The sequence below is a fragment of the Clarias gariepinus genome, chromosome 16 (assembly GCF_024256425.1).
Source record: "Clarias gariepinus isolate MV-2021 ecotype Netherlands chromosome 16, CGAR_prim_01v2, whole genome shotgun sequence".
In the NCBI taxonomy this organism is placed as follows: domain Eukaryota; kingdom Metazoa; phylum Chordata; class Actinopteri; order Siluriformes; family Clariidae; genus Clarias; species Clarias gariepinus.
In genome coordinates, this window is record NC_071115.1 from 11,136,980 (window position 1) to 11,197,927 (window position 60,948).

At 38.9% G+C, this 60,948-nt stretch overlaps 4 protein-coding genes across 5 annotated transcripts; 2 read left to right on the top strand and 2 right to left on the bottom strand.

Moving 5' to 3' along the window:
• The first annotated feature begins 4,773 nt into the window (after window positions 1-4,773).
• On the top strand, window positions 4,774-38,547 carry vat1 (vesicle amine transport 1). Its single transcript, XM_053514675.1, has 6 exons — window positions 4,774-5,479; window positions 17,385-17,592; window positions 27,937-28,107; window positions 29,210-29,299; window positions 33,191-33,426; window positions 35,822-38,547. Exons 1-6 carry the CDS (start codon window positions 5,006-5,008, stop codon window positions 36,128-36,130), a joined length of 1,488 nt encoding a protein of 495 aa, XP_053370650.1. The 5' UTR covers window positions 4,774-5,005; the 3' UTR covers window positions 36,131-38,547.
• Window positions 38,548-40,968: 2,421 nt separating this feature from the next.
• Window positions 40,969-43,083, bottom strand: si:busm1-163l24.4 (uncharacterized protein LOC368754 homolog). The gene has a single exon (XM_053514775.1). The coding sequence runs from the start codon at window positions 42,758-42,760 to the stop codon at window positions 41,669-41,671; it is 1,092 nt and encodes a 363-aa protein (XP_053370750.1). The 5' UTR covers window positions 42,761-43,083; the 3' UTR covers window positions 40,969-41,668.
• Window positions 43,084-43,209: 126 nt separating this feature from the next.
• On the bottom strand, window positions 43,210-50,985 carry si:busm1-163l24.3 (uncharacterized). Of its 2 annotated transcripts, none has more exons than XM_053514773.1 (6): window positions 50,800-50,985; window positions 50,381-50,564; window positions 48,032-48,138; window positions 45,153-47,918; window positions 44,858-45,057; window positions 43,210-43,637 (listed from the first exon to the last, which is right to left on the bottom strand). In XM_053514773.1, exons 1-6 carry the CDS (start codon window positions 50,821-50,823, stop codon window positions 43,562-43,564), a joined length of 3,357 nt encoding a protein of 1,118 aa, XP_053370748.1. In that variant the 5' UTR covers window positions 50,824-50,985; the 3' UTR covers window positions 43,210-43,561. The 2 variants fall into 2 exon arrangements, with proteins under 2 accessions (XP_053370748.1, XP_053370749.1); XM_053514774.1 differs by having other exon boundaries at window positions 43,213-43,637; window positions 50,381-50,561.
• A 1,466-nt stretch (window positions 50,986-52,451) lies between these two features.
• asb16 (ankyrin repeat and SOCS box containing 16) lies at window positions 52,452-59,719 on the top strand. Its single transcript, XM_053515145.1, has 7 exons — window positions 52,452-52,630; window positions 52,949-53,342; window positions 53,874-54,141; window positions 56,883-57,291; window positions 58,757-58,840; window positions 58,976-59,089; window positions 59,170-59,719. The coding sequence occupies exons 2-7, from the start codon at window positions 52,973-52,975 to the stop codon at window positions 59,353-59,355; spliced, it is 1,431 nt and encodes a 476-aa protein (XP_053371120.1). The 5' UTR covers window positions 52,452-52,630; window positions 52,949-52,972; the 3' UTR covers window positions 59,356-59,719.
• Window positions 59,720-60,948: the final 1,229 nt, after the last annotated feature.

Consider the following 60,948-nt stretch of genomic DNA (forward strand, 5'->3'; position numbering starts at 1 on the left):
GTTTTCCTACTTTTGAGACCTTGGATGCTAAGTAATCATGATCTAGTGCCACCGACGCCCACTCACTACTTCCTGTTTCTCTTCGCTTCCTGTGCTCCTCGCGGGCTGCTGCTCTGCACACTTTCCCTGCTGGCCTTTACTGTTGATCTGAGAGCGTGTGGGTGCGCGCGCGCGCGCGCGTGCGTGCATGACTAAGCTCGTGCATTTATCATTCAGCAGCTGTTGACGTTTCCGTTTTGTTCTTAAATAAGAGAAAATGTGTGGCGTTTACCAGCCTGCATTTTCTTTTCACAATTTGGCACAGGAAATGTCAGTGGTCTCGAACGTGCACAGCTCAGTATCGTATTTGATTACACTCATATACATACATTTTATATGTATTTTTATATATATATATAATATATATATATATATATATATATATATATATATATATATATATATATACTGATCAGTATTGAGTAAGTACCACCCTTTTGCCACCATAACAGTGGTGCACTGTGTATTCTGACATCTTTCTTTCACACCCAGCAGTAACCTTTTCTAATATTTTCATCAATTTTATGTACTGGATTGGACTACACAGGCCAGCCTTCACTCCCAATTCGCATCAGTGAGCCAAGGCCGCCCATGAACCGGTCGCAAGTTCACTGGGTTTTCCTTCCTTGGAATACTTTTGGTATGTCCTGGTGACAGCAGACCAGGAACATCCCACAAGAGCTGCACTTTTGGAGTTTCTATGACCCAATTCTCTGGTCATTGCATTTTAGCCCTTCCCAAAGTAGCTACATTTTTAATATTCAATACAATGGCAGCTGGAAGTGGGTGGAATATATTAGGCAGCAAGTGAACCTTTGTTCTTGAAGTTGATGTGTTGGAAGCTGAAAAAATGGGCAAGCACAAGGATTTGAAAGACATAAGCCAAATTGTGATGGTCAGACAACTCCAAAACTGCATCTCTTTTGGGATGTTCCTGGTCTGCAGTAATCCAAGGAAGGAAACCTGGTGAACTGGCAATAGGGTCATGGTTTACACAAGGGTAATGAAGTTTGGCCCATGTATTCTGATGAAATAAAAGCGCTAGTATAGTTCAAAAGGATGAAAAGGTTAATGCTGGTAATATAAATATATAAACATGCATATATGCAATATATTTATTCTCAAAAAAAGGGAGTTGGAAGAAACCTTGTTGTCCGAGAGATACCGTTATGTTTTCCATTAAATACTAATATTTTATCTGGTATAATGAATGTACTGTACATTGTAAAAGGATTTAAGTTATGTATTTGGACAATTATATTTCTTAAAAATACACTATATGCATATTTCTAGGTAAAACATATAAGCTAAAGGTACAAAACCAGTAACAAAGAGTGGTAAAGGTTACCTTTTCCCTTTTTTGTGGCTGCATAGTGTGTATAGTGTGTAGATCATTAAACAAAAAGAGGAAGACCAGTATTTCATCATAGTTGTGTGATTTTTACTCTGCAATGCTTTGGGAATAGCAGACCATGCGGTGTTGACAGCAAGAACAATGGTTCATAGGCTTGTTGAGATTTCCCAATCTGACCTAGAGAATTGGGGGAATAAACAGACATTTCCTTCTGACCCCAACCCCCCCCCCCCCTCTCTAGTGTTCTCTCTCTCTCTCTCTCTCTCTCACACACACACACACGCGCACACACACACATACATCATTCTTAATTCTGGCACCAAAATCCTATTTCCACCATTTATGTATGATTTCCTTGACAAGCTGACATTCTTCCCCACATAACATGCAAAGGCATGCGCCTTACCCTAATTATATTAAATTTAATTGATGGCTGGAGGAAAATTTAATTTACAATTTTTTTTTACCTCATATGGAGTCAACCAGCCAAAACATGTTTGCGTACAAATTGTCTTGCACTGGAAGTTAACCTGCCCTCAATTAACATCATGCAAACTGCATGACCAAATTATCACATGCCTCTAACCATGTCAAGCTGTTATGTTTTGTTTCGTAAAATAAAGAAAGGTGTGTTGAAACCACTTAATTTTATGATCTTTTATCTGCAATTATTTAGTCAAATAATGTTGTGTGTTATAAATTTTGCTTTAATGTTTTCCCCAGCAAGTTTCTTTCAGACACCAAAAGCCTGCCTTAGCTATCTGCTCTTAAGTTGTATTTTTTGTGCAGTTGACTAAAACATATTGAGGTATATTTACATAATATTATATTATGTCTAGCTTGATAACATAGAAAAGCCAGCAAAAATCACCAAAAAATTCAATCCCAGCCAGAAAGAGCAATAAGGCACCAAATCATCTAGTGCACTACAGCCTGCCACCTGCAGGATCCAGTAAGCAAAGAGCTCAAGCCTTCACTGTTCCCAGATCCCAATAAATTCCAATCTATGGAGGCCCCAACCTGCAACCCTCTGCACCAATAGGATCCGCTGCCAACGTCCTGGTCCCAGACACCACAACACCTCTGTCGGCCCTGTAGAGCCACGCCCCATGGGACCAAAGTACTGGAGGCAGAAGGGGAACACAAAGCATAGGTAGTTTTAGTGTTAATGGTATTAATCCTATGGCTAATCCGTGTAAATACAGTGCATTTAAAAAAAAAATTATTATTGTTAAAAAATTTTATTTTACTTCGTAATTTTAATTGAAAAGTGAAACTCTCATACAGTATATTCTAGATTTATAATACATGAAATTGACTGTTACAAGCCTTTTTTAAAATTTCATTTCGATTATGGCTTATAGCTCATGAGAAAAAAATCCAATATCTCAGAATATTAGCGATCAATCAAAAAAGGATTTGCAATACAGAAATCAAATTTGACCACATAATCAAATCTGTTTAAAATATCGAACAGCTCAGCATGAATTAAGTCAAGTATGTGATGGTGTAGGGTTGCACTTTAAACAGTGTTAAACTGGAGGCTTCAATTTTACAGTATTGTGAGGTATGGTACCTGAAAAATGATAGCTTCAACTTTAAAAAGAAAAAAAATCAGATCTAAGACTTGGCTGACTGACAACATTCATGGTTAATAAAATATTCTGCGACTTAGATCTTTTTTGGAGATTTAGTTTAGTTTTGAATATTATGGGTTACAGTTCATGATATGTAAATATTCAATATCTCAAGATGTTAACAATCATAAATGCAATACAGAAATGTCCAACTTCTAAAAAGTATGATTATTTATGCATTCACTTGGGGCTCCTTTAGCAAGAATACCTGCCTCAACGTGGCTTTGAAAGAAGCCGATCAGCCCGTAGCACAGCTGTGGTGCCACTAAAGACCAGGTTCCTTTGATAGAAGCCTTCATCTTATCTGATTAGATAGCATCCTTTAGCGTGTTTGTATTGTTGGGTCTTCCTCTTGAGAGAAAGAGAATCTAAGGGGTTCAGGTCAGGTGAGTTTGCGGGCCAATCAAGCACAGTAATATTGTGGTCAGCAATCCAGTTAATGGTAGTTTTGGCACTGTGGACAGGTGCTAATTTCTACTTAAAAAAGAAATTAGAATATCCATAAATCTTTTCAGCAGACGGAACATAAAGCGCTATAAAATCTCCTGGTAGACTGCTGTGTTGACTTTGGACTTGAGAAAACACAAAAATATGAAAAGAGGTCTTTGGACCACTGAGCAGTGGGCCAGTTTTTTTTCTTCTTATCCCAGGTAAGATGTTAATGACATGTCTCTGGTTCAACTATTTGTGAATTTGCTTTGATGCAGCACTCTGCAAACAGCCAACGATGACCTTGTGTGGCTTATCCTCCTTGTGACATTTGGTTGCATGGTCTGAACTAGACTGTGAGAAGAGTAATTTACTCAAACTTAAAGTAAAACATCATTATATTTTGAGATACTGGCTATATAGATAATGTAAGTTGTAGTCATTGAAATTAATACAAAAAAGCTTGAAATATTATACATTTATATGAGAAATAATCAACTGTAGGTGGAAAGTTTATTGAAATTAACTATTGGTATAAATTTCCTTTTTATTTAATCGCTAAAATTATTAAGTTATTGAATAATCAATTCAAACTAAATGAGATTTTGAATTAAGGCTAAATACTTTAAGATGAAATGAGTTTTACCATATCATCTAATATCATATTTAATGCCAAAATAAATCATTATTACAGAAACAACTTCCTTCGTGTAAATAAATGAAATACAGGGTTTACCAAAAGACTTCTAGTGAGCATAGGGGAAATTAACATAATTAAGCAATTACTTACATAACACCAGGTGTGTTAGCAAAAGTTTGTTATTGTATGTTGAAAAGACAAGTCTTTGTGTGTGTTTACAAGAAACAACAATCATATAGATTTTTTGTTTCTTTGTTTTGGACATTTAATAAAGTTGGATGTGGTCACAATTCATGTTCTGCAACACATAACTGTGCAAAATAAACTGAAAAGTACAAATAAAAAAACACCCTCTTTGGAATTTCTTCGGAGTAATCTCTTTATCCTGTAAATCATGTTCAGCTACATATCTGACAGCTTTTTTATTTGTGTGGAATTCGGGCAAACGTTAATCCTTTCATTTAGGGTTAAATTAGTAATTAGGTGATGTCACCTATAATTAATTAGGTGATGCAACCTTGTTTCCATCCCCTGTTAGAAAAGAAAAAAAAAATCCCATCTCATCCTATTGCCTGATTCCGTGATTCTGCTCCTCCGGTTTTTCCGCCTTTCCCCGCCTCTCCCGCATCTCACACGCCCTTTTGTAAAAAAGCCTGGCAGGCGCGGGTCATTGTAGTCGTCGCGCGCATCTCCCAGCACTCCCTTCGTTTTCTCTCTTCCTCTCTGATTTTTTTTTCTCTCCACGCCCTCAGGCGTTTAGCTCACAGCCGCGCTGAACGCGTAGAGAGAGGACTGCAGGTCCCGTTCGCGTGCTCACCGACGACTCTCTTTTGTTCCAAGCAAGCGTGAAAAACAGAGGCGTTTTTCCCCCTCACTCCTCCACTTCCATCGCACGCGCCCACCGACATGTCAGGCGAAGACGCGCCCGCTCAGCAGCAGAACGCCGAGGAGCAGAAGCCCCAGCAGCAACAGGATGGCGAGTCCAAAAGCGAGTCGCCCAAAACCGAGACCAAACCGGAGGCGACGCCCGCTGAACCTGTCGCTGACGCCGCCGCAGCTGCTGCCGCTTCAGGCGAGGCAGCGGAGGCTGCCGCTGCTCCCGCGGACAAACCCGCCGCCGAGGAGGACACCTTCAGCTTCCGCGCGCTCGTGCTCACGGGCTACGGCGGCTATGACAAAGTCAAGCTGCAGGTGAAGAAAGGAAAGCCGGCGCTCAAGAGCGGAGAGGTGATGGTCCGCGTCAAGGCGTGCGGCCTCAACTTTGCCGACCTCATGGCACGCCAGGGGCTCTACGACCGTCTCCCGTCTCCGCCCGTCACACCGGGAATGGAGTGCTCGGGAATCGTCGAGGCCGTTGGTGAAGAGGTGACGGACAGAAAAGTAAGAGTTCTCCTGTCATCTTAACACTGTTTCGAATTAATACGTTAAACATCCCTAATTGAACACTACACTTTCCAAATTGTAGCCTATACTTAAGGAGTAGTCCACCTCTCGTAGCCATGGTAACGCATGTCGGCGTGGGCTGACACCATTTACAAGGCCAGTTGGTTTTAAGACGCAGCCGGTGTGTCGTAGGTATTTATGAGACAATAGCGTGTCCTGAGCTTTCGATCTAGAAAGATTAGACACCGCCTAACCAAGTGTAAGACAAAGGTTGCGGTTGCAGATGTAACTGTAGAATGACACAACGCCATTACTGTTACTTTCAACTAACAGACCCAACCCTGCTCTGGTTATATATGAATGATAAATTAATGTTATAATAAAACGTCTTATTGCATTTTAAATGCCATATGCTTATTTCTAGGATGGCCACCCTATGTGACCACACCCCAGTGTCCTCTCGTCTGCATCACCTGGCACACAATATTCTTCCTTAGAGCCACATTCGCTGTAATTCTGTCGCATTGAAGTCGCTACCAGGTTTCGGTTAAGGCTGACGGTTAATGACAGTTTGAGACGGTTAGTGACTCGGAGAGCGTCGAGACTGAGCCGCCGCCCCTGCCTCGCGCCCACACCCGTCACAGCCGTCGCGCGCGTGATTGACAAGTGCCTGTGCAGGCGCGCAGCATCCTGGGAGGATGTCTGCTCCAAAGACGGCTTTGTCTGACAGTAACAAGTGATTTAAATATTCGTTTCCTGCGGAAAACAAACAAACAAACAAACAAACAAACGATGCAGGGAAATCGACAAGCCGGTCCCCTGCCACAGTGGCGCGTGGGGAATTGTCACCGGTTCCGGGGTTATGGGGTGGGTTAAGTGCTGGTACATTCTGGTTCGATCCGAATATCTTTCATTAAGACTTTCAGTGCACTCTATAGTGTAAAATAACTTTTGCTTCATATTGGCGCACATTGTGTACTTGCTCTTTGTCACCCCCTCCACCCTAAAGTGGCAGAAAAGGGCGAGGCGCGCGTGTAGAGGAGGAGAAAGCGGGGATAATGTGCACACATCCGCACGCGCGTTCCCCTTTGTCATCTGCCTCGCGCGCCAGGAGCCAAGTGTCGCTCTCGGACGTCATCAGTCCTTTTTTTCCCCTCTTTATTTCTTTTAGAAATTTATTTTCCTTCTTTGCATGAACGACACTTTTTTTTTTTTTCTTAAAAAAAAAAACTGCCCATCTTTTTTTTTTTTTCTTCTTTCAAGCAACTACGCCCAGCTACACCAAACACGGGGTTTGCAAAATGTAGAATTACAACATGTCCCTTCATAAATACGATAATGTATTTTAAATGCATCTTTAGACACTGTTTAATTAAAAAGTAATATTTTAAAGACCCCATGGTTGTCATTTAATTCCGAGATGTTCAGTCAGTGCACTCCATAAGAACAAATCGATGAGTCATGCGTGATGCGCGTTGCGCCGGGTTGCCAGATTGGATCAGCTGTTTAAAGCAAGCTGAGGGTTAAAAAAAAATATCACTGTATTTATTAAATTTAAAATTTGGGTAATTCAGTTCTTTACTGACCCATATCCTTATTGGGGCTGTTTTTCAGCACAAATAATTTTTTGAAGTAAATTTGCACTGATGCCTTCAATTGTTTGAATGACGTTATAGGTCTGTATGTATATAATCGTACGATTGGGTGTGTCATGGCACTAAAACACAGCTGATATCTAAGTGTATTTAATATGCTAACAGTGACATGCAACTTGGCACATAATTAATGATTAGTTTCCTAATTATCATCTTTTAACATTTAAATTGAAAAACCTAGCAATCTACAAAACAAAATTGCTAATTAACCACAGTCACAATTTGACATTTAGATTATGCATACATCAGAGTACACAGTTCTAAGCTGATACTAATTATATAGAGCAGGGCTCTTCGATCATTTCCACAAAGGGCAGGTGTGGCCCCAGGCTTTCGTTCTATTCAAATGGGGGACGAGTCACACTTGATTCCACTTGTTGTCTCAGTGCATCTTGGTCTCCAATCAGCTATCAAGTATGCCTCATATTTGGGTAAAACCATGGCCTGCAGCCACACCAACCCCTTTGCAGATAAGATCGAAGATCACCGATGGTGTGTCATGCAAACTGTAGATGACACAAGCAGAAATCCATCCAATCTGGCAACTGGGTTGGTAACCATGGTGACAACTCATTGCCTGACGGCTCTTGAAACGTCTGTTAGATCAGGAAACATGAACACAGTGAATAGAAAGGTGGGGACACCTGTGACATCGTGTGAAACGTTATGTAGACTATTAATAAGTTGATTTCGAAAGGCGAAGAGTTTTGTGTGTGTGTATGGGTGTGTGAGCGAGAGGGGTGGGGGAGAAGATGCAGTCTCACCCACTCAAGCAGATGGATATCACTGTCTGGTTTTCTTTGACCATCACTGTCGATCTTCAGTCTTTTTCATTGCTGAAATCGGATTAAAAGCCCATCTTAATCCATTCCTGCCAATCACACACCCAGCCAGGTTTATTGCTCAGGGACAAACAAGTCACGCATATCCTCCCCCTGCTCATAAATACACTACACGGATGCTTGTGCACACACACATCTCACACTCTGCTGGTGTTGAATCAGTGCTGAACACGTGCACTTTGAAATTTGCTGATGCTAATCATATCCTAAAATTGCAGTTTTATGAGAGGAAGAGAAACGCATGCATATTCTTGAGATTAATCTTATCTCATCACATGACTTAAAGAATGACTAAGTCCTGAACCTTTCTTCAACTGGTTTGTATAAATAACGTATGAAGCACACACATTTATCTGAACCCTGCTGCAAGGATCAGTCACATCTGTTCTCAATTATATTTTCCTAGCTTGCACTGTCAGGATGGAATTTCCTCCTGTTTTCAGTCTCTTTCTGTCTGTCTTTCTCTCCCTTGTTCTACTTCTGTCACTCTACCTCCTGCTGTTTTCTATAGACACTTCTTTGCTCATTAAAACTATAAAGGTGTGGACAGCCACAGCACTACAGTATTTGTCAAAAATAATCTGGTTGGATAAAGATTAATGTAAATGTTTTATTTTATATTTAAAGTGCATTGCATTTTAAATTGATTGCAGTAAATCTATTGATGCAGTCTACCTATTAATTCGTGATGGGATCTATCTTCTTAAATAGATCATTAACCTATTAAAAGACTATTCCTCACATAATTTTAATATTAACATTGGCACATTTCATGAGAATTTGCAAATGCCCACTTGTAGGATCTAAGTGTGTTAGCTTTGGTAGCAAATGCATTTTTATCGATATGGTTGTAATATTGGTACTGAATTTAGGCTCTGTATGAGAGCTGCAGTTAAATCTTTAATGTGGTATTGGAATTTGCGATTCTATTGCAGAAGGTTGCAATATGCAAATATGCCCTCAAATAAATCAATAAATGTGTCCCTGGAGTGTGTTCCTGACCAGCCTGGCTTGCTCTGCATGAATGTTTCAGCAGGTTATGTTCTTATAATCCAATAATCAAATCACAGTTGGTTTCTTTTAAAGAAGAGATTCCATGCAGGACACCTGAGGAACCACTGCATGAGCGAGGTATAAAAGCTAGTAACCATATATTTGTTTTACTTCCTGTCGGACTGTTCTGTGTGATCTTACAGGATTAACTGCAGCTAAGTAACTTGAAGTACTTGTGACTTCTAAAGAAAAGCTGCACGGTTGTGCAACTGCAATGTCACAACAGTTCAGTTTTCACACTAGTGTAAGCCTCTTGGTAACATGTTAACACCAAAATCCAACAACTATACAGCTGAAATATCACAGTAGTGGAGATGGGCAACAATACATTCTTAAACCTAACACACTAACAAATTACAGTGCCTCCTGTACTGCCATAAAACCCATTTAGAGAGTTGAGTATCTCCTTGATACTTCCCCATTTGAAATATCCCTAAGATAAGGTTTAACATGTACCTGGGGGAGGGGTTTCCTTATGAGGTCAATTTGGGGCGAAATGGGGGGTGATATCTTATTGGTTTCTTTAATCCCCGGTCAATATACAAATGTAAAAAAAGAAGAAATTGCAGGTGTTTGTTGTACATGCACACTGAAGGCACATCTTAAGGTCTAAAAATGTCAATTTTGTATAATAGGTACCCTTTAACTGACTAATTATAAAATAGAACCCCATAAAAAGGTCTTGTAGTAGAGCAGATTAGGAGTGGCTGTTGGAATGGGGAGAAAGGGTGCAGTGTTTTGAGTCCAGAACATTAGTGCAATCTTTAGCGTTCATTATTAAATAAAAAAAAAAAGTGTATTCTTAAATGCATTTCAGCTTACTTTACAGACCCTCAAAGAAAAATGCAGTACTCCTAAACAAAATGTTTGGCAGGTCTGAAACAGTCTTAAATATTTAGTTTTCGTACTTCATCCATATACCTCTGCTTTCGTCAAGCCATCCAAAAATGTGCCACGACTGAGTGATTCCTAGGTTTCTTCTTAGAAAGCTAAGAAATATTCAAGGAAATCTAGAATGATATTTTTCATAAGGGTAATCGTGAATGACTGACTGAAAATGTTGGTTTAAATAATAGTCTTAATGTTTAAAACTTTCCCTATAAGACCAATAAAGAACAAGCAACCCCTAATGTAGCAGTATTGTAGATTTTTTTTTTATACTTGAGTAATCAGTCGTAGTCACTACTAAATACAATATTATAAATAAATACAATAATTAAAAAATACATAATTTTGCAAGATTTTATTATTCATGACGCTGTCAGAAAGTAACATTACAGAATGTTTAATTTTGATAGTTTTTATGTATACTGAGAACAGTCTTAATTCATATTGTATATTAAGATATTTTGTTGTATGAATATGATGTGATGTTCTCATAGTAGTATTTGTAGATCTGTGTGCTGTTCGGCTGAAGCTGTGTAGACAGCGTTGTGCGTGTACAATGCGAAGATCATTTCAACACAGCATATGCCTTTAGAGCTGAAGGTGTGTGTGACTGAGTGATGAAGGTGGTTCAGTCAAGGCGCCCACGACTATTGACCGGTGCTGGCCCATTAGATGGAGAAGAGAAGAAAAGAGGTGGAGGTAAGAAAGGGGGAGCGGGTGGGTGAAGGGCTTAGGGACGTGTAGAGAAACTAAGAGATGAAGAGAGGGCGAATAAGGGGAATGCTGAGGAGAGAAGAATTGGGACAGAGTGTGCTGGGAACCGAGTGGAATGACAAGGATTGAAAGAGGAATCGCTTTTTAATTGGGCCCATTAGACTGCTGCAGTCATGTCTCCTTTGGGTTTATTAGGCAGTGCATGAGTGTGCATATGCTTTTGTGCACCCTTTAATATCTAGACCGTTTTATAATGGTTGGGGTGAGTATGCATTCAGGAGTGTTCGTTAATGTCTCAGGTGACCACACACCTTCCTGAGTGTCACTTGGGTGTATGTGAGAGTGATGGGGAAAACAGGAGCACTCTGTCTTGTGTGTTTGTCCAAGTGCATGCAAGTGTGTATATATGCATAAGCCTTTACTTTGTGTGTGTGTGTGCACTTTATTGCTTGTCATTTTGTCTCTTGGTTACTGAAGCTGAACAACTTGGCTGCTTCCCTGATGAGAGCAACTCATCCTGTTAGAGCAGGGGAGAGGGGGACTGAGACTGAAGTCGGTATTAAAGTGGAACGAAAGAAAATAAGTCAGGAATCGGTTTTGTTCACATTTATATACTTAACATGTTGCGTATTGATGCAGCCGCCTTAACTGATTGTCCAAAATGGGGTCGCCATTTTTAGCCCTTCCTGCCGACCAGAAAATGTGTTCAGGTTGTAGTATCTTGCTTGTTGAAAATCGTAACTGATCTTTCTACTCATCGTCGCTCTCAATATTTGCCACACATTGGCTATTAAACGAAACATTCAGAACCTTTAACATAAGTAATCTTGCCCATGTTGTTAACCAAAAACAAACAAAAAAAAACAAAGTATTAACTTTCCCCACTGTGTGTGTATTGTCTGTCCCCTTAAAAATGTACTACGACGTGCCTAGACGCATGACTGCGGCCAGTCTAGTCTGGCAGTACAGAAGCAACGTGGAGAGAACCCTTTATATATGAAAAAAATATCCCAGCTTTAATAGATGATTATGATGTTTATAGTATAAACCTTATCAGTGTATGTCCAATGATGTCCAACAATGACAATAAAAAACAAAAATATAGTTGCAAGCAATGATGAGTGGGTCCAAGCACCCTGCATCATCACCACACTATCTGTGTTTTTTATTTATTTATTTTTATTGTTTTTATGACCACCAAAAAGCCGTCATCGCTTCCACTGCACAACTTGCTCACTATTTACTTGGTATATCCTTGTATAATGTTAAAAATTGTTTGATCTCAATCATTTAAGCTTCAGATGTACAGTATGTGTGACATGTGTGTTGGTGTGTGTGAGACTGTAGGTGTGTCAGTTTGTGTGTGCTGAGTGAATGTTTGTGCGCATTTGTGTGTTGAGTGTGTTAACATTTGTGATGTGTTATGTGTCGTGTTTGTGTCTGAGTGTTGTGTGTGATTTGAGTGTGTTTGTGTGTGTGTTTGACGAGTGAATGTTTGTGCACATTTGTGAGTATTGTGAGTCTGTGTTAACATTTGTGATGTGTGTGTGTGTGTGTTTGACATGTGACTTGTTAGGGTGTGTGTGATGTACAAGTGTGTTTGTGTGTAAGAAAGATGTGAGTGTTAACATTTGGGTTGTGTGAGAATAGGGGAGTTTTATGTTAAGACATCCAAAACACAGAGGATGCTGGGGGAGAACAAGCATCATACTATGCCATATGATGTTACTTAAAATGTCATTCAGTTTAATGTCACACAGTTATTAACTACTTTTCAGTGTAAGTTTAAGGCATTGTCATGGCTGACTCATTTAAGATATTAAAAATCCCCCTGCAATTTTGCATCCTCAATGTCTATAGATGACAGGCCGGGTTTGGTGGTGATCGTATAAATTTCCTGGGAGGAGTATTTCAAAATATAGCGTTTCGCTAACAACCCAAAATAACTGACTTCCTGTTGAGTTGAGCCCATGACATGCAATGCGAAAGTTGTTTAGCTCAATGAGCTCTAAATGTCTACCAGGTTTTGCATGCATACTGTACGTTCAAATGTGTATGAATTATGCAGCAAAATCTTGTTGTTTTTTCCAAGAGTTTTTGAGCATGTTGAGGCACTCGAAAAGCTCCGAATGGTGGGGGGAAAATCCTTAGGAAAACAAAAGGGCCCTTTGCACACTAGTGCTTGGGCCCTAAATAATGTATCATTAGTCATAATCAAAGTAAAATTAAATCATTGATATTGATTTGAGCTTTTTATGCAAGTTGTTACAAGTATAAAAAATGTATTGGAAAAGGTTGCACTAATATAACCCTTTAATTTGACATGCACCATGAAGCATGTCCATGAAGCTGCTGGATTCTTGTTCAGCATGATCTGAAAGTGTAGTGTTGTGTGCTTGGCATATTTTATAGTCGGAGTCCATTGGATTTGAGGGGCTTTATATTTGGCGCTGATCACCTTTTTAACATTGGGTTGGACCCTCCTACTACAGTCATTATCGTAGTTCAAAAGTGCAGTGTAGATGTGTTGGCGTGCACGCACAAAGTGCTTCCTGTGTCTCCTTATTCCAGAGGAAGTCATGGAAGTTTGCGCGAGGAGGTTTCCTGTAGTTGTGTGCATGTCTTTGTTTGTCTGTAATATATTTCTTCACTGCTGTCAGACGGTCTTTCCCTGCAGCCAGTTGAAATCTAAGATGAAGTTGGCTACAAGTTGGCTATTTTGTTGTTTTTCTTTTTAATGTTTATATTAATCTATTTATATTTAGAAATTGTATTGCATATCATACCGTGTATGTGACTAATTAGAATTTATTCAAATGTATATTTTTAGGTTTTCAGTGTACAATGTCGGTGTAATGGTGTCTAACATAAGGGTGTATAGTGGTAACTGAGGAACTGTTAAATAACTTCTTGAGGCAGAAATTGAATCGACACTTATCGACACTTGACGCATAGTCCCAAAGTCAGGCAACCAAAAATTCTGTATGTTTTGTTGCAAAGAAGCTTCATTTTTTAAATTATTATTATTATTAGACTGTGCCAGATGTGCAAGCCAAGATCAACAGTAGCGAGGGGAAAAAATAAAACTGAGATGGCAAGAGGAAGAAACCTTTTGAGGAACTAGATTCAACAGGGAACCTATCCTCATTTTGATGATATCAGATAGCAGGGATTGTTTTGCACTTTTAGGAGGCTGGAAGTTCAATACAACAGGAAAGTTGTTCAAGTTAATATGAAGTCTAGTCTCATTGTTGAAGGCTTAAATACAGATCTAGGAGCTAAAAGGATTATTTGGTGGAAATTTTACTCACCCATAACCTTATTTTGACAATGTCTCCCTCTAACTGCCTTCAGCTCATCAGGATTTCACACATACTTGCTAATGTGGTTTATGCATTTTGACTCGGTTACATTGTGTATTCTGCATCATTGAAATGACTTTTGCCTCTTTTTTTTTTTTTGGAAATTTTCTCATTAAAACCATCTTCCAACATTTTAATCCAAAATTATAATGGAAAGATGGGATCTAGATTTAGTTCTGGTGAACATGGATACCGTTTTATTAACTTCAGAAAATGAAGCTTAAGATAAAACTCAGTGTTTGCAAGTTCAAATCTAAAGACTGCCATTTAACCAGTGATGGAGGCTTAAAGAAAAACAGTAACCCTGGTTTTCTTTAAAAAAAACATTTTCCCTGTGGGTTTCCTCCCTGAAATGATGATGATAAAAAAAAAAAAAAAAAAAATGTATGCCTTCGGCAGAACGAATTGTCTGTCGATTTCATTCCTGGATAAAACGGCATCACATGTGTGGTCACGTTCTTTAAAATAAACCCTGAATGGTGTATCAGACTTTTATAACGTTACTTTAAAAAAAAGCGTCACGTTCAAGCTTCAGCGTACTTCGTGATACAAAGTATTACATCAGAGTTGATTTGGGCCAGATGCCATCACGAATCTGTTTGATTTAGTTTCAACCCAAATTTGAGCATGTTGCAGGAAGTGAAGATCAGTGAATGGCAGGCTTTTGTGAGTTTGTTTCGAGCCTTGCCCCTTTCTCCGCATATGCGACACGGCTTACATGTGGCATGAAATTAAATCACAGGAGATAAAACAAATGTAATTCTCCTCTGAATCAGACTAGACTGTTGGGTGACTTTGTAAATGTTGGTGTGGGTTTGTTTGTTTATTTTGATAAATGAATGACAAAATTTGGAAAGGGAACAAGGTTTTAAAGTTTCTATGCAGAACCACGTAACATGTTCTCTTTCAGAAGAAGTAAAACCACCTTTGAAAGTGCACCCCCCCCCCCCCCTCGTATTATTATTATAATAATAATAATAATAATAATAATAGTAAAGCATGTGATTCACTATGCCACCATTGGGGAATGTTTAGCACAGGAGCAGACATTGTAAATAAGAATCTTGCATCAGTGTTTTATTAATTGCTTTGAGAATTGCTGAAGCACATTTAGGCAACACAGGGTTTCCATTACAGATAATAAAAATTGCTTTTAAAGACTAAAACAAGAGTATATTTTGGTTTTCTAGGGACTTGGCCGAACAGGGAACTGGAAAGTTGAGGTTCCAGGTAATGTGTTGCAGGTTAAGAAACAGCTGGAATGAGTCATGAATGTCAGTGGCTTTATCATTATTACAACATGCAACAACGCTGCTTAAGATTAACCTACATGAAGGAATCTTATTTTCTTCTTTTCCTAGTCCATAGTTGAGTTAACCAGCTTGTACTGGCTCGAGTTATGCGATGCTGTTACTTCCTTAAGGACCTTTTAAAAACTAAAACTGATGGTAGACTCCTGTAACTGTTAAATAAACTTGTCCTTAGGGAAAACCTTCCCAGGTCAAAAAGTATAAATATTTTACATGTACATCAGATGACGCACGTGCACAGTGGGAGATTTCGACCAAAAATTATGTTGGAAATATTGGTGCAAAAAATTTTAATTAAGAAATTGAAAATAAATTCTCATAATGCATAAAAGTAGTCTGATCTAAGAATGCTCCTTTAATTGTTCTCCACAGCAATAACAGACTGATAAATACTATATTATGAACTGGGCAAGTTTTTTGCTGAGTTGGACTGCAGAGCACCCAGAGTGGTCATTAGAGAGAAATAAATGCATGTAGAAGGCGAGGTTAATGTACTCAGCACTTTAAATGCTGTAATGTTGGTTAATTTGCCTGTTTTAGTGTGCCTGTAAGAATGACTATAATTTATTTGCCATTTTTTTCCCCTCCAATGTCAGGCATTCACTAAGGGTTATTTCAGCTATACTGTATGGAGACGCATTGTCAACCCTTGTTAGTCAAGGAATCAGTCAGAGCACCATAACACTGATAATACATGCACATATTCATTCATTTCCATATACACTATATATTATGTATGTGTAATATATGTATATTAATAATATGCAGTTCTTGTAAACCAAGTTGCGATACGTAAATTAATCGACACCCCACCACCCCCACCCACGTGCGCTTAACTGCAGCTGTTAGTGCTGTAATCAAAATATTTACAATATTCTTCATGTTTAATTGGAAAGCTGCCGGTTCATGCTAGCAATGTGGCATATTTCAACAATACAGCACAAGTTGTAAACACTGGGTTTGTTTGGGTGCAGAAGAGAAGTAGGGGTGGGGTTGTGTGACGAGGTGTGAGAGAGCAAACGCTGCTATTGGGTCGTGTAACGCAATAGCAAGCTATATCGATATAAAAACTGTCTTCTCACCCAGTATCATCTTATTTCAAATGTATTCATATACAGTACCCTAAATAGTCTGTATAGTGCCCAGCCTTAACATTTTAAAATGTTTAATAGTCAAATAGAAGCAATGGTAAATTATGGTAAGCACTTTTATCAAAGCCCTTTCTTTGCCTTACAGTCAGAACTATTGTCCGAGCTGCTGGTGTAGAAAAACGAATCGGCACCTTTATGAATTCAGCAGCACTGTGGTATATAACCTGTTTTAATTTATGGTACAGTCTCTGAGAGGTTATGAAATAAAGCAAGCTAGTCCTTTTAAATTTTTATTAATTCTTTGTTTGTGTGGAAATAAATGGTTTATGGAAATGGCATGTTTTTTAATGGGATGTTTGTAATTAATTTTTTTGTATTACAATTAGTATAATTTTATTTAGTGCTTTGAACTGTGGACATTGTCACAAAGCAGCTGCTTATAGATTTACATTTGAGTTCCTAATGAGCAAGCGAGACGCGATGTTGGCAAAAGTGTGAGACGACACGCCTGCACGCGTGCACAGCTTGAGAGGAACTATATTTTAAAGGGAACCCATCCTCGCTCCTGGTGTCAAGTCAGTGCAATTATGAGTCATTACCCCCCACAACTGTATGTAAAAAAAAAAAAAAAAAAAAAAAAAAAAGTCATAGTGTGATCGGATCTTTTGTATGTCTTTTTAGGATATTTTCCGCCCTTTTTTTTTTTTTTTTTTTTTAATCCATAGTTTTTCCAAGTGAAGTTCTCCACTAAACAAATGCAACTAGTCCTGTGCCAACAATCAACAAACAGAAATGTTATCTGTAACTGCTTTAGTTTAACTTGAGCTGTTAAGAGCTTAACCAAATATAAACCATATCACAGTTTTGAAGTACTCGAACACGCCTGCACTGTGTTGTGGTCAACAATTTTAAAAATAGAAAGTTTGCTGCACAATCGTATTAGTCTCGAGGTGGTTTTTCTGAATGTCATGTTTGTTTCTCTTGCAGGTTGGTGACAAGGTGCTGGTTCTCAACCGCAGTGGTCTGTGGCAGGAAGTGGCTGTGGTCCCCACCTCACACACCTTCCTCATGCCCGAGGGGATGAGCTTCGAAGAGGCGGCAGCTCTGCCAGTCAACTACATCACCGCTTACATGATGCTGTTTGACTTCGGCCATCTGCGTCCCAATCAGAGTGTGCTCATCCACATGGCTGCAGGTTAGTTAGTGTGTGTGTGTGTGTGAGGGAGTGAGAGAAAGCAAGCATTTTGCACTCTCTGGGTTGGTTGTTTGCGAGTCTAGGTGGGTGTATTGTTTAAAGAAGATCTCTGCAGCTGCTGATGGTGTTTCCTATTTGCAGTAATTCTTCTCTATCTTCTGTGTCCTATATATGGTGTGCATACGTCTTTTGTAATTTGTTGCAGCTGCAATGACTGGATGTTTGTCAGAATATAGAATATACAGCGATGTTTCACACTAGCTCATGTACATGCATCATTGATGAGCGACGAAGCAAAAAAGTGCACGTGCATGTGCGTCTTCACAAATGGAATCGGCACATCCTTGCCAACGAATTGTAGGCTGTCTGTGCATGAGGTCCCTGAGGACGCTTGTTTTAAAGAGCAGGTGTGTGTGTGTAGTTGTGTTTGTGTCCAAAATTATCTGCATCTCTGGAGACTAGAGCGTGCAGTGCAAGAGAGTGGCCTCGTCCCGAAGACTAACTAATGCATATAAAACAAGATAACATTACACGTTAACAGCGTACTGGGATCTTTCTGCCTTTAGTGTCATTAAAAATGTATGTGTTTCTTATTTAAAACTGGAAGAATAAGACTGGCCTTTTATCCACGGAACGGATCAATGAGACATCATCTGTATGTGGGTAATGCCTTCTGAAAAACAGGGAATTCGTTATTAGGGGGGGGGGGGATAAGAATCCTTTTAACAAATGGAAAAGAGGTTGAGATTGATGAGAGTTTTACAGAAATGTGTACATAAAGAAATTCAAATTGTCACATAAACAACCATACATGGTATGATGTACTGTACAGTGAAATGCTCATAAGGGTCCAGTGACCTACCTTCAGTACAATAACGTGGGGAAATTTCATGAGAATTTCTAAAAATAAAGTAGAATATATTTATATACTAAATTATTTTTTTTGGGGAGGAATACTGTATATAAATTTACAGGTGTTATAAATGAAATCAAATTCAAATGAGAATAAATATATATTATGCGATTTGCAAAGTGTGCAGTATAACAATATAAAAGGGTAAATCTTTTTTTTTTTTTTAAGGATTATTAAAACACTTTTTTTTTTAAGATATATGTTTAAAAAAAATTTTTTGGGATGTAAAAAAAAAACCCAGAAATGGATGGGTAGCAGATACTGAAAGTATCGGTATCAATATCGTGTACAGAAAATGGAAATGAGCAGAATGTGTTTTAATGTTTTAAAGTGGTACATCCCCCGCCACACACACAATCATTAAATATGATCTCAGGCAAACATGGCACTCGTGAAAGACATACTTTCCTGTGATCATGTCACTCATGAGTCTTGACCGTAACCCTGTTCAAAGTTCAACCAGACTTTGTAGTGTAGTGCTTCACTACATTGGTGTAGTATACTGTATGTGATTTCCTTACTTTTTTTTGGGGGGGGTCTGAACTGAGAACTGCTTTGGTAAGATATTCTCCCATGCCTCTGTCTCACTAAGCAGAGACAGTTGTTTGATTTTTCACATCACGTTCCTAGATGTTACTGTACGTTTATTGACGGAAGTAAACGGCTTCCCTTAGATTTTTATTACGTTTTTTTTTTTTTAATAAGTAGCTTTTCTGTTTTCTCAGTGCTGTTAAACGTGTCAAGTTATCAACACGTATGAGAGGCATTCAAGTCAAACTGGGACTTTTGATCGCACAAAGTAACCGAGCACAGTGCTAAGAGTAAAAACTACCCTTATTTCTCTTTATAATCCCCTCCTGCACTTGTGCACATATCCCAGCGTTCCACTAGGTTTGGACACCATCAAGTTGGAAAGTTTTCTCAGTACACCAGAGCCATGATTTGCCTGGCTGTTTCATGTCTAAAATGCTGGCCTCTAAGAAATGTTAATGGGACCAACACTTAGAGCGATGTCAGGACTGTACAGGGCAGGTGTTAATAACTCCCAGCTGAGTTCTTGTAATATGCAAGTGGCGTTTGTGAGTGTGTGTACAATTTTCACAGACAGATGCGTCTCTTCTGCAAGTTGAAGAATTATCCAGTGATCTATCAAGAATCAGGCGTTCCACTTGCCGAATGTTTATGGGAACAACTGCAGTGGGCTCTGACCCACCTCAGACGGGGTCGTCATTCACGGACGTGCGGTTTTCTTTAAAACCTTTGCAATGTTCAAATGTTTTGCTGTGTGCAAGACTCTCATCACTGTATTGCACTTGTAGTCTTCTGAAAATCGTAATTGGTTGTATGCCTTTATTTACAAGAGGATATCACAAGTCCCAGTTTGAGTTAAACAGCCCGTGTATTAGATTAAAACTTCATGACCTACCTAAGCCTAATGTAATTCCAAGTTGCATAATTTTTAAATAAGTTGATTGTTCTCACTCTTGGAATTGGTCATGTGTTTTTTGTTAATAATTTAACAAAACTGAAGTATTTATTTATTTAAATGTCCTTGGGCTTCACTTAATATTTGGACTGATTTTACACTGTTGGTATAAACATCATGACAATAACAGTTTGGAAAAAAAACAAAAAAAAACAAGCATCTGCTCGACCAATATGTCACACAACAGGCAGTATGATCATCACAGCAGCACTGAGCAGCATAAACCAGAATGTCGCAATGTTTTTATTCTTTAACAACAGTTACCATTAAATTGTCTGCTGACTGTTGTCTAGTATAACTGGCCAATCCAGACCAGACCAATCTTAATCATGCATAATTTACAGCGCTGTAATAAATCACGTACAGTTCAGCACATGACCTGTCTCAGCTGTTCTTGTTGGGAAGGCGTATGCTTTAATAGTTTTGATTAATACGCTATTCAGATTGGTAAAAAAAAAAAAATGAGTCACATAAATTATTAGCTATATAGCACACAATGATGAAAGGGATTTATTTGGATATACTATTAGGTATTACCCAAATGGGGATGGGTTCTTTTTTGAGCATATTTCCCCATTGCCTTTGTCTTGCTCATTAGGAATTATTATTTATTTTTAAGGTTTAATTATTTCCGTAAAGCTGCTTTGTAGCGACGTCCTTGTTAAAAGTGCTTAATAAATATAGTTGAATTAACCCCAGTGCATTGACAGGAACCAAGCTGTTTTACTGAACTCCATGTACAACCTGAATATCAAGTTTGTGAGCAAGAAAGAGAAGTGTTGATGCAATTTATTTAATTTTTTTTCCAGTAAGTTTATATTAGCTTTTCTGTTTCCTTGTAATTGTGCATTTTATATGCCTCTTTAAAACCATATAAATTATCTATATGAATGCCTTTAAAACAAACAAAAAAAAGGTACCTGTTCCAAAACGAAACAAAATTGCATGATCTCTCCAAAGAATTTTTATATAATACCTATGAATGTGAGGATTTGTATTACACGGTTTATTCTAATTTTGACACTTTTACTCATTAATTTTTTTAAATCCATCTCCAGTTTTGGTGCCTTGTAACATTTTAAGCATGTTACAAGGCACCAAAACTGGAGATGGATTAAAAAAATTTTTTTGTTGGCAGAAATTTTAAATAATACATTAACAATTGTGATTTCTTGGTAATAAGCTGTGTTTAGTTAAAAAAAAAAAAAAAAAAAAAAAAACATTGTAAATTATAATTTAGCGTACAAATATTCATAAAACCACAATAGTTACAGAATTGTTTTTCTTTTAGTGATGGTTATTGTTGGCAAATCAATGTGGTATGAGGGGAACTGAATGCTTCAGAATGTGCTTTGTCATAAAAATAATCAAATTTGTGGTGCATCTTGCCCTCAACGCACGCATGCACACACGTGATCTTCCAGTCATTATTCTTCATTCCCCTTTTGCCAAGTTATTGTTTTAATGTTCTGATCAGCTGACGACTGCTTACAAATTCTTGTATTTAGTTGTAGCTCATAGTATTTCTTAGATTCTTCATAATTCAATGACCTTTGTCTCCAGAGGCAAAGCAGTGTTTTGAGCCATGAATTTTTTCCCCACCCAATTTCTTAAGGTGTGTGAGAGCATGGTTAGTTCAACTGGTTGATTTGCTTTAGGTTTTTTTCCCCACACACTCTGCTATAGTGTGGAAGAAAATGTAGAACCTTGAATCATGAATGCTTTCCCATTCCATATGATCTCGCAGTGTTCCCAGTAGGATAGAACTGCTCCTTTAGCCGATGCTAATGAAGGGGTACTGTAGGCTGGAGTGAATACAGGACAGGGTATGTGGAGTAATGATTTACTGTACGAGTGTAGGAGATTGAGCTCACGCATGCAGTGAATGAAGGCGAGAGAAATGCAGATTGTGGAGAGAGAAGGAAGAGAAGTCGAGTGAGCTAGAGAGAAATGTAAAAGGTAGGTGGTGGTCGTTTAGGCTGAAACTTTGCCCCTTCTCAATAGGATATTGTTCGACACACATCCTTCCCACCCTTGTACTCTTGCTCTCTTTGGGCTTGCACATCTGCATCCTCTGCCTGAATTCAGTCTGTGGGATTAGTTATGAACCACACACACACACACACACACACACACACACACACACACACACACACACACACACACACACACACAAAGCAGTGCTGGATGGGAAAGTGGAGTCCTGGCAAGGTGAATGTTTCTGAATGATTCTTTGGCTCGTATCAGGAGGAAATACAGCGATCCATCTGGAGTGTCGCAGAAGGCAGAATCTCGCCGATCTCTCAGGCCACCACACCCAGAACAGCAGGGAGGGGGGTTACAGGGCTGAAGGGAAAGAGGATGGAATAAAAATATTTGTTACACCGATGCGACTAAATGTATTTTTTTAATGGTTCCTTGCGGGGGAATAAAAAGAACAAGCATCATATTTAATGCTTGTTTTTTTTTTTTTTTGCATTTCCATGCAACAGTGGCAATTTCCTTGTCCTGATTTAGTGTTTATACAGTTTAATATGTATATATACACACATGCTCACTGGCTGCTTTAACATAAACATCCGTACGCCAAGTTATACAATTATCCAAACCTATAGTAATATCACAAATCGTGCAGTTACAGGCCAAGAGTTTCAGTTTACTCAAACCGGACATTTAGAGATTGGAAGAACATCGTCTGTCCACGCTGTAGCATTAGAGTTCTCTCTCTGGCTGACCTGAGTGGAACCCCATGAGGTCCTTTAATGTTGTAGCTCACCCACCCTTATTAGTTTTGAGATGCTTTTCTCCTCACCATCTTTGTAAAGTAGTTGCTTCTGTTACCATATTCTTTTTGTCAGGTCAGACCATTTGACAATCCTCTGATCTCTGTTTTTTTTTTTTTTTTTTTTTCCCCCATTTTTGCACCATTGTTTATGAATGGTAGAGACTGTTGTGTAAGAAATAACAGCTGATCCCATTTTCTAAAATACGTGAGCCAGCTGATCTGGCACCAAATTTTAGAATTTGTGGCATGGAAGCCACATGGACTGCAGCTAATGTCATATTATTGGCTGACTGGATAACTGTGTGTGGGTGCACAAACATTTCTATTAAAGTTGCTGGTGAGTGTGTATGCTAGTGCTGGGTGACATTACCTCAGATCGGTATCATGATCCATTTTACCTTGATTATGATAAATAAAATTTCACTAACAAGGTTTGTACTGTAGGTATACGTAAGTAGTAATTACAGACTCGGCCATGTGACTACACATGTGGTAGAATGTGTAAGTGGATGGTAAATACACACAAAGTGAAGAAAGTATTAGCAAGATTGTCATAGTGGTTCTGGTTGTTAATCAGCGCATTATGTGCATAATGGCATACTCTTTGTCATTGAGTCCACTCACACATCCAAATGTCTATTTTTTTTTGTGCTGTCAGTGTGTCTTTAGAAAGCACTTGGGAGTTTAGCACACAGGATCTTTTCTATATATTTATTTATTAATTTGTTACAGGTTTATCCTGGAACTGAAATGAATTTCCTCTTTTCACATCTTTAAGCTCCTGAGACGCACACCCGAAGCTTGACCCCAGTCCATGTTTTGCAGCCAGAAGAGCCTGGGGAAGGGTGTGTAGAGTCATGGTGCTCGTGCCAACAAGCCTTATTGTGTGGCTAAAAGCAAATCGACCCTTGTTAATGTAGTATAGCGTTAAACTAGGACTCAACTGGTTTGGACATTGCCCCATTGCTGTGTATGAGGTTGCAGTCAGATTAAGAGTTTAGAGAGCTGGATGGAGCTAAAGTGTGTCCTATCGGCCAAGGATGACCTGATTGTCAGTGCATGAATAAATTATGGAGTTATAATTCTCAATTGTTTATCTTCTGGCTCGCTTTGACCAGTTAAGTCATCATATTTTTGACTCCCTAAGGTTTTATTTTTCATGCTTAACTTCTTTCCTTAACTGTTTCAATATTTAATTTTTTTTCCTGACACGCCCAACAGCTGCTTTATAAAATGGAGCTAACAGTTCTTTCAAAATGACTTTCTCATAAATTTTTATTTAGATGCCTTGGAAATTAATGAGCCACTAATGTTATACCGTTACACAGTGGACAGACGTTCTCGTTAGCATTAGAGCTTATGTGTCATTTAATCAGTTATGCAATTCAATCCATCTTTTGTTGGTCAGTTCAATTAACTAAACAAATGGGTCATTTTTCCACTTATGCATATTCACTTTTTTTTCCTAAATACTTTGGATAAACTTTGAAGCTGGTGTTTTTTTTTTTTTTTTTTTTCCTTCTTCTTGATACGGTCACAGTGTGGAGCAGATGGTTGGAGAGAATATAATAGCTTGGGCTGCACAATCATTGCGATTTTATGTCACTATTAAATGTACCATTTTTGTGTTCTCATATGTTTACTGTATCTAGGCCACCAGCAAATAATAGCACAGACGAGCTCAGTAAGAGGATGTTTGCCCTTAATTACCTCAAAAGCAATTAAAAATAAATAAATGCTTTAATTGAAGAATTCTACATAAATTTCCGACTGAGTACTGTATGTAATAAATAGCAGCCTTCTGTGATTAAATAATTACGCCGGTCCATACCATGATTTTGATTGTGCTTAATTGTGCAGCACTATATTAATAGCATAGTATGAAGCGTTTAAACAATTAACATGATTTGCGCAGCATTTAATTTATTTTATTGGATATGTTTAGAATTTTTAAATATTTTAAATCCTAAAAGGAAAAAAACCTGCTTGAGACAAATCAGACATTTAACATGCTGACTATTTTGGGTATCGTGAATCCAATCATGACCCCTATAATTAAATCTAATCAAGTCTGCCTCAGAGTCACGGCTCATTTAAAACAATTTTTTAAAATATATATATATATCTTATAAAAAACTATTTTTAAAAAAAGTTTATAATCTTTAATAATATTGAAGGTTACTTAAAATGCAGTAGTGCTCTCTGGAAGATGATATTTACTTGGATTATGTTTATTATTTTTTTTAAACCCATTTGAGGGCAAAGACTGAATTCCAAGAGGTTTTATACTTATGTATGCTCACTATGTGGGGCATAACATACTGTAGTGGTGGTGAGGAATCTATGTAGTGCTCTCTCTGAGTGAGCGTATGGTTATTCAAACTGATTGCCTGATTTATTATGGTTATTCTCTATTTGGTACATCTGAATTTCTATTTGAGATTTATAATGAGGAATATATATATATTTTTTTCCCTTTCTTTTTTTAGCTGGTTAATGTTTAATAGTCTCTTTCTCTGTCCTCTAGTTGCCCTCTTTATGTGGGCTACAGCTGGGAATTTGTAGAATTCTACAATATTTTCAGGGAAATTCTGCTTGACCACAACAGATCACACTGTGGTGACCAAGAGCCGCCAAATCTCTGCATATCGGTTTGTGGGTCTGAATGTGTAACAGGGAAAAATATAAAGACTTCCATGCCAATTGTGTGTCCCTTCATACAGTTTTTTTTTTTTCTTCTTTAAATAATGAACCTTATCGGATGAGCATCAGTCTTCATTCAACCATGAAAAACAAGGGAATTTAATCCTGAGCAGAACAAATGGATCTCACCGTGGAAATCTGTTTATGGCCCTCGAGCCTCTGTATGCCTCATACTGTCTTTTTCTCTCGTGTCCTCTCTTTCAGTTCCTCTTTCTTACTAGTGGTGTTTTTTTTTTTTTTTTTTTCATGTCAGAGAAACAATGTGTGGAAAGAAAATCCTTCTGAGATTATAAATTTGACTGTAGGGTAAGTGGTTGTCTTGGCTTTTTTTTTTCTTTCTGGTCTTGTGATTAGCGGAGTCATGAGGTAGACTGACCCTTTGTACACATTCATTCACATGCGTGCACTCTCACATGCACACAGTCATGCTTAGTGTGTAAGGACCAGCAGAATAGGAGCAGGTGAACAAGTATATTGAGGACCGACAGACTGGGGTCTCCATGACAACAAAACCTGAACAAAAGTTCAGTGCGGAATGTACAGTATGAACCTAAAAGGGAAAAATAGATTTTCCCCCTTATATTTTACTTTACCGCACACATGAATGAATGCGAGCAAAAATACCCATAACCTATTTAAAGTCTAATGTTCTCACTCCAATGGCTAGTTCCTGGTTTACTTTTCACACTATGCAAATGAATCGGTGAACTGTGCACTTTCTTTTTCATTTAACACAAGTCAGCATACTGTGTAGCATGGTTTTGTTACTTTAATTAGAAAAAAACGTGTTCTTTCTAAAAACGTGCAAATATGATATGGCTTGCACCAAGGTGAAGGAAAAAATCTGCATTCATCCGACCGGTTTTTATCATGTTTTAAATAGGTGTTTATCATTTGCATGTTGCACAATACAAACAAGATGGTGTGCAACTTTATAAGATACTGACGGCAATTTGTATGGTATGTTGCCTGGCCTTACCCTGGGTGTGTGTGGGTGGTGTTGTTTTCATTTTGGCATTCAGTAAGCACTGCCCTTTATGTTGTTTCCAGCGACCTTTATGAATGCATTCTCACTTCTTGCCCTTCCTGATCATTTTGTCCTAAACACACATTTTTGGGGCTGTTTTTGTCGAGCACAAGTAGGAGTCTGGTGCATTTAACTTTGATTTAGTTAATAATTTAAGCATGCATGCGCGCACACTGTACTGTTTTGCCTAATATTTTTAAAGAGACTCAAGTTCAGAAAATTATTAACAAGTGTTATGAAACTTGACTCCAACTTATGACCTACTACTAAACATGTTTGCTAAAAGATGAGTTTTGTTCTGTACTTTATTTTGCCCTATTTTGCTATCATCCCCCCCCCCCCCCCCCCCTTTTTTTTTTCTTTTGTCACTTACCAGTTAATTCATTAAACAGAGGAATTTCTAATCAGGCTCAGAGCCAGTCTGTTTTGTCTCGAGGACTTCCAAGCACTTTGACATGTTAAAGGGAGTACAAATCGCTCAAATTTGTCACTTGTTCACATACTTAACACACTTTTGGGTGGCTCGGACATCATACGGAGATGGGTGAAGAATTGCACCCAGCTGGCCCACGGTCAACTCGCGCCTCCATTTTTCACTGTCATGTCGCGCAGCACTGATGGTAGTTGGACCCTGTCGGCGCACTTCAGCACTAACTGATGCTCAGTTGACTTGGCGTTGGAGGCCATTGAGAGAACAAGTTCTGTGGTCATTGTTCAAAATTGTAAATCATCAGTAGCTATGAAACTAATGGGAGGAAAGGATAAAAACAAATACGGTGTTTAAGGTTCATGGGCTTGGCTTCCCAAAATGGTTCTACCTAAAATAATTTTCATACTATTAGAAACACAGGTTTCTCAGAGGTACTAATTAGTACCTTCTATTGTGAGGTTGTATGTTTTGTTTTTTAATTGCTGTAAAACAAGTTTTTTAGGGTGGGTGGTGGACCATCTATGTAAGAATACAAATGCATTTGAAATCCAGACAAGTGGTCTAAACTGGCTTTAAAGCAGTAGCTAGTAGAGATTGTTTAGTGAAACGCAAACTCAATGTTATGAACATGGACTGTTGCCACTCGCTGGTATGGAACTTTCACACGGGTACAACATGTACGGTAGGACTTATTTCTACTGTTATTTTCTTTGCCAGTTAAGCTACAACAGTTACAAATTTTGCAGTACCAGGATTCTACAACCTTCAAATCCATTGTCCAGTATCACTGAGCCCTAACTGTTTGTATGCACTTGGCTTGTAAAGTCTAGCTGTGTTTCTTTTCCTTAGCCTCCATTCCATTATCTGGACTGTGTGTTATTGTGTGATTGCAGATTAAACTGGTTTATAGGGGTACAATTCTGCTATTCTTTGTAACTTCTTGGTGCATGCTTGCTCTTGTGTAACCTGAATATTGTGTTTTGCTTATCTGTTATCACAGGAGGTGTAGGGATCGCTGCTACTCAGCTCTGTAAGACGGTGAACGATGTCACTATCTTTGGAACTGCTTCAGCCGCTAAGCATGAAGTCATCAGCGAGGGAGGAGTCACACACCCCATCGACTACCGTACACGGGACTACGTAGAGGAGGTCCGCAAGATCAGCCCCAAAGGTGTGAACACTAACAAATGCTTTGAAACAAACCTAAAATTGTTTAACCACTAGCCTCGAAAGCTGGCAAGGGGACAAGTTATACTAGTTAGCTTTGAATATTCGCAACGTGCCAGCTTATAGCAAAATTAAGCTTATACTTTTTTAGCTTGTTTGCTTGAATTTAATGGGTTTAATCCAAAGAATAGGAAATAAATATTTGACAGATCCAAGCAGCTATTCTGAATTACTACAGAAGGATAAGCATTGATCTTTATGATTAAGTTACTACAAACTAGTTTGGATCGCTGTAAAGTAGGGATGAACATTACCAGGGGCCGCACAATATGATGTCACGATACCTAGGTGCTGATAATTTATTTATTTATTTATTTATTTTTTGTACCATGCCAAAATGCATGTTTTGCTGATTTCATTTTAATAAGTTTATGGTCCAGGCACATCCAAGTATGTTTGTATATGATTTTAAACTACATATTTCGTTCTCATGACTGAAATCTGCCTATTCAGAAGCAGATCTTGTAAGTCAGGGTTATTTCAGGACTTAAGGAAACAAACCGTACAGTACTTGCCTGCCTTGAGCTTGCTGACTGAATTCCACATAGCCGAGATTAGACTGCTAGACATATTCAGTGACAAGTAAGCACTGACACGACCTAGTTTACACAGACTTTAGGGACTAATAAAAGCCATACACTTGCCTGTGGCCTTACTATTGTCAGTTTTAAAGATTTAAGAAATGTATAATTAATCAGAATTTTTATGACAAATTGAAAATGTACGTAAGGAGTGTTTCGCTGTGAATACAGACTTTTGTTGTTTGCATTGTGATAACTTGTCTGGTGTGTTATTTTAACCTTGAATTGTAGCGTTGCTGTTCAGCTGTGGCCGTGTGTGGGAGTGGGGAAAAAATGTGAGCGAGAATACGTGTGTATTTTTAAACATGCAGGAAGATGCTTTTTTTATTATTTAAATAAATCTTGTCAGGAAAACGGAAGAACTCTCGAGTCTGTTTGGTCATGAGTGTAAATGAGATGAACACTGTAGATGAATAAGGGGAATGTTATTCACCAATTCAAAATGTTTGTGTGTTTCTCTTTCAGGAGTGGACATTGTCCTGGATCCCCTGGGTGGTTCCGACACCCATAAGGGCTACAACCTTTTGAAACCTTTGGGCAAACTAATCAGCTACGGTAAGTCTGAGGATGTACGCAGTTCATAGCAGTTCATAGGCTGCCATCAGCGATATCTTTTTGCACAAAACCCCTAATAACTTGAAACCACAAACATTGATCAATACTGAACAATTTCAAGGAAGCTTCCGCTTGGGCTAGCCTAGGCATGGTGTGTGTGTGTGGCTTGGGAATGGGGAGCACTAAAAGATACAGCTAACTTCAGCTATCACTTAGACAAGCATTATGGTCTGGCTTCTCAATTGTTTAATGCGTTACTGTACCTCCACCTCTTGTGTTACTCTGACTCAACAAAATCAGTCAGAGTTTCGGGACATGAATGTTATTTGAGCAGTGCAAAGACCAATCAAGCTAAATGAACACACGAGTAACCTAGCTGGAACCACTGTAAGTACAGTTTAAATAAAATGCTAGATGAAAAAAATAAACCACGCCCATAATTGTAATTAATCTGCTGTTTAATTTCCATGCATCTTCATTGCATTTTAATCAGGGGAATATTTCTCTTACCCTTCTGCGTGAGCATCCTGCCTGTTATCAGTAGTTTTATGGTCTAACACATAAAATGACCCCATATATCGAAGTTCAGATTAGTTGGGATAATGAACTGTGGTCTTGCTGACCTTGTATAATTACATGGAACCATGATCGCCTCAAATTATTGTCAGAGTCTTATGTAGTTGTGCAATTATGACCAGCCCAGAATAAGTATCGCCAGTCAGCACCTGAAACAATATCATTATACCCAAGATGCTAATTCGATTAATACTGCATTTCTGTAAGCATCACGATTTTATAAATCTTCAGATTCAGTATATTTTTCCAGATTTACAATTTTATAGAATTGAACCATAAAATTGAGTATACTTTATATACCAGCTTTACAGCTGAATTTAATGAGTAATTATGTGTAGCCTGTTCATTATACCATTAGTTTTTTTTTTTTATTATTATTAAAAACTAAGGGCAGCATATTAACAAAACAAACTAGATTCAAATACAAGAGTTTAACATTGAACTTAAAATCGATTTAAATAAAAAGCTTCATTATTATTGAGCAAACAGAATCGCCCACCCGCCGTAGTTATTTCTAAACAAACTTATAATATATACTTGTATATAATTCGCTCCTACCTCACTGGATGCCAGTGTGTAAATTGTGTAGAGCACCACCTGCAGGATTCTAAAGAAACGGCAACATTTTACCACCTAAAATGCCTTAAGTCTTGTGTGCATGTTCAGCAATTGTGCACACATGGCCACATTCAATCCTAGGATGAGCATCTAACATGAGGCTTAACACGCATTCCAAGAATATTTGGAGCTTGTGGTGTTTTGAGGCTTGTGTAAGAGTGTGTAATGCATGGGTTTTGAGACTAATTTGCTTGCAAACTTTTGAGGAAAAAGGCTCATCTAAGACTTTTTAATGTGTGCAAATTTTGATGCAACACCCATAAAAATCCATTTCTGTTGCACTACTCAGAAGCTTGTGCATCGGCACAGAACTCCAAGGATGATTGCTCATGGCTGATCAAGCTGAAAAATAGCACGTTCCAGTCACTTTCTGAGCAACTTGTGCATCTCCTATTATAAGTGTAATAAATAATAAAAAATAATAATTTTGTAGTCAACGTGGTGATGCGTGAACTGGCGCACACAAATACTGATTCATAATCAAATCTATTTTTTTTCCTCCACCTCTAGTTAAATGTGTATCGTCTACACATCTGTACACTCCTTGTGTAGGTTGGCTTCCATCTGCATTGCTGGCCACAACTTTATCACTTAATGCTTGTGGTTGGACATTTTCTCAGAAACCACAAAGTAGTGCACTTCACTAAACCATTTTATTGAAGCTAATACTTGGCCATTAATGCAAAGAAAGTGTAGGCCTCAGCTGATGATGTAGGAAAAGCGTGCTCGATCAGCATGCAGTCAGCACATCGCTTTCTCCACATGTTTAGCAACCTAATGCCCATGACAAGTTTACTGAACAACAACGCACTCTTGTGTCTCTGCTCCCCTCCTTCTCTCTCTTTTCTGTGTCCATCTCTCTCGCGCTCTTTCTCTCAATCTCTTCATTCCCCCTCCTGCTCAGGCTTATCAGCATCATGGCAGCCAAGTGGAACAATGGAGCTTCTATTTGCTCCAGAACCCGGCCTGTGTCCGAATGTAGCAGACTGGGACCTGTCCAAATCTCAGGCTGAATCACAGCCCACTTAGTGTTTTGTAAAAGTGTAAGGAGCAATAACGGGGTGGGTGAGAGGGCAGATTTAGAGCACCCGAAATGTAAAAAACTAAATAAATAAATTTGCCTAAAGCCAGCCAAAAAAGAAATGAAACGAAATTGAGATAAGTGGCACAGACGAGAGAACAGAGCTGTTGGGAGACGTGAGGATGGCGACAAAGTCGAGGTTACAGGGTGCAATGCTGCAAATGGACAATGCTGAAACACTGACGGAGAAAAAAAAAGGCATGTTATGCGTCATTAAATGAAAAGGATTGGCAGTAGATTGACGGAACAGTGGCTGGTCAGTCAGAAAGAAATCCAACACACACAAGCTCTTATTCACCATACTTCGAGAACATGCTTAGAATTCAGACCCCAAAATTCCTTTAGTAATACGCTCGCCCACAGAACACACACGCGCACACAGGCCACAGTGGACCCATTCATCCTAATAATTCACTTTTCAAATTAAGCGTAAAAGCAACACAATTATAAAAACCTTACATTACTTTGTTTTTCCGTGCTCTCCTGACAGCTGACTTCACACTAGATTAAAATGGACCCTGAATGCTTAAATTAAGTCCTGCTAACTAGTGTAAGTATAATGTTGGACTTGAGGTCTGTTTTGTGGCCAAGTAAAATTTTTATTTTGTCTGCAATTAAATTAGTTGCCATGTTCCCAATCATGGTTATTCATTTATATTGTGTAAATAAATTCTGTAGTACTAGCTAAACAAATCCTAACAAAAAAAGCTAACAAAAGTTAGATAGTTTAATATCCTAATGTAAGCTAGATTCTTAACAAATTATCCTGTTTTTGTTCTGTCCTAGCCTGCTAATAAACTGAATTTTTACAAAACATTTATCCCACAATTAGATAGATGATAAGGTAGCAAACATTTTAAGAATTTCTCTGACCTAGCTCCTTATTAAGTCATGTATGATGGGTTAGAATCTGCTAGCTTGGTGACACCGCTAGTTACTACCAGTAGAGAAGTAATTTTTAGTGACTTAAGGGACTAGATTTATGTTAAAACACTTCTTAATCTATAGAATGTCTTAAACATTCCACTCTACATTTATTCAGACAGTTTATTGTTAAACGTGTGCAAGTTTGCTTCTGTTTCAGTTTTCAGCTAGTGGTTTGACACCTGCAGCCTTTTGTCAATTTGGCAACGCCCCTTAAGTATATGTATTTTATGCCTTGAATATACTGTAATATACATTAAGTTGTTGCATTAATGTGTTGCATTAAAAAAAAAAAATCACCCCATACCTTTGTCTTGAATGGGAAATTTAGATAAGAAGACCAAAACCATTTTTTCAACCAGGCTGTGAAGATTTTTTATTTCTACTGTAAAACTGGGTATTTTAATATGGGGAGTTCTATAGGAATTGACTTACTTTTGGAGCCAGCCATTCGGGAAACAGCGATCTTTGGCATTTTCATGTTGAATGCATCTTTCAGAACCGTGGGTTGCCCTCTGTGGACAAGGCAACCTGATATGAAATGTGTGGAAAGAGTTGACCTGCTTGCTTTGATCGCTCTCAGGTCATTAAGCAATGTCTCAAATTATGATGTAATTATGCACTTGTGTACTGTAGATGTAGGTTTGTGTGCGTGTAATGAATTAAGCCTCCGAATGTCCTCCTTTCTACAGGTGCCGCCAACATGCTGTCTGGTCAGAAGAAGAACCTGTTCGCCGTGGCCAAAACCTGGTACCAGCAGTTCTCCGTTCACACCCTGAGTCTGTGCCAGAGCAACCGCGCCGTCTGTGGCTTTCACCTGGGTTACCTGGACTCAGAGCTCGTCACAGATGTCATGAATGGCTTGCTGGAGCTGTACCAGCAGGGCAAGATCAAACCCCGCATTGACTCCACCTACCACCTTGAGCAGGTGCGTGTGTTGGGGTGTGATGACGCATTATAGCGTTCGTTATATTAAAAATAGACTTAATGTATGTATTTACTTCACTGGTTGTATTACACCAGATTCTTTCCACAGCAAGTTTTTTTATTGTTGATGCATTTCATGTAACAGCAGCTCTGACAGTAGTGCACACTTCAAGACAAATTAATGGGATTGATGTATAAAATAGTGGTTCTCAACTCCTTGAGGACCACTGCATTACATATTTTAGTGTTTTCTCAACTCCCATCACACCTTATTTAACTAATCAACTAATTTACATTTTTATTTGAAGTTTGTGTATTAGAGCAAGGAAAACACTAAAATATGCAGAGCAGTGGTCCTGCAGGAATAAGGTTGAGAACCACTGCTCGAATGCATTTATTAGCTCTTTGACAGAAACTTGGATATGATGCACATACTTTAAGACTTGTATTTATTAGGTGTCTGTATTACGTAGCAAAAATCTTTGGTTTGGTTAAAGCTTTTAGCAGGGAGACGTTAATTCTCAGCATTTTTGGTGTTTGCACTTTAACCGTCAGTTTTTCCACAAAAGGGACATACAGTATATATATATATATATATATATTTTTTTTAAAGGCTTATACAGCATTAAATTTATTTATAAATGGGTTTAAGGTAGTAGTCCTTTCAGTTATTAATCATTGTATTATTTGGTGGAACACATTGTGACATGCTGTTACTAGAAAATAATCAACTTCTTTGTGGGTTAGAAATGTTAAGTACATAACCAATAGAGAGGGTGTGTGAGTGTGTTATATGCAGTCAATTATATACTTTTTGTCTTTCAAACATTTCACCTTTCCTTTGAGGACGAAAGGATTCTCTCATCTTACCTCTCATACTCCATCCCTCACACTCTTTATCCTCTACTTATTCAGTCTGCGCTCCTTCCTCCTGTTGCTATGGAGACCTTGCTCTGTGTTTGGAAAGAAGATGGTCAGACACGAGTTTGGTTGCAGTAAATCTAAGCAATCTGCAGAGATTTAAGGATGGGCTTGTTTGCAATCTGTTCAAATGAGGGACTTGTATGTATGTAGTGCACATACATACTGGTAATGTGCATACTATTTATTTAAACAGTTTAAAAAAAATACTATTTACTAACCGCTATGAAAATTCCATAACTAATAAAGAAAATGTTAGGAAGGTCATGTAGTTATGTCGCGTAAAACTACGAAACGTAGGCCTGGACCAGATGATGTGTTATGGCAGTTACCTAGTGAGTAAAATCAGCATAAAATCACACTATACCTCAGAGACTTTTGTTTTTATTTATTTTTTTAAATAAGGACAGTGTTAGATTATTAAAAATGGAAGCTCTATGCACTTTCTTGCACGACCATCCCTGTGGATTAATGAGTGGACGTTTTCAGCATAGATTAGTTCTTTTTATGGAGCTTATATCAAAATAAAATATTAGATGATTTATGCACCCTGTATGATGACTACAGCTCAGTTTTTTCCTTTAAACAAATTGCTCAGTGTCACTTCCTGACCACTGGAGGTGGATGATGGCGATGCCAAGGCATTTGCGGTTTGGTGGATGCTTTCTACATTGACCTTGTAGTTCAGAAACTTTCAGTAATGCTACCATTAGTGGAACACTGCACAGCAACACACAGGCGCTCTGGCCCGCCTTGGTTTTATGACGAGCCATTTATGCTCATGGATGGTACAGGGGGAGCTGCATAGCAACCAACAGGCTATAGTTAGGATCTGTACATCAAGAGCCTCTATGTATAGAATAATATGGGGTTAGTGGGTAAAATTGCATGTGAATGAAATGTGTCATGGAATAAGTTACCTGAGAATTTTAATGCTTACTATTCCTTGTTTTTATTCCTCTGATGTTCTGCTTTAAAAAAAAAAATTCTCATAAAAAAAGTGCCTCCCTTTTTCTCACCAGCGTGTAGTAGTATTTAGTCATCAGGGTCAGGCCTTTTTCTGTTGCTAGGAGATGCCTCTCTGTTGCCATGGCGTCCGTTGCTGGGCGGCATGGTGTGGGAGAGGTGAATGGCTAGAGAAGAAGAGAAGAACAGAGGCAAGAGCTGGAGACAGGAGTGGAGGGGAAGGGAGGACGCGTGGAGCTTTGCGTCGATTGGCTATCCGATCGTGCATTCATTCAGCTTTGTCACAGCTTCTTTTTGCGTTTAAATCTTCATAGAATGTCACTTGTTCCGTGTCTCTTCTTTCTTTATCTCTTACCTTGATCTTTTTTTTTTCGTGTGTGTTGGTGTGAGCATGTGGAATTAAGTATTAAAAAAAACTCTGACGACAATGTTCTTACCCCAGCAGATGGATCTACAAGCTGTTCTTTTTCTCCAACTCTTTCTCTCTGCCTCTCCCTCACTCTGAGCAGGTTGGCGATGCTATGCGTAGGATGCAGGAACGGGGCAACATCGGCAAAATCATCCTCACTACCGAGCCCATGAAGGAGGAACCCAAGAAAGAGGAGGTCAAGAAGGATGAAAAAGAGAAGAAGGATGACAAGAAGAAAGATGACAAGAAGAAGGAAGACAAAAAGAAGGATGAGGGCAAGAAGGAAGAGAAGAAAGAGGAAAAGAAGAAAGAGGAGGCCAAGAAGGAAGAGAAGAAGGTGGAGGAGAAGAAGGTGGAGGAAAAGAAAGCCGAGGAGAAGAAGGAAGAAGCCAAGAAAGAGGAGAATTGAGAGTTGGGCAGAAGCTAGGCAGGAAATTGGTGGCTGTGAATTGTTTGTCTTGGGAGTAGGGGATTATTTGAGTCTGTGTTGAGTGTGTGTGTCTGTGTGTGCGTGTGGTTTTCGAAGTACAGTGTAGTCCAGCTCTCAGCTCAACCCCAGGCAATTACTCTGGCCTTAAATCATTTATCTTGCACTGACATCTGTATCTGTTTTTCCAGCCTTATTGAAGTTTAACATAAAAGCTGCTCACTAACTCGTGTACACACGCACACACACACACATCCCCACATACACACTCCCATGCCTCATGTGCCAGGGATATACCACTCTATTATGCCACTATATTTCTCTTATTACTTTTCCTGTATTCATGCACTTTTTCTTTTTTCCTTTATAATCTTTTACTGCGTGCCTTTTGAGGTATGCTAGATCAGTATTACACTGCCAAATCCACTAGTCCTTCATGCTTTAATTCCTAATTCCTGTCACTTTCATTCACCTCTACAATGCACTACTACTACTATCTCGAGTATTCTTTCCAAGTGTGGCTTTATTTGTGCTTGCGTAATACTGTTGTCCCCACAAAGGAATATGGGTAAATGCCAGGGTTGAGCATGAGTCCTGTTGCCATGACTACAGTGTTTCATATAATGTCCCTTCCCCCTGATCCCAAACCCCTACTTGTCTCCTGTATCACATCTGTTTTCCAGTTAGTGATCCCGATCTCCTTATTGGACCAGACTCTTTGACGGAAAGGTTAATCGCTGAGCCCCACCCACATTATTCACCAAGGCAATAAGTCCGGAAGAGTCAGTGCGGTTTCTGATTTGCTCATCGTTTCATGTACACCCACTATAGTTAAAATAAAATGTCCTAATCATGATGTCCAAACAATACTTTGAAAGTGTTAAATCTGAAATTTGGTGCAAATTAAGATTTATTTTTTTATTCTCCCCCAGAATTAATAAACATTCAAGATTTTAAAAAGATGTCAGGCGCAAAAAGAAAACCATAAAAAATTACTGCCCACTGTCTAAAATGCAAAAGTAACATAAGAACATAAATGAATGGATATCAAGTGACTTTTATATTTTGACAGGCTGAAAACAGATTTATTTTTTTATTTTTTTTTTTTAGTTACCTTAATGAGCTCTGCTTCACTTCAGTGAAACATCTCCTAACACACACACACACGCAGAGGCATGCAGACACATTCTCAGGTTATTGTATTAAAGCAGAAATGCTGAAACACTCCTGAATAGCGCGTTATTCCCGAGTCACCTCCAGGATTCCGTGTTATCTGGAGCATTCCGCTCGGATCCTTATGACCGCTGGCCTGTCTTCAGAGTAATCATTGTTTTTCTGATTCTCTGCTTCTCTTCCTCTAGCTCTTGCGTTCACCATCACCAGTTGGCATAGCAACAGGCATTCGGCCAGCAAATGATGACATGGTTGCCCCTACTCATCCACCCACCCACCAATTCCAATCTCTCCCACACTTATTTATACGCTTTTGTTTTTCCCCCTCCTAAACTTTTATTCAATTAAATATTGTTCAGAATCTCTCTGTGCTGATTTGACACCGGTTCAGGCTGCTGTGTCAGAGTTGAGTCACAAGGGCGTTACCTGGCAGCCTTCCAGCACTGAAACAAGTCGATCGAACCCACTGACTCCTCCCTCGGCTAAATTTATGCATCTGTAGTGGTGTTCTGCCTCTCATGGCAATGTATATGCACTGCAGTGTGACTTCGTTTCCGTCGCTCCGTCAGTGGGTCTGGTTTTTGTGTTTTGTGAGAGTGTGAGAACTGCAGTGTGTTGTGGGAGTGTGTCTTGTGTACAGATGTGGTTGAAAGTTTATATGGATGTACGTCTCTGTCCTCAGGTCAGTTGTCAGATTTAGATGATTTTTTTTTTCTGTCTCTACCTCCCTTATGCTATGAGCTAGCATGTAAGATCTAGCTCCTTTGTTCCCCTCTCCTTGCAGTTTTATCTCTAACAAACATAACCTGTCCCCCCCCCAACCTCTCTCTCCCTCCCTCTCTGGTGAATGGCCTGTGTTTGGTTTGGTATTATTTGCACTCTGCTTGTGGATCTTAATGCACTTATAGGGATGGCAGTCCCACTCCCAGCCCCACTGTTCCTCAGGAGTCCCCTCCAGTGCTCCACACAATACATCTATTATTATGTTGGTCCACACATGTAGAGGAGAGCTGCAAATAGTTACAGGTAACAGAACTTCATTTCAACCAGTTTGTTCATCATTGAAAACTTGTGCATACATGCATGAAGGTTACCCAGAATGCAATGGGAAGGGTGTAGCACTGCCATCCTTGCCTAAAGAGTGACAGTGTTGTGACACGAGACCGGTGACTGAATTCTGATGCGAGTTCAGTTTCGGGATCATTCAAGTCCTTTTTTTTTTTTTTTTTTGGATGTGGGGGTGTGTATCTCTGCCTCTCTCCCTATTTTGTGAAAAAGTACTTCAATTCTGAAGCACCAGGTGACCCCGACTAACACTCGAGAGAAGGGTGTCCGTCCTCATTATATTCCCTTTTTGTTGTTACGCTTTTTTTTTCCTTCTGTTGTTGTTACTGTGTAGTCTTACTATTGGGTTTGTGCGGTTCTAAGTTGAACAGGCTTTGCTGCACTTCCATTGAAATGTGAGGAATGACGTTCTGTTCATCCTGATTAAGTGTGCCAAACTGTGCTTAAGGTTCTTGCCTTCACTCCAGCTTATCCTTACTTCAATGACCGACAAAAGAGAAGGAGCTATGTGAATCGTTGCTGGTCACTTTTAACCCGACTGGCAGTTTAAAAAAAAAATGTTCAAAAGAAAAAAAGTCTTAAACCGATGTCGTACCTGTCGTGTGTGGTTGATTGCGTCGCTGAAATTTACTGGTGCTTACGAACTCCTGGCTTTTTCGTTAATCCATGCAAACGCTGGTTAGGTCTCACTGTGCCGATCGTTAACAAACACTGAAATACCTCCACAAAAGCACGTTCGCATTTCCCTCTCTGACAAAAGTTCTGCTCGTGAAGGGCTGAACTGCCAATCAGTTAATGCCAAAATCTGCTGCTGTTTACAATTTAAAAGAAAGATCAGACCGACATCTATCAGAAAATGTCACCCTTCTGTAAAGACAATTGAATCGTCAGTGGGCTTTTTTTTCCCACAAAACTGCACTGTTTGCACTGGATTCTAGTTGCAGAACCGAGGTTCCATCCCTGGTTCTTCCATCTCATTCTCTACAGGGTTGTTCTGGCTCTAGAACCTCCAGCTGGGTGACATAGGAGCCACAGGTTCCATTATTTCCTTCACCGTGGCTTCATCTTGCTGTTCAGCAAAAAGAAAATCAGTTATTCTCCAGTTCACATCTAAGTCTCTAGTCCCAGATGTATAAACATCTGTTTTATGACTGCATGCATTCACTGGCATGAGGTTTGTACATTAGCATGCAGTTTGCATTTTAGGCCACTTCCTTTTTTTTTGGGTTCAGGGGCCCTGAGATGAGCTTAGCTGCAGGTGTGCGTGTCTCTGGTGGAAATGGATCTAGTTGCATGGACGGTAGCCAGAGCGGTCGAGGTTCCGTCAAAGCCGCACTGCTTCCTCTGTGCAACTTTTCCCAGAACGGGAAACTCCCATCAGGACTGCTTTCAGCCATTCAGAGCGGTGTTGTGTTGTGAATCGAGCTGCTTGAGCTTACAAGTTTTTCCTATACGTGAGTATTTTAGCATTTTTAGATATGACTAGACGTGCTGGTTAACAGGGTCTGTATCAAGTGATAGTTAAGAGGCGAAGTTAGGATTTGGTCTCATAAAACCGTACAATCCCTTAACTCCCCCCACTTACATCTTAGTAGTAGTGCCTAAAATTACAACGAGATATTTGTACGAACCAAGATTTCTATATAGACTTGTTAGGCATTTGTATATCAGGACCCTAGTGATTGCCATGACATGACTAAACACAGCAGTTGCCAAATAGCTTCAATCATTTTCCTCTCGAGCTGTACTTGTATTAATTACCCTTTCTTCCACACACGTCAGAGATGCGACAGAATATTTTCTTTTATTTTTTTGTGTTTTTTTTTTTCTTTTTTTTTCTTTCCTCCAACTCCCTCCATCAGTGTTCTCTCCAATGTATTTGAGACCCTGTGAAGGGCCGCTGCTTCTGTGCTTGACGCTGGGTTTGGATCGTGTGTGACTCACACAAGTGGTCGGGAGGACCGTAGAGCTTGTTTAACGCTTCTGTGTGTGATGTTACCATTATGCCTTACATGTTTTCCAGGACTAATAAAAGAGCATAACAAAAAAAGGTGTTTTTTTTTCTTTTCCTTATGCACCTACATAATATAAGCATATATACTTTATGTGAGGCACTTGAATGCACATTGAATCTATTAAACCATGTTTTACAGTGCATGTACACCATTATTTAGTAGCGTTTCATCTTAAAACATTACAGCAATGTTTTTGTCAGCAGTTATTTTTTTTACCATTGCTATTACTGACATTACAACAATCCAGATGTAGATTTGATTACATAAACAGCTTATCAATATTGCTGTTAAATCCAAGATAAGCGTACAACTTAAATAATTGTATTTCAACCTGGTTAATATTGTTGAGTCATGGTTTTTAAGGAAGCAAGTCATCAGGGAACTCATGAATACACAGTACGCAGTATTGAACCCTAACTGACACCATTTAGAGGCCTGTGCGTTTAAATCATTGATTTAAAAGAATGTTGTTGTCTAATAAATTAAAACATTTAATACATATTCAAAAAGTCTGAATCTTCAAGTATGCCAATGTCAGTGGAATTAGAACAAACTAAATCACAAGCCTTGAAGGAGAGAGGCCTTTTATTGAGGTTGAACAAGGGGCTAAAAAGACCTGTCTTTAGAGACACTGTTAAAAACCGTGAAATACTTGGAAGAAACTTTTGACCAAGGAGGCAGATTGAAGAAAGTTTAACAAGTAGAATTTTAATTGGCTCACTATTTATATATACATTATGTGGTTTTGTGCTTTAGCATGAAGGGTGTGGAACTTGTTTGCACACATTACAATTTTTGTAAGCAAACATACTGTACACAGTCATGGTGAAATGCTTATATTCAGCTATATAATATAGTTACACACTGTATATAGTTCTGCATTGACCCAAAAAAATATAGGTAATTAGGCCTAACTGTAGCAGTACGTAGCTTAATGTTGTGGATCGAGTGAAAAGGATTGAAAACTTTCTAAGGTGTAATCACAAAGTAAACCACTGGTTATGGTTTGAAAGTCACAAGAAGATAAGCTCACATGCATATGAAATGAAAATGAAATGTGTTTTTGTTTTTTTGAGAAATCTTCAGAACTTGTGAACAATTCATACTAAACATTAAATATGCCAATTGTACTTAAAGTAAAAAACAATGCAACATAGTATCTGCAGGTTAAATAAGGAAATGCAGTATTAAATACTTCCTTCATTCCTAATATTTGACCTTCCTCTGACATGAAATACTCCACCATTTTCCACATAATGCAGTAACATTAGTGTTGCTGTCTCTCATGCCTGCTGCTCATGTGCCAGCTTCCATGTCTTTTCCTGTGTGTGCTCGTGATATGTCCACCTCCTACAACTTGTCCATGCCTGATCATGTTACTCCCTTGTGTCACTTCATGACTGCCGTTTAAATGCAAGGTGTTCCTGGAGCTGCTTCGGTGTCTACTCCCATGCCCACTCTCATGTCTGCTTCTTTGGCATTTCCTCCTTCCATGCTTGTTTCCATGCTGTGTATCCTTATGAGAACTTTTACTCTCCTGCCCTTTTGTACTTATTGGTGCGAGAGAAACCGCATCATGATTTCTGTGGCTTTCGGCGAAGCAAAGCGAACAGATCAGTTGCCGGTCGGTTCGACAATAGATATCCAGGGCGAGGTTGTGTAGGAGACAGATATCCATTCGAGGCTCTTTGTTTATGATCACTATAGTGTGTTTCTCTCCAACGTTAGCTTCCTTATACCGAACCGTATGAGCCCCAGAGTCTGACTCGACACAATCTGGGCAGAATTTGACAGCTTGCCTTTTTCGTCCAGTGCACATGCTACAATGTGTGCTTGCAGGTCCGGGGTTGCGAGGTGAGTTGTCTTGCAGTCTTGCATTTTTTAATTGCTCTACCATCTCAGCAAACATGAGGTTCTTGTTAAGAGCAGGCCTCGGTGTAAAGGTCTCCTTGCACTCGGGGCAGCTGTACGATGCGGAGCGCTTGTCCTCCTTCCAGTAATCGTCAATGCAAGCCATGCAGTAGTTATGTCCACACGGAATAGTTACCGGATCCTCGAGTGAGTCCAAACAGATGGGACAGCTGAAAGGGTCCTGGTTCTTCGGGGCCCCCTTCGCCATTTCGCATTTAATTTTATGACAGAATGTGTTGTGTCTCAGTACAAGCTTCTGTCGAACAACAAATAAAGGAAGCCTCCTAGTTATATTTTGTGTTAATGGGTGTGGGTAGATATCCAAAAAAATAAGCAAGGAGGTGTGGTATAAAGAACAGGTGGTGTCACCGGTTTTACCGGTCTTTAAAACATTAGCAAGGTAATCATGCACAAAGTACTGTATGAATATAAAAGAAGAGAACTGCATAAAAGTTTTACTGTGGAACTGGATGTCATGAAATCTGATGTCTGCTTTTCTTACACTGCTGTGTTCCCGCAACACTTTAAGCTACACCCAAAAAGAAAAGAAGTGCTTTAGCAGAAGGAAATACAATGCATATTTGTGCTATGACGAGAAACCGAAAGAAGACACTTGGAGCAAAGGGGATATAAAATGAGCTGATGACCAAAACAGCCAGAACTGGGAGTTAAATAGGAAAAAATAAGCTTGAAAGATAAGTGAGTGCTGTGGTAAAGCTTTCTATGATTTAAATGAAATCATAAAAGCAACTGAGTTTTTTTTTTTTTTTTTTTTTTCAAACTAGCTTTTTTTTTATTACAGTCTGAGTGGTTATGGTGTTGATATTCAAGGTTTTATTTGTCTGTATGGCAAAACCTGGTAGACAGAATGAGTTGACTAGAAGAACTACAGCTCTTAGTTCTTAAAAATTTGATTTCAGTTATAAAAATGAGTTTATTATAATAGTATAAAATTACCTTCAGATGATATAATCATTTAAATGATACAATATAATACAAAAATAATTACTTACTGGTCACTAAACAATTAAGACCATAAGAAATATTAACTACAAGAAAATCATAAAAAATAAAAAAATTCACAGGTGCTCAACCATTAAAATTTTCTCTTAATACTGAACTATGCAATAGTGATTATGACTTGACCATACATTCTTTGAAACTGTGATTTTAAATAAATGTTATTATAAAAACATAAGCCTGGGGTTGCGATTGAAGTCAAGATATCAAACTTTCACTTTATTGTCAGTTAAACCACCTCAATCCCGCAAGCCCTTAATGCCTCAGACAAGTCTTTAAGATATGTTGAGTCAGGATATCCATTCCTGTGGACACACACACACACACACACACACACACACACAAAAAAAAAAAAGTTACAAACCAACCTTATTACTTTTTATAAACTTGTTACTTATTATTTTTAATACAATTTAATTAATTTTAAATTTAATATTTATATGAGTGATACGGGTCAAAAATTATCCACAATACCATTAACTTCTAAACTTCTGTTGGTCTTATCAAGTGCTTCTGTTTAATGCTACTGTCTCCCCAAGTCACTGCTGTGCAGGTGTGAATGTGTTATATCAGTTTACTTGTAACTGTGGTGTGAGCAAAAATGGATGCCCCACTTATGAGTTGCACGGAAGAAAAACAGCGTGCTGCGATTATTTTTTTGTGGCCTGAGGGGGTGAGGGTGCTGTTATTTATGGAAAAACATAAACAGAAGCGTTTGAATAGCTGCAAACATAATTTGGAACGATACTCTAAACAAGGTTAAAGTTTCTTAAATAGAATCATTACTGGTGGCAAGATATGAATTCATCATTATGAGCCTGAGAATAAAAGGCAGAGTATGGAATGGAAACGTTTTCAAACGCAAAATAAGAAAAAGTTCAAAAGTCAACTATTAGCTGGAAAATTTATGCTTATATTTTTGGGGGGTTTTAAAGGGCCAGTACTGGGCGGAAAAACATTTGACCAATCAACATTGCTCATTAGAGTTAGATGTGTATTGATGGGCTAAAGCCTAAACTTCTGATTAAACACAGAGGGTGTTGTGATCTTGCACGACGATGCAAGTCCGCACACTTCTGCCCACTCTGTCCACTCTGCAAAATCTTTGTTTTGAGGTGTTAAAGCATCCTTCCTATAGTCCTGATCTTGAAAGTGAAGGACGAAAATTCACTTCTGATGGAGTGAAGATTAAAGTGCATTCCGCCGGGTTAGCCTAAAACATTTTTTAAATCAGGGAATATATTTAATGAGAAAAAAAGATTGTCAAAAAGTATGTATGTCCTTTCCAAAAGTTAATTAAAATAATTTCTAAAGCCAGAGTGCGAAAATGTTTGACTCCCCTTTATATTATATTAAGTTTCTCAGCCAAATGTGAAGAGCACAACAGCTTTGTTTTTCTTTGCAATGAAAGTTAAATTATTTAATCCTTTACAAATGAGAGAACTACCACGTTTCCCTCTGGTCACACCTCTAATCATTCCTTACTTGTTTTTTTTTTTGTGTTAATTTGTGTAATTAAACTCACCCACTCCTGCCTCCTGTGATTTTGGTCTTGTGTGGGATTCTGCTCCATGTTATTTTATCTCCTGGGGAAATGGTAAAGGTAAACCCTTGTTTAAATGCTTTCTCAAGGCATTTCAATAAGCCTTGCCCCTTTGAAACGAGTGGCAAATAGGCATCAAATACACCTCCTTGAAATGGTAGTCCAGGGTTAGCATGTTCCTCCTGTGAGAAATACAAAGTAGATATGGGTATAAAAAATATATGGTAAAAATGTCATTTCTAATATAAAATATAATATGGGTGGAAAGCAGACACACTCCCTGAATGCCGTCAGGTATGGAGTAGGTAATCTTGACTGTTCTGTATTGCTCAAAGCCTGGCAGCTTCACTGACAACTCCGTACACCTCATTGTACCTTGAATGCCTTGTTCCTGTTTTGGTCTTTTGCCAGCCTCTTTTGCTTTGAGCTCTTCTGTATTCTGATCCTCTTTGAGTGGATGAACTTGCGTTTCCTTTGAAGCTTTTCTGCCTTCATTCATTCTAGTGCATTCTGTACACTGAGCATGAAGTAGAGTACAGTTGGAGCAGAGAACAACACCACAGCTTGTTGGTGTACCATTCTCTCCACACACACACGTTCCCAACTGTTTACAGACTGGGAAGTTGGTCTGTTTCAAAGGCAGAGTAGTTGCTTTTTGGCTTTTCTGGACTGTGAGTGATGAAGGCTTCTGCCAGTCATCCCTCGGTCCCAGCGGCACTCCACTTATCTCAGAAAATTTGCCAGGTAATAGGCTGGTCTTGCATATTTCCAAATCTGAAGCTTTTTTAAGTGTATCCTTGGCCACTAGCTTTGGTGATTGCACATAACTTGCACTCACTGACTCAAATTTGCATCCTTTTAGTCTGTCCTTTGCAGCAGTCTGACTATTAGCTTTGGTCTGATATGGTCTAATCTGACCACTGCTTTTAATTAGTGTCTGGTTAGCTAATGCATTTGCTTGACTTGGATCTATACTCCCGTGATGGGCATAGGTATTGACCAAAGATTGAGAATGAGATAATCCATTAGTAAACAATTCTTTTAGCATTTCAATGGCTTGAAAACACTGAGATTTAGGTCCCATCAGAAAAACGGCATCCTTTACATACTGCAGTACAATTTTGCTGAAGTGTGAGCGTATGTTCAAGCAACATTCCTTCAACATATCATTGCCTTCAGTCACACCAAGATCTGCCAGTTTAAGATTTTGGACACAAAAGTCTGAACCTATCCCATCAACTAGCTTTTGAAGCTCATGCTGACATTCTTCAACCTTGGATGATGCTGATCCCTTAAGAGTAACCATGGTCTTAGACTTGTCTATGTGGTTCTCTGACACTTGGAAATCAGAAAGCAGAGACTTTAGATCAGACTGGTAAGCCTCTTTTATATAACTCCATCTGAGTGTAGGTACAATGATGTCCTTTGATACAGTGCTGCTTTTAAGTGCCTGTGCAGACATCCTATTTAGGCTACTGGATCTGGGTCTCCTAAAAGAATTTGTTGCAAGACATGACTTCTCGTCAGTTACAGTCTTCGGTATCATCTGTTTTTGTAATAGCTGGCCTGAAAAACTATTTGCCCTTCGTAAGGAAGAAGTAGAGGTGGGTGTAGAGTCTATTGTAGGTCCTGTAGGCAGTTTCTCAAGCCGTGTAAGATCATTCACAGGTGTGTTAAGTGGAGTTATGAATGTAGGTGCCACTCGGGAGGTAACAGTTACAGAATTTGTTTTGTCTCTGTTTGAGACCTGACCACTGTTTTTCAATGTGCCTGTAAGGGATGGTGTCTGAAACACGATATCATCTTCCACATTATTTACACCAGTGTATTTAAAAGCACCAAACTGAGAAGTCCTGTTTTGGTCACTATTGACTGCAACTGCATTAACAATTGAAGAATTTGTGGATAGATTTGGTCCGGAATTTGATCCCAGTGGTAATGTTTGAATGGGTTTGGTTAAATCTTGGCACTCTTTTGATCTTCCTCTTTCTATATGGCCAAACCCCAGTAAGCCCATGTCAGAGTTCTTAAATCGAGCAGCCAGTCTGTATTCCTCCCCAGTCCTTACTCCTCTCTCAGCATCAGAGACTCTCATTTTAGGGGTAATTGTACTGCTTTCACTATTTACTACAACCATCTGCATTGTCTCTGATTCAGCAACTGGGATGTAGGAGCTCGAAGGAGATGATGGAAATGAGATTTCTTGCTTTGCACTTAAATTCTCATTAGGGGAACCAAACTGCAGGATCTGTTTGGCCTGGGAGACTTCACTGCTCTCACCTACAATATAAACATGGGTCTGATCATAGCTGATGAGCACTTTGGGCAGTATTGACTCTACGTCCCTAAATGCTGCAGTTTGTTCTCCATCCAGGTGAAGGGCACTTCTTGGAATCTGAGTTCTTCTCAAATTACCCTCCACCTGCTGGTAAAGTTGACTTAGCTCTTTGCGGGCAAGGTTTAGGTGTTTTTCTGCTTTTGACCCAGTTTTGCCGTTTGCATTGGATTGCAAATACAGTGTGGTGACCCCTGCAGATGTGACATCAACCACATGGACGCCATGGTTTTGCAATATACTCTGGTACTTCTCACTTCTGTTGCATAGATATGCAAATACATCTGCCTCCATAATTAAGGAAAGTGCCTCCACACTTACTGCATCTACCCAGTCTTTTAACTTCTCATCAGAGTGTGTTTGTGCCTGTGATTCTTTTACACCGTTTACATTTGAATATTCGTGATGCAAAGAAACATCTCCACCAAAGTGAGGTCCATGGGATTGGTCTGAAGGGTCGTCTTTTTCTTTATGATGTAAATGGACTCTATCACTTTCCTCATGTGGAGGTTCAAAGTCTACAAGAAGCTCTGTCAAGTATGATACCACTTCTTTAACCTCCGTATAGCATCCTTTTAGGGTGCAGTGCCTCTGAGGCTTAATGTAATTAACAGTGAGATCTGGAAATTGTTCAGTGATAGTTTTTATAGTTTTTTCACCCAATGGCAAGCGCTTGCAATCTATTGTCACAGACATATCAAGTATGGCCTGCAGAGAGATGTCAGAAAAAAAAAGAAACATGAAAAACATAACAGGACTGCATTTATATTTCTAGGCTTAAGAAAATAAATATGTAATTGATTCTTGTCCTTCTAGCATACCTTGTTTAGGTGCATTGACTCCTGCCCAGGAAAACTCAAAGAAAGGTCATACAGCTTTCCATCCACCTCTAAAATGTGTGGACTATGACTGCACACATTGACAGCAACTGTAGGAAGTCAGAAAAGGAGAAAATAAGCAAATGTGTACATAATGAAGTGAGGAAAAATATGTATAGATATTATTCTTTTAGTCATGGAGACATACATATATTAAAATATAAAATTAATCAGTCCAGTTGATTTAATCCTTAAATCAGATTGGTCAGACTGTAGTTTAGATGTGATGTGTGTCATCACTGGTTGTCAATTCCCTGCCATTGCCTGTCTCATCTCTCACAGTGTGCAGTTTTGTCAATTATGTATGTTTGTGTCTATAGGTGCTATGGGAAAACACTTAAAGTAAAATTGTACTTGTGCACACCATATCTAAAAACTTTAAACTTCTCACTATTTCTATTGTAGCAACCAGTGGCGGCCGGCCCATAGGGGGCGCTGGGGCACCGCCCTCCCTGATAAGAGGGGCTAAAAATGTAAAATATATTTTTTACAAATTAAGTTTTTTAATTCGGTTTACCCACCAGTATGTGCCTACATGCGATATGAATAACATATACAACATTTCCCACCTAGTGACATTCATTCAACAGTGAATTTACACAGACAGACTTGTATCGTTTCTGTCATGGGGCGCTGAAAAAAGCGCCCCTGAGTGCAGCCAAATAGCCAGTCATGTAGCTGTTGCTAGGGTAAATTAATAAATATGCGGCCAATCAGGTTCTCAGAATTTTATGGTCTTGGGGCGCTGAAAATTCTGCCCCAAGCCGCAGAAAATACCGCGAGATTTAAGTTTTTTTTTCTTTTGAGGCGCGGCCAATCAGAGAGAGGCGCGGTCAATCAGAGTAATGATGGCGAACTTAACGAGCGAAGAGCAGTTTCCACCAAATTCGGTGAGATCCTTATTAATATACCCGTTTTAGACTGTTGTGTTAAATTGCATTTTTTAAACTGTTTTTCTTTGTGTAAACCACTTTGAGATGCAACTTCGCTTGGAAGGTGATCCAGCTGATCATACCCTTTGATGCTGATTATTGTATTTGATACTCTCTTAAGCATGCATGGCGTATTATACAATGGAAATTTGTTCATTTACTTTATCTGTGAAACTGGTGATTTTGAGGAGGAGATTAAATCATTACTGTTAATTGTAATCATCGTCTGACTGTTGATTTTAATTCTTATATTGGACTAAGCAAAGAAATATTTTGTCACATCAGCCCCACCAGGAAAAATTTTCACCAGCCGCCACTGGTAGCAACTTATACAAGGACATGTAAGGCGGGTCCTCTACAAATCTGTTCACCACAGTAAACAGTTAATTAGTACAATTAAACATTCATTTAATCTTTGGCAAATTTTGAGGTTTAAGAGAAATAAAGCACTTCACACTGTGCTATTACTGGAAAATACATAACATTGTTGACACTGTTGCCTTGCACCTCCAAGGTCCAGGTTTGATTCCCACCTAGGGATTTGTATGCATGGAGTTTGTGTGTTCTCCCCATGCTTGGTGGGTTTCCTTCAGGTACTTTAGTTTCCTCCTACAGTCCAATGACATGGAGATTAGGCTAATTGGTGTTCCCAAATTGCTTGTAGTCTGTAAACGCATGTCTGAATGTTGACCGAAGGTCCAAAAATGGGATTAAATACAGTGGTCACCATTGTTTCTAGATGGATGGATGGAAATACTCTACTCTGTCTCCATGCTCCTGGAATATAAGGGGTATTATTTTATGTTCATTCATCCATTATTTACACCAGGCATCCTGCGTAGGGTTATGGGTGACTTGGAGTCTCTCTCGGGAAACTTAGCACAGGCTGCAGGATACACCCTGCACAACTCACTGCAGGGCACACAGACAATCCAATTAGCCTATGCTGCATGTCTTTAAGAGTATCATGTAAGAGGAAAGCACAAGGAGAACAGGCTAACCACCAAGCCACAGTGGTGAGTGCTAGTATGTTTTAATTGTTGTTAGTCTTTCGACTGCTCCCATCAGAGGGTCGCCACAGGAGACCGCACAACAATTTGGCACAGGTTTGATGGCGGATGCCCTTCCTGACGAAACCCGTTGCATCCGGGCACTGCATCCAGTGGCTGAGGTTTGGGGTTTGGCTGGGAATTGAAACCAGGCCTTCCACACTGCAAGAGAGAAACCTACCACTGAGCCACCAATACCCCATGTTATAGCCTATTACTTTGTCTGCATGTGATAAAGTGATTAAAAAAAAAAAAGACAATTGGCCAACATAATCATTATGAATACTATTTAGAACGGAGGAGGAAGTGACCTCGGCTATCTTCAAACGTGATGACGGCACATGGATCTGCTGCCTTAATGCTGATGGATGAGATCTCTCCTCCTCCGTTCCGCTCGCGCAGAAAATGGATCATAAGCTTATCTTCTAGCCGCTCGCGCTCCATATCGGCGGGAAGCCCTCGCACGCATACCGTATGTCTCACTTCCGCCATCTGCTGGACAAACAAGATATGGACAAAACAAAAACAAAACAAAGGGGGGAAAACCTTAATCATTACTATTACAATTATTTTAACATAGGCTCGTTTATTTATTTAATAGAAGTGTATGCAGAAATATTAATGAGCCATTGGATCAACAAATTAGACTAAAACACAATTTATATTTATATTCCCTCAAAAATCAGGAAGACATTTCGCCTATGCGCCAGAAATGCAACAGGAAGTTTACCTTCGTGTCTGAGTTAAATGACATTATTAAGCGGCTCCTGAGGTAAACACAGCTCAATCAGATGTCCTCTGTTTCTTTATTCGACCACTGTGCCGCATTGTTTGCCCTTTGTTTATCCCTTACCCATTCAAACACTGTATTCTCTCTCTGCGTGTGTGTGTGAGTGTGTGTGGTGCAGAAAGGAAAGTGAAAGAGTGTCGTAGTTATGGAGATTTAAAGAAATAGCCCCAACCACAGTGCTGGAGTGGAAAGTGAGTTAGCAAAAATGAACAACATCCCATAATAATCAAAAAAAGGAATATACACACTAATCAGCCACAACATTATGATCACCCTTTCTAAGAAACTCAATAATTTGAGTTGTAGTAGCTCTTCTATTGGATCTAACTAAACTGGCTAGTCTTCGCTCGAGATACACGTCAATGAACCTTAGCCACCCATGACCCTTTAGCCGGTTCATCCCTTTTCCTTCCTTGGACAGACATTGATACTGTAGGTCACTGACCACTGTAGGACAGGGACATCCCACAAAACCTCCTGTTTTGGAGTTGCTCTGACCCAGTCGTCTAGCTATCACAATTTAGTGACTCCAAGATTGGAGTGGAAGAGTGTCCCTTGAGTGACCTGCACAGATCCCTGACCTCCTCCCCACTACACACCTTTGAGATACAGTAAACTGCAATGCTGACAGCACCCCAGCTTTCCCCGTTATATATCAGCACCTGATCTAACTAATGCTCATGGTGAACAGGCCAATCACTTCAGCCATGCTCTACAATCGAGTGAAAATAATTTAAAGAACTGATAAAAAAAACACAGAAGAGTGGACTAAACCTGAAATAGGATGTTTAAAAAATGGATGTTGTGGTCAGGTGCCCACATAATTTTTTTTTTTATACTTAACTTGGAACAATACCAAGTACAATGATTTGTACTCAGTACTCATTTAAAGACATTTATTTTATTGAAAGAATACATACACACATATGAGAGAAAGAGGATGCTGCACAAACTAATGAACATTATGGAGAACATAATAAATTTGCATCCCATCCATGAAATGCTCATCCACTCTCTGCTGTAACAAAAAACGCTACAGGAAGTCTTTTGCGACTGCAGTTGCACTTTGTTGCACTTGTCTTTGTTTTAGGGCTAGGATCACCCTCTCTGAGATCTTTACTATGCATATGGTCATGCACATTCTGTTCTATTCTTTGGATCCCTTGATTGCACATTAATTGATTGTGCAATTTCAGATTCTTCAATGCACTAACATGATTATGTACTTTCTTAATAGTCTCCTTTATTAATATTTAAACATATCTATATATTGTTGGAGCACCTTAATGTACAGTTACATCCATTAAAATTTACATGTACAGTTACTTGTACATACAATTGTAATGTACATAGGGTCTGTGTTTTTCTTATTAATATGCAACACTGTTTTTTAGTTGATCCACTTTTCACTGCGTTATTGTATGTGTATCTTGGCATTAGAAAGTATTCTATCTATCTATCTATCTATCGAAATTACTCTCTACGCCCTCTATCGACAGTTCGCTGATATTGCAATGGTAATATATCGGCTGACATTTTCTTCTATTAATACCCTCAGCTTTGACTGGGGGGTCAACAGTATCTTGTGACTGGCTGTGCAAGCTCTCAGAAAGGACATTAGCTGGGTTAATTGTTTTTACCGTGTTTTTAAATATCAAAAGATCAGAGCCACATAGTAAATAAAAACTCAATAGTGGATCATTTTAGCCAAAAATGTAGGCAACTTTTTTTGGACAAATGGTAAAAGAATACCTTTTCTCAGACTTTGAAGGTGAGTAGGCATTTTTTTATATGAATATATATATATATATATATATATATATATATATATATATATATAAAGTAGACCCAAAGTAAAACTAGCTGCGATTGACCTCAGTGTTGACAGTGTACAGTACAGTATGTGGATTCACAAGAGAGCTTTTTTATTTTACCATTGATGAGCTGAGGATTAAAGATCTGAGAATGGTTTCTTTTTAGGCTGGTTTAAAGAGAATTTATGCCATTTTTGTGTTATCATTGCAACTCTTAGTAGGCTTTTGAAGTTTTGCTGAACAATATCTTTTCTCATGTTCTTTCTCTTTCTTAGGACTTTTCCCCTCTAAACCATTTTATGTCATTGAAGTTAGATCTATCACTCAGTTCCATGTCTCAGAACACGTTTGCCTTCACATCAGCCACGCTCCGCTCTCTGCGGGTAGAACAGGAGCTGCAGGACTGGGAGGAAGCACGAAGGGCACTGGCTCACAGGAGGGTAATGAGTAGGCAACCGCTGCCAGCCGCACCCAGGCTCAGACACGGGACAGAAAAGATCCAGACGGTACGGGCTCCTCCACCTCAGATCCACTGCAGAGACCCGGCTGTCCACAACACATTCATGTGTGGAGATATGAGGAGTGTGTACGCTGTACTTAAGGAACCTGGTATGGTAAATGCACTAATGGAAATCGTCCATGAGGAGATGGTGTGGACTCCAGAAATGGGTAGAAAAACTCACACTTTAATACACACAAATTAAGAAAGTGGGAATTTGAGGTGGTTTACTGTGTAGGATTTTCCAAATTCCATACTGAATTATACCTTTAGTGGTCGATGCACAGGAGTTATATATACGAAGAACAGCCATATCCAGTACACAGTATTAGGTACTAAATGAGAGTATGGCTAAAATAAGTGTATTACACAATACAGAAGTTTGTGAGCAGGAGTAGGCCAAGCTTGGAAGTGTGATTGTGTATAGTGTGTGTATATATATATATATATATATATATATATATATATATATATATATATATATATATATATCTATATATATCACACTATATATAATCTTTTTATATAATTTAGATACTTTAAATATTAATTTATATATAAATTAAATCATATGAAAATCCTTGTCCTTTAAAATAAATACTTGATGCTATGTCATAATATTGATTTGCCAGTGCCAGCTAAAAACATAGTAGTCCCTTACAGTACTCCTATTATAATTCTCTCCATTTTTCAAACCCTAGGCATGTGGACTCTGTCCTCCAAAGTGAGGCAGACATCTGGCCTGCGCCTGGCTGCCAGCAGAGGGCACTACGGATGTGTGGAGGAGCTGTTATTCCGGGGAGCCGAGGTGGATGCTGACCCTGGAGGTCGAACAGCACTCCATGATGCCTGTTCTGGAGGTCACCCTGGGTGTGTAAAGCTGCTGCTGGAGCATGGAGCTGACCCCGATCTGCTGACAGCGGATGGGAACGCACCCCTTCACCTGTGCAACACTGCCGAGTCCTATGCGTGAGTGAGCACGGCTGATATAACGAGGGAAAAGTGATCGTCTAAAGTTTGAGAATCCCATGTTAATTATTTAATTAAATGCTGCATTTACATGAAACGGAGCCATGCATAGAAAGATTTTGCATCATTCAGAATGTTGTTAGCCTTTTGGCTGCTCCTGCCAAGTGGTCGCCACAGCAGAGCATCGATCCACACAACAACGTGGCACGTGGCTGGAAGCCCTTCCTGATGCAACCTTTCCATTTTATCACTGCATGCAGCGGCTGAGTCGTATGGGGTGTGGTACCAGCTTGAGCTACCAATTAGCAATTATTCTTTCTTCTCACACCCCAATTTTTTTTTTATCTTGAATTCATTGTTTTCACCCATCTTCACTTCAAACTTTGTGAACCTTTGCATAATTCAGCCTTTTTCCCTGTTCCCCTGTTCTCCCCTGCTCCACAAATGCTATTCTTAAACAAGCTCCTTCGGACTGCGCACAGATAAACTTGGAATCCAGATGAAGCTGCCAGATGATAGGTCCTTGCTGTACTTCTTTAGATCTTGCAAAGAAGAAACCCTGAGAAATTTTTCAGCGGATCTTGACAGTTTTCTATGTCTTCCACTCCTATTTCTATCCTCGACCTGTCCAAATTCATCATATTTTTTATAAGAGCTTAAATACCACCTATCTTAAAGATTATGTTAGTTTGGTGATCTTTCTTTGAGAGTGGCCTTCCTGATGCAAAATTACAAAGTACCGTTAAATACTGTAATCTTTTGCATTTTTGATTGAATGATTTCAAAGAATTTTAAACTCTAATGCATAAAAAACAAGGATTAATACCCAACCAAAAGTCCAGTGGGGCAAAAAAGGTATTAAGTCAGCCACCAATTGTGCAAGTTCTCCCATTTAAAAAGATGAGGGAGGCCTGTAATTTTCACCATAGGCAAACCTCAACTATGAGAGGGAAAAGAAAAGAAAAAATCCAGAAAATCCCATTGTAGTATTTTTAATGAATTAATTGGTAAATTCCTCTGTAAAATAAGTATTTGGTCACCTACAAATAAACAAGATTTCTGGCTCTCACAGACCTGTAACTTATTCCTTAAGAGGCTTCTCTGTCCTCTGTCCTGTCAGTACTCGTTACCTGGATTAATGGTGTCTGTTTGAACTCGTGATCAGTATAAGTTAGGCCTATTTGTCACATATACATTAAAGCACAGTGAAATTCATTCTTCGCATATCCCAGCGTAACTGGGGTCAGAGCGCAGGGTCATCCATGATACAGCGCGCCCCTGGAGCACATAGGATTAAGGGCCTTGCTCAAGTCCCCAACAGTGGCAACTTAGTGGAACTGAGGATCGAACCGCCAATCTTCCGATCAGTAACTTCCTTAGCCCTCTGAGCCAACACTGCCCCCTTTTTTTTTTTTTTAAGTATAAAAGACACCTGTCCACAATCTCAAACAGTCACACTCCAAACTCCACTATAGCCAAGACCAAAAAGCTGTTAAAGGACACCAGAAACAAAATTGCAGACCTGCACCAGACTGGGAAGACAGAATCTGCAATAGGTAAGCAGTTTGGTGTGAAGAAATGGTGTGACAATAATCCCAAACACACCACCCGAGCAACGAAAGAGTGGCTTCGTAAGAAGCATTTCAAGGTCCTGTAGTGGCCTAGCCAGTCTCCAGATCTCAACCCCATAGAAAATCCTTTGAGGGAGTTGAAAGTCCGTGTTGCCCAGCGACAGACCCAAAACATCACCGCTCTAGAGAAGATCTGCATGGATGAATGGGGCAAAATACCAGCAACAGTGTGTAAAAACCTTGTGAAGACTTACAGAAAACGTTTGACCTCTGTCATTACCAATAAAGGGTATATAACAAAGTACTGAGATGAAATTTTGTTATTTACCAATTACTTATTTTCCACCATAGTTTGCAAATAAATTCTTTAAAAATCCTACAATGTGATTTTCTGAATTTTGTTTTTCTTATTTTGTCTCTTATAGTTGAGGTATACCGATGATGAAAATTACAGGCCTCTCTCATCTTTTTAAGTGGGAGAACATGCACAATTGGTGGCTGACTAAATACTTTTTTGCCCCACTGTAACTTAAACAACCAATAGGAAGTTTTTTTACAGTCTTCAATTGAGTCTAGGGTGTAGTTAGGTCTACAGTACTTTTGTAAAGTAAATTTTTATTTTTCTTGTGTGTTTTTATTGCTATGTACATGTTTCCTATATTTTATATTTATATTGTAAAAAAGACTGAGGGATAAATATATATGGGCATTCATAAAACAACAAATCTAATGATTGCCTTTTGAACAGTACTCTATGAACAAATTATTAGAGGTAGTGTAGTTGAAATTTCTAATATAAAGAGTTTAACACTGTCAGTAACAAAGCTATGGTTATTTAGGCCTGGAGATTATGCAATGCTACTTGACGCAATAGTACTTTTGTTTCCATTATTTGCATGCTATGTTAGGCAGGGAAATTAATTTAAAATTTCCACAGGTGAAAAATTAGTGTAATCTTTCTTGACAGCTTCAGTCATGCAAGATAAGTACAGTATGGGCGAAAAAAAGAGGAATCTATAGTTATGCTACTGAACATTTAGGGATCCTTTGGGGCTAAATATTGTATAATAATAAGCAATTTTAACTTCAGAACTTTCACTCTTTTTTGGAATGTCCTGCTTAGTGTTTAATTCACAGCCCTGTTTTTTTGCATTCCCTCAACTCTCTCAGCTGTACAGAGCTGCTTGTCAGCATGGGTGCAGATGTGAATGTGGCCCAGCGTGACTCGTATCTCACTCCACTACACTTGGCATGTCGAAGGGGTCTGGAGGAACATGTGGAACTGCTGCTTGCCCATCGGGCTGATGTGATTGTGCAGAACCGGGAGGGTGAGACGCCACTGAATGCTGCATGTGCTGGAGCTGAGAGGCCAGCTGAGGCTGCGCGATACCTCGGCGTGGTGCAGAGACTGCTACGAGCGGGAGCAAAAGCACACACTGCAGGCAGGAAGCAGCACACTGCACTGCACAATGCCTGCAGTAACTGCTGCTCTCAAATTGTTGATATTCTTCTTCAGCACGAAGCTCAGGCAGATGCAGCCAACTGTGCAGGATACACACCCATGGACTGCCTGCTGCAGGTGAGGTGGTGCACTTTAATAGACCCTATCGTATATTGTAAGGGGGAGTGAAAAATTATTTGTACTCGGTTATATTAAAACTTCTGTTGGCCAGTGTGTCTTATTATTGCTTTACAATTAAGGTTACTGTTTCTCTTTAGTCACTGCTGTGCAGGTATGAATCTGTTGCATCAGTTCATTAGTAACTGCAGTGTGAGCAAAAATTGACGCTCCACTTGTGGTTTGCACGAAAAAAGAGCAGCAAGCAGCAATTAGTTTTTTATGGTTTGAGGGCGTACCTGGTGCCAAAACAACTTACTGAAGAAAGGAGAGCAGACGCGTTTGAATATGTGCAAACCAAATTTGGACTATTATTGTAAGGAAGGTGAAAGTTTCTTAAAGAGAATCATTAACTAAGGAAGTGGACTACGGTTCGGAAGGTCCCAGGTTCAAATCCCACAACCACCAAGTTGCCCCTGTTGGGCCCTTAAGCAAGGCCCTTACTCCTCAACTGCCCAGATGTATAATGAGATAAAAATGTAAGTCGATCTGGATGAGGGCATCTGTCAAATGCCTAAATCACTATGAGTCTGGAAGTAAACAGCAAAATATGGAATGAATCGCAGACCAAGAAAAAGTTCAAAAGTCAACCATCAGCTGGATAATTAATTTGTATAGTTTTCTAGGATTCTCATGGGCCAGTATTGGAACATTATCAGGACAAAGGTTTAACAATCAACAGTGCTCGTTAGAGTTAGATGCTTATTGAGGAGCTGAAGCCTAAACTTCGGATTACACGCAGAAGACTGCCATCCAAGGGCATTGTAATCTTGCATGACCATGCACATCCACACACTGTTGACACTGAGATATTAAAGGTGTTAACGCATCCACTCTATAGTCCTGATCTTGCTTCATCAGACTTTTACCTGTTTAGTCCCCTGGAAGCAGCCCTATAGGGATGAAAGTTCACTAATGATGAAGAAGTGAAGACAGTGGTGCATTAGTGGCTCACAGCTGAGCCATTTTTAATGCAGGAATACGAAAGCTTGTTGACAGATGGACAAAGTGTATTATGTTAACAAATCAAAGAGATTATGTTATAAATTATGCCTTTTCTAAAAGGGAATTAAAATAAATCCTACAGTCAAAATCCGGATAATTTTTGACTCACACTCGTATAAGCAGATTCCAATTCAGAGGGAGTAAAAATTACAGGGCCAAAAAAAACTAATATTTTGTTAAAAATCCATAACTTGTACAAATGCTTTTCACACCAACCCTTTCACACATCATCTAGCAAATGTATCATATAATTCAACCAGTGTTAAACATGCTGACAAAGCTATGGATGGTTCAATTTCAGAGAACCTGTGCACATTGAAGTCTGAGGTTCCTGCTCTTTGCTGACTATAGTGAAACTTGACATAGTCTTCTAATGTTGCAGGCCATGAGTGATCTGTATGACCACTTTCTGTTTTTAAAGGTGATAGAGGATTATCCAGAGCAACACCCTGAAGTAATTGCTCGTTCACTTCTCAACCATGGAGCAAAGCCTCCTTCTAGCAGAGTAAGTGGACACTTAACATTTCGAATGACAAAAGAAAATCATTTCAATCTGATTTTAATTATATTAATATTTTGATATTTTGGTTTTCACTTTGTTTCTATATATGTTTCTACAGTATTTTGTGTGTGTTGTTAGATGTTGAAGTTGTGTCTACTCTCCCCTGCCACTCTGGAAGTAATGCTGAACTGCTATCCAGTGGTGCCAGACTGCCAGGACTGGCTGCAGGAAGTCCCGGATGAACTACTGAAGGTATTTTTTTTTAAACCCTTTTTTTACACATCGTCACTGGATTGATTTGATTTAAATGTGCATTTCCTCCTCATCCCCAGAAAAACAAGTGTTTCTTTGACTCGGTTCGCCGAATGAATGGGCAGCCCCGTACACTCCAGCACCTCTGTCGATGTTCCCTGAGACGCAGTTTGGGTGCACGATGCCACTCCACCATCGATAAACTAAACATCCCATGTGCATTAAAAGAGTACCTGCTGCTGATGATTACAGAAGAGATCCAATAAGACATGGGGAGAAGAACACAGACAAAAACATGAACTCTGGTACAAATAATAAACGCTACAAAACCATATAACCATGGAATGGTTTGTGTGGATAATCTTTTAATTATTTGAACCAAATGAGGGGGGCAGGCAAATGACCATAAGCATGCTTAATGGATTACAGCACAATATTATTAATGTCTTTCAATGTTTTTGCATTTTTTTATTTGCTAGTAATATGGTTGTTTTATTAAGATTACTGATTCACAGATAGAATTTTATTGTTGTTTTACACTATAACAAACATTGAATATCGAGCATCTGCAATACAAGCTTATCCCTCTTATCTCTGACATTATCAGTTACTGTATGTCCTTTGATGATTAAAAAAAAAGGCAAAAAAAAAAAATAATAATAATAACATCCATTTTTATGAGCACCATGTCTTCTGTCCTGAAAATTGACATGCTGGATAAACTTATAAATTTTAAAAATTTAATTATATATTACTAACACTAAAGACTTTTTTAAATAAAGAGATTATATAAGCATAACATTTTAAAACAAATAACATATTTCAAATCTGTTCATTATACAAATATTCCAATGAATAATCTTTACTGTAAATAAATGATCTTTACTCTGGCTGACTAAAGACTAACAGCATTGTTGTATAACACTAAATAGGCCTATTCAACAATTAGTAAATAAGGGTAGAGTATTTGTTACTATAAGCTTAAAAACATGCATAGCTTGATATACATACAGATAGATCATAAATTCTGAGAATTATCTGAGATGTAGATTACTGTCTCTCAGTATCGTTGCAGGAGGACGGTTAAACATTCTTTGTGTGTTTAAATAATTACCTATTCTGAATCGACTATATAAGTGACTAGTTAGTTTAACCATGAACATGGTTTCATAATAATGCACTTATACCAGGTGCGTCTCTTACGCAAGTTGGTTACAAGTCATCCATCGATTTCAAGCATCAGGTGTTCCACTCGCTGAATGTTTACAGGAACAGGAGCTCCGAGCCACCTCGGCCCGGGATTGTCATATTAGATAACAGCTTTACACATACAGCCTTCTTTAAAACCATACCACCATTGAAATGTTTTACTGTGGCTAAAAGTCTCGTTACTGTACTGTCCCTAACTGTCCATAATGTTTATGCTTTCGTTCATTAGAAATGTCATCAGAAAAGTCAAGCTTTGATTTGAACGTGCCTTGTAAGCAAAATCTGGAATGAGACGTTCAACAAGCACATACTGTATGTGTGACTTTATCGTTAATGTATTATAATCGTGTATCAGACAATGATTTTATTTGTTATGATGCAGTTGTCAATTTGTAAACCTACTGTTTAACAACATTGATGAAGGTGTTTTAGGTTTGTGATGCCTATATGCCTATATAACATTGCTTTTACTCAACATATTGATTTTACTTACGCTGCAGGTTAAACTTCAGGCAGATATTTAAGTACTGTAAAAGTGTCAATAAATTCTGTCCAAGAATTTCTAGATGATTTTTAGTTTACCATAGTCACATTACACTTGGCTGTAAGTCTTACACCACAGGCTCCTAACATTGGTCCTTAAGTACTTC

What these genes read in the sequence shown, in the direction of transcription:
- asb16 (XM_053515145.1), top strand. Translation starts at nt 52,973, where the DNA reads ATGTCATTGAAGTTAGATCTATCACTCAGTTCCATGTCTCAGAACACG. An exon ending in AACACTGCCGAGTCCTATGC is followed by an intron (nt 54,142 to 56,882) that starts GTGAGTGAGCAC and finishes CAACTCTCTCAG; the next exon opens with CTGTACAGAGCTGCTTGTCA. An exon ending in TCCCGGATGAACTACTGAAG is followed by an intron (nt 59,090 to 59,169) that starts GTATTTTTTTTT and finishes CCTCATCCCCAG; the next exon opens with AAAAACAAGTGTTTCTTTGA.
- vat1 (XM_053514675.1), top strand. Translation starts at nt 5,006, where the DNA reads ATGTCAGGCGAAGACGCGCCCGCTCAGCAGCAGAACGCCGAGGAGCAG. An exon ending in GCTCATCCACATGGCTGCAG is followed by an intron (nt 17,593 to 27,936) that starts GTTAGTTAGTGT and finishes CTGTTATCACAG; the next exon opens with GAGGTGTAGGGATCGCTGCT. An exon ending in CCACCTACCACCTTGAGCAG is followed by an intron (nt 33,427 to 35,821) that starts GTGCGTGTGTTG and finishes CACTCTGAGCAG; the next exon opens with GTTGGCGATGCTATGCGTAG.
- si:busm1-163l24.4 (XM_053514775.1), bottom strand. Translation starts at nt 42,760, where the DNA reads ATGCAGTTCTCTTCTTTTATATTCATACAGTACTTTGTGCATGATTAC.
- si:busm1-163l24.3 (XM_053514773.1), bottom strand. Translation starts at nt 50,823, where the DNA reads ATGTCATTTAACTCAGACACGAAG. An exon ending in CATTTAACTCAGACACGAAG is followed by an intron (nt 50,565 to 50,799) that starts GTAAACTTCCTG and finishes TTGTTTGTCCAG; the next exon opens with CAGATGGCGGAAGTGAGACA. An exon ending in CACGTTTGAAGATAGCCGAG is followed by an intron (nt 48,139 to 50,380) that starts GTCACTTCCTCC and finishes GACTTCCTACAG; the next exon opens with TTGCTGTCAATGTGTGCAGT.